Below are 72,089 nucleotides of genomic sequence, written 5' to 3' on the forward strand. Positions count from 1 at the left end.
TCGAGAAGCCTGTAGTGGGGGAACATGGTGAAATTACTCCCTGGTATTTCTTTGGGTCTGTAGAAAGCTCTTACAATTCTCCAGCCATGACTAATTTCAATGCAGAAATCAATGCAACAAAACTATTTACAGGGCATGAAAATAATGCATAATTTCTGTTATTTCTTCACAGAAATATTTACAGCTTGCAAAGTTTATAGGGATCACTTATTCTGATCAGCAGGGACATCAGACACTTTCCACGCTTAATTCTTGTTTGCCCTGGACAGAAAATGGGCAAATGAGAAATACAAACCTGCAGAAAAACCTCTACTCCGGGGCTTTGCAATCTGAAGGAAAACTCAGAAGGTGGAATTCAGCCCAGGTAGGGTTCATCTCACTTAATTTACATGTCTTCAATGTAAATATCTATATGTCAACTGTGTGGCTCTGCTCCCATCACAGTCAACAGAGATCTAGTCCATATATTCAGTGTGAGGGCGATTAATCTCTTTCAACTGTAGGTATCTATGGCTTCACTCGGTTGCTTAAATGCAAGTATCTGGTGTCATTTGAGATGCCTCTGCCCACGGCAGCCTCTCCAGAACTGTGTGGGTGTCCTGTAATCAGGGGACGGGATTTGTTTGCCCCTGTAAGAGTTTCTAGAGCCATTTCTGATACTCTGAGATGTGTATGGTACTGGCAGATATGCAGTTATGGTATAGACCCTATGGGAAACTGAGGCCCTTCTGCAATGGCCATTGACGGCCAGTTGGGATCATCTAGTGCATCTCTCCTGCACCTCCAGGGCAAACAAATCCCACCCTGGGACCAAATGTAGGTTTCTACCTTCAGGAAGCTGAACTGCTCCCCTGGCTGCGCTGATTATAGTGATGAACATGATCATAGATGATCGTTCATCAACATAGATGAATATGCTGATAAGTTGCTGTCAGAAACTTCTTCCTCAGGTGAACATGGAAGCATGTGGATTGGGACTGGTGGGCTCCATCAGAGCAGATCGGTGGCAGTGGTGAACTGAAAAGGGCCAGAGTCTGGTCTGGCCAGAGTGAGCAGACTGATCTCTGCACCACTTCTCATGAAGACACATCCCTTCTCTACTACCAGCTCCATGGAGGGGACCAGAATCGAGTTTCCTGGAAGATGACAGGCAGCAGGGAAAAAATGCAATTCTCTAGGCTGTCCCTGAAACACCAAAACGCCAAAATACCTCACCAGCTTGGTCAGGAGCAGCTCATGGCTCCTGTTGTAGACAAAGTTCCCGAAGTGTCCTCCTTGATTAGTGAGCTTTATTCCCCACTATCCAAAACGCACAAATTGCCATTACTGTGGTAATCACGCTGGTGCAGTAATATATTCATTACTGATACTGTGGCGTTGCCTCAGACCTGGAATCGGACAGCTCTGACTGAGGTCAGATATGGACCTGCATGCTATGGCGCGCAGACACAAAGCTCAGCCCTTCCCCTTTCCCCCTCCAAGCTCTCCAAGGATCCCCAACTGTTTTCGCTTGCTGAAGCCATGGTGGAGACAGCGGCTGAACGGGGGTGGCCAGCTCTCTGCGTAGTATTCGTGTCACACTTCAAAGCTGCTTGTGCACTGCCAGTAATGGATGTGCTGTGATTTGGGAGCAGCTGGGCAGGATAAAACACAAGTGATCTTCCAGCAAAGCAACCCAGGGAACCGAGGAGTGCAGAGAGGCAGGCGCTGGGGGGGTCAGGCTGACAGCGGTGTCAGAAAAGGAGGTCTCAAAGGGGTTTGAGCGGTAGATTATCAGGATGACATAGTAATTAAAACAAAGAGATTTATAAGTCAGCTGATATTTATTTGAAATGACAGCATAGGTCCCCTTTTCAAACACATTGTGTTTTGGTGGGTAGTTGTCTTGTTACAGGGGATGATGTTTTTTTGGAAAAAAAAAGATAATCTAGGCAATGTGGAAGTGATCGTGTCTCAGAGAGTGGCCTCCTGATTTAGAAAAAATGGCATAAGCAAATGCAGACCTGAAAACTGTTAACTCCATTTTGCTTTGAAGGGAGGTTATTTAAATCAAAGTAAGGCAGGGATTAGAAAAGCTTCAAATGGATGCCCTTATCTTAGTTATTTTAATAGGAATTTGGCACTCAAGTCCCTAAAATGGTCTGGAAAATCTCAGCCATGAGGATGTACTTACAGACACCCAGTGCTGTCACAGACCGTGTACGTGTGTGTGTTTTAGATACATTCTGCTAAAAGCAATGCTGGTTCTTTGCACCCTCCCAGGAGAAGACCTGTGTGTGATCTAAGGCATGAATTCTCCCCTGCACCAGCTGACGTGTTGATGGTCAACCTCCCATATAGTCCATCCTCATGTCGAACTATAAATCTGTGCTTGTCTTTTAACGAACTGCAGCAAAACAAAGGCCAGCGGTGCCGTCCAGCCTGAAAGAGAGACACTCTGCAGCAAGTGAGCTGGGAAGGGAAGTATCAGCATGGCTCTGGGCAGGATAAAACCCATCGATGGGACCTGGGTCGTAACCCAACCTCCCCCTTGTACGCGTACACACACGTACACGCACACCAAAAAAATTTGACCCAGTGCCCGCCTCAGCCCTAAAACCCCCAAACTCTCTTTCCATTTAAGTGCTAATTCATAACAATGCCATATCCAATGGCTCTAAAATAGCCGGGTAAATGTCTTGTCCTTTTATAGCAGTGGCCCTATTGTAAGCTCTGGCATGTGACAGGTCTGAGAGTGACACAATGTGTGACTTCAAGAGACTGGACAGGGATAAAGACCTGTGTGTGCTGGTGATTTATCCTGCAGCAGCCACCTCTTTCCTGTCTGTCTGTCTGTCTCCTTTTCTCCCTTTCTAAAGCAGCCCACCAGCAAACCAACATGCCTCCAAAGAAGCCCGAACCTAAGAAGCCCGAACCTAAGAAGGAAGAACCCAAACCAGCGCCTAAACCAGCAGAACCAGAACCTAAAAAAGAAGTTGAATTTAACCCGGCTTCTATCAAAGTACGTATCTTTTAACCCGGCATGGGAGGAAGCAGGCTGGTGGGGCTTGGGTTGGTGGAGGTTCTGGTGGTGGTGTATTCAATGCTGCAAGATGACATTCTTCAAAAGTAGCTCTTCTCTTTGAGCAGAAAGTGAGCAGCAAAGGCAATTGCCACAGGTAGAGGAAGAGTGGGAGCAAAGTCACTGGGGGCTTTGCTACACAGGGAAGCTAAAAGCTGAATCTTATTTTATCTGAGGATGTTCAGACCTGTTTGTCCCACCTTATCCCCAAAGTTTTATTGCATGTAGCCTTCACTGACCTCAGTGGGAAACTTATTGCTCCTGTGCTGGCAATATTGCAGGTAGATGCTAGGAAGGCTTGTCTGTACTCAGGGCTGACCACTGACTAACCAACGGCCAAGGCTAGATTGTAGGCTTGGAGCAGGCTTGGAGCATGGGTTGAATTAATTTCTCTTTGCCTGGAATGCATCACTTGGGTAGACATCACCATCTTGGGATATCCTTAAAGTGAGCCAGTGACACCTCCTGTGGTTTTCCAGAAAAGCCCAGCTGAATGACAAAGGAACTGTGTGTTTATATGTATGTTTTAGAAGGCAGAGAGAAACTTGGGCAAAAATCCAGATTTCCTGAATGACATGCTGCTTTCACGTACTGCCCCAGGGATTCCTCCAAAGGGCATGAGCCTTCCCCTCCTCCTCCTCCTTTAGAGAAGTGTGCTGGAAAGAGTCACTGCTGAACTTAGCAAGGTTTGCTGAAGCCTTGCTCAAATGTGTAAGGCCAAGGTTATGTTTCCAAGGCCATTTCAGAAACAGGTTTTGAGAGAATTTGGGGTCACTACTCTAATCCTGAGCTGCCTAACTGACACCACATTGCCCTTTCAGTGAACGACCCCATTGACAGGGAACTGCCGATGTTTAGGAAACACTCAAGGTTTTAAAGCTGTGAAGTAGGTAATTCCAGTGAAATGATGCTGGAGGTCTGTTTCCCTTTCAAATGCTTTTTTTTTTTTTTCCATGGGAATTGACTCTTCAGCAGACGTCTGAGAGTGATTCTTTTATTTCAAAAGAAATTGCTCTCTGAGAGAGATAAGGAGAAAGAAATTATATAATCCTATGGAAACAACCATGAAATGGACTATCAAAGCGTGATCTCTTGACTTATAAAAATGCAATAACCAAATAAAGATCTAAAAGTGACTGGTTCCCCTTTGCTTCTGCACCACACACATTCACAGGCAATGCCAGAGACCCCTGCATGCATCTTTAGGAACAGCTTTCCCATATTGTTTGCACAGTACAGACCCCGTGGATAGACACTACAAAAGATAGCAGGATTCCTTTGCAAGGCATTGTCTTTTGGGAATTGGCCTTTGGGAAAAGGCATTGCCCTTGGGGAAAAGCAGAGGAGCTTTGCAGCATCTGACAGGTTTCTTTCTCATGGGGATTTGGACCAGACAATGGCTGGGTGTAAATCAGCGTTGTTTTGTTGACTAGCTTAAAGCAGCCAGGTTCTTTCCTGTTTCTTACAAAAAATTGAGCAACCAACAGGGCAGTCCCGGAGATCACCTGTGTTTAAGGCGAGCCATAAGACATGAGACTAGATAATGCCAAAGAGGAAAACCGACAGAGCTCCACTGCCATCCATGGCACCAGCTCCTCACAGCTGATGTGAGGCATGAATGTCTCTGGGACCCTCTCTTGTCAGCTCAAAAACTAGTTTCCCCCTCAGGAAAACACAGAAACTACGTGAGAAAGGGAATAAGTTACTCTGTCTCTTCAATGTGCCCCCTGAGCATACCGCAACAGGTCTCATGGGTGGCTTATACATCACGGGCTGCTGAAACCGTTTGCTTCTTCCACATGGGACTGACTTCTGCAGCTGGGGATTTCTGACAAAGGGAGCTTTGAAAGCGGGTTTGTTCTTCCTTGAATCATAAAGACCTTGAAAATCTTTCAGTTTAAGTACTGGTGAAAAAAAAGCAATCATTTGTAACTATGTCAAGAAGAAGTCAGGTTACAAGGAATTTGGTTTCGGGCTAGTTTTTAGAATAATGACACCAGAGTTAGTGCTGTGCTCTGAGAAGGACGTTGACCGTGACCTTGGGCAAGTGGTACGTGGTGGGATCCAGCTCTCTGCTAACGTCTCTGTATCTAACATTCCTGCGCTGTAAAAGGAGGAGGGGGCAATGACAGTAACTTCTCTTAGAGGGCACAGATACCTTCAGCCAGGATGCCATGACATTGTGGTAATATTCAGCTGGGATACTATGACATTGTGGTATGAAGGGCAGCTAAGTCCAGTAGAGAGATGAGCTGTAATTAAAAAAAAAAAAAACAAACCCCAAACTGGTACCACTCAAAAAATAGTCATGCATCTTTGCAGTCACCACAATTTCAAAATCATCAAATACATTTTCATCCAACTAGGATTTGAAACCAGTTAATTTCTACTTTTTTTTTTTTTTTTTTTTAAACTTACTCACTCTTCACACTTACTCATGCAAATTCTTTTTCCCTCCAGGGCGATTTGCAATTATGGACTCTTATCATATTTTTTAAAGTGCTAAAAAATATGTATTGAGTTCCTAAAAAATAATTAAGTCCAGTAGTCCCGTGACAACATCTCATCTTTGCAGGGACTATTCCATTATCTGCTATATACAAAACTGGACTAGGGAAAGCATTGGTAGATGAATGGTTTGGGTCTGGGGTTTTTTGTTTGGTTGGTTGGTTTGGGTTTTTTTCCCCAAAAAACTCATAGGAAGATGAGATGATATTCCCTAGAGAAGTTTTCCTGGGAATTTTTCAATTAAATGTTTTTCATCAACAATGTTTTTGTCAAAATTGAAGCTATTTGTTCACAAGGGCTGGGTCTGGCAAATATACGGCTTCCTGTTCCATAAACCTAGCTCTGGTGGAGCTCAGGCCATCTGGTGTAGATCAGAATACCTCCCTAGATCATTGTACAGCACTTGAAAAAAATGCTTTAATGAGTTTTGAAATTCTCCAAACATCCCATTTCTGCATTCCAGGGTGAAACTGGTTCTTGTTTTCATGCAGAAGATAATCTATAGTTAAAAAAAGCCTAGGAAAACAAACTTGTGTCAAAACAAAATGTTAAAAATGATCAAAATGCATCTTTTGATGTGAATGTCTCAAATTATCAATATTCATTCTCAGACCTTATTGCGCAATTCTATATTTGGAATTTTTAAACAGTTTTTTTTTCAACACTAAAAAGTCTCAAAACTAAAATATTTCTGTGGAAGAGAAAAGTACTTCTTGTTTCAATTTTCCTGACTGTTATAGTCTGCTGTCATGATAATGGCCTAAGAGCCTTATTTTGTACTCCAGAATCATATTCAATTTTTCCCATCGTCTTTCTCTTGCTGCTTCACAGCCTCAATCTGTACGGGGTCTGTGTTGGGCTATCAGCTACAGTGGCCTAAAAGTGAGGTATGTCTCCTTAGATAAACGCAATTATTCAAAAGTTTTGATGTTACTCACATATACATCCCCATAGAATTTGACCCAATATTTAGAATTTTTCAAAGTAGATGGGATGTAATTGAATGTTGTTTGCATCTCATAGACAAGAGTTTTGGGGGGGGGCTGGTTGTGTATTTGCTTTTCTGTAAGAGTTTGGCTGAGTCCACACTTTTTTAAGAAAGTGTTTCTCTAGAATGGCCCCTGAACCTCTTTACTTTGGGGAACAGATTGTCCTGAAGAGATTTTGTAGCAAGAAGATTGTCTGTTCCATGTATCTAATTCTTTTCCACCTGAACGCTGGCTTTTAGCAGAGGAGCGCATTTTGCCAGAAATATATTCTGCTCTCCTGAAAAATCGTGAGGTTGATGCAAACCAGGATTCATCTTTTACTGTTGTGGACAGAGAAAGTGGGACTGGCTCATCTAGCTTTAACCATTGGAAAGCTGATCATCGATCTGAAACAGATCATCTATGACCAGCAGAGAGAAACTCTCTAGAGGTTTATCCCTTGCAGCAGAGCCAAACCCCTATATCAGGACGGAGTGAATCACCCTTGGGAGGTGCTGATCTGTCGACAAAGGGAGATGAGACAGGTATTTGGGTGCCGACATTTCAGCAGTTAAAGTTAGCTGAGATGACGTTGCTCAAAGTCCAGTGAGCCCTGGGTGCAAAAAGGCCACAGGGAGACAGCTGGTGTATGTGAGGGCCTGGAAGGGACACGGCTTACCATATAGAGTTATCATTAATAACCCCATCTTCCCGTGTCATCACTTGATATGCTTATTGTAGCAGCATGCGGTAATACAGGTGCCTGGGGAAAAAACAGTCATCGTTTATTTTTGTGGAGTGCTGTGATCTTGAAGCCATGCGAAACCTTGTTCTCTCTGAAAAGCCCCGCAGGCTTCTGAACATCTGCAGGGCTACTGAAAAATAAAAGCTTCTTCCTTTTTCCTGCAAGAAAAGATGTAAGAGCAACCAGGATGGGAGCAGCCACGAGGGAAATACGCAGGCATCGTGCAGCACCAGTGCGGATGAGACCCTGCCAGACCTGCCTGTTCAGCTCCAAAGCGCGGCGCGTGCCGCAGCGCGGTGGCAGGGTGGCAGCCAGGCAGACGTGCAGGGGTGCACGTGCGAGCCTGCGCCGCAGCGGGAAGCAGGGCTGAGCCCAGGTCAGGGCGGCTGCAGTCTGGGGGAAGGGAAGCAAAGAGCTCTTGGGGGAGATGGATTGATTTTCAAGGAGAGAAATCCCATTTCAGCAACAAATGTCCTGCTAGGTGAGATTGTCAGAGCAGTTTCGGTGCCTTGCTGAAGAATTTATTCTGGGCTGAAGTGACTGAAATGACTATTTCAGACTGAGCTTCAACATGGGAGAAATGTATATGAGTTAATATACCTGTGAGAAGGGCTTAGCTAGGGGAATGAAAAAGCAGGAGTTACTTTGTGGATAAAAAAGATTTTGTTTGTTATATAATATGGTGCGTAAGCGTGCATGAGAGAAAAAAAATGCTCTATTAAACATGTGGCTGTATTAAAGAAATTCAGTTTATGGGAGAAATGAACATGCGTACAAGAGAGGGTGAAGCAGCATATGACTCCTTTGTGCCTTTGGGTGTGAAGAGGTCAGTGTGAGACAGAGGTTTTCTAGTCACGGTTTGGAGGAGTTTGTGTGTGCGATCAGTGGCCATGGGGGGTGTGCCCTGGTTTCTTGAAGTTCTGTAGCTGCGTGAGAGGTTTTGAATGTAGCTCTTATTCAGAGAGAGGAATTTAGCTACGTCCTTGACTTCTGTAAGAAGAGAGGGGAGTGCGTGTGTGTGTGTATAGGGGTGAAGGGTTTTGTAGGCACAAAAAAGGCTTGTCTGTGAATGAGAAAGCTGATGTGCTGGCCCACTTGAGGGATTTTGAGTGTGCAAAAGAAATATCTTATCTGGATGCATGAGGGACACAGGGTATGAGCTCACAGTGCACGTCTCTTCTGGCATGCAAGCCCCAGCAGCAGATAGGCTTGTAGCTGGCTGGTGGCAGGAGTGTAGGGTCCTTTGCAACATAGCCATTGGGCCAGCAGTGTGCCCAGGTGGCCAAGGTGGCCAACAGCATCCTGGCTTCTATCAGGAATAGTGTGGCCAGCAGGAGCAGGGCAGGGATCGGCCCCCTGTGCTCGGCACTGGGGAGGCCGCACCTGGAATGCTGTGTCCAGTTTTGGGCCCCTCAGCACAAGGAGGACATTGGGGTGCTGGAGCATGTCCAGAGAAGGGCAGCGGAGCTGGGGCAGGGTGTGGAGCACAGGGCTGGTGGGGAGCGGCTGAGGGAGCTGGGGGTGTTCAGCCTGGAGAAGAGGAGGCTGAGGGGAGACCTGATCGCTCTGCAGCTCCTGGCAGGAGGGGGCAGGGAGGGGGGTCAGGCTCTTCTCCCAAGGAACCAGCGATAGGACGAGAGGAGATGGTCTCCAGCTGCACCAGGGGAGGTTTAGATTGGATATTAGGAAAAATTCCTTCATGGAAAGGGTGGCCAAGCATTGGACCAGGCTTCCCAGAGAGGTGGGGGAGTCCCCATCCCTGGAGGGGTTCAAAAAACGGGCAGAGGTGGCACTTTGGGACATGGTTTAGTCTAGTCTACCCTGAATTGGTTTAGTGTGGACTTGGTTATGCCAGGTTAATGGTTGGACTGGATGATCTTAAAGGTCTTTTCCAACCTAAATGATTCTATGATTCTATGATTCTATAGACCCGGGGAAAGCATGACACAACACGGGTTGTGTAGGAAAGAGGGGGGCTTTTCTTGCCAGAAAAAGCCATTTGCCTGACCAAGGTTAGGATCCAGTGTGGGCATGATTTATATCAGGATGTTGAAGAACACTTCCCACTGGTGCAGGCGCAGCAGGAGCAGGTTTCTTCAAAGCCATTCACCAATCCGTTTCACGCCTGCTTTGCACCAGGAAGGCACATCTATGTCAACAGTGCATCAGGTAGAAGGTGGTACAGAGCTGTCCCTGAGCCACCCACACAGAGCAGCACAGTACTCAGTGGGGGGACCATTTCTTTGAGTCTCTGAGCAGATGATGACCTGGGACATACTAAAGGCATCCAAACTTTGGCTTGTCTGATTCAGAAGAAAGCCTGTCTGGATATCCCATTGTTGTGGTTTAACCCCAGCCGGCAACTCAACCCCACACAGCCACTCCTCCCCCCAGTGGGATTGGGGAGAGAATCAGAAGAGTAAAACTGAGAAAGCTCTTGGGTTGAGATAAAGACAATTTAATAGGTAAAGCAAAACCTGGGCACGCAGGCAAAGCCAAACAAGGAATTCATTCCCTACTTCCCATCAGCAGGCGGGTGTTCACCAATCTCCAGGAAAGCAGGGCTCCACTTACTTGGGAAGACAAACACCATCACTCTGAACATCTCTCCTTCTTCTTCCCCCAGATTTATATGCTGAACATGATGTCATATGGGATGGGATATCCCTTGGGTCAGTTGGGGTCAGCTGTCCTGGCTGTGTCCCCTCCCAGCTTCTTGTGCACCCCCAGACTGCTCGCTGGTGGGGTGGGGTGAGAGGCAGAAAAGGCCTTGACTCTGTGCAAGCACTGCTCAGCAGTAGTTGAAACATCTTTGTATTATCAACACTGTTTCCAGCACAAATCCAGAACATAGCCCCAGACTAGCTACTATAAAGAAAATTAACTCTGCGCCAGCCAAAACCAGCACACCCATGCAGTGTACACATATCATATCCAGCTTGGAAGAAGAAATCGTGTTACGTTTTAGTAAGATATGGAGGGATGCAGGTCTTTGCCCACTTTGAAACCTGTCAGGATGTTAAATCTCATTGAGAGTTTGGCCAAGTCTTCCTTGAGAATGATGTGGGAACTCTTTACACGTGTATAATTAAGCCTCCAAGATCAGGCATCAAGACAGCTGAAGGTGGCCACCATACGCGTTCAACCTCCCAACACCCTCTCATCTTTCTCTCCGCAACCTGTTGTTTCCCTTGGTTTCATTCCTTACAGGTGCTGCATATTCCCATTATCATCACCATTATTATTATTGGCCTACAGTGCATCTCAGCAGAAATACTTTTAGAGAGCAATTTCCCTCCTGTGCTCACATATTTGAAGGTTTCTGAAGTGGGCAGACACCTGCCAGGCTAAGCCGAGCCCATGCTGGGCCTCTTTCTCTCAGTGGTTTCTTCCTGAGCCTTTCAAGCACAGAGAAATCTGAGTAGTGAGTCTTGAGGAGGCCCCAGGCAAAACCGACTGAAAGTTTAGCAAAGACAAGAGACCCCATTGCAAGCTCGTGGGAGTCAGTAGGAAATTTTTCCTTTTGCGTTTTAATGGATTTGCCTCTGACTCACCGTTCCCGCTATGGACCGGTGCTCTGGCAAGGTGTGAGAACTTTTGTAAGCTTATTGTGATTTATTTTTAATTTAGCGAGTGACGAATACCTCTTAGTGCTCAAAAATGGCATTGATCTGGCAAAATATCTTCAGATGCATAGAGACAACCCTCTTTTCAGCATAATAATGGTACAAACTGCTATAGCTCCAGAGGAAGATTTCAGATGCCATCTGTTTTAAATACTGGATATCTTTCTTAGGATGGGGTGAATCGTTATTTGAAAGTGGAAAAAGTCCAGCCTGGCTTCTAGGGAGGGAACCTAGACATTTAGCTTAGATGAGATGTCTGTCTCAGCTGGTTATAGTGAAGAAAAAGGAGCTCCACCCTGAAACCTTTGGCTGCACAACTTTGAGTTACTATGTCAAGCACAGGTAAGTGCAGAAAGTCACTGTAGGTTTTGATTGCATCGTTAAAAAGTTTCCACAACTAATTAACATGTGACCCACTGCCCTCTTGCACTAAAGAGCTAATGAGCCAAAGTGCCCTGATACCCTTGGGATGGGCAGAGAAGAACCAGGAAAAAAATAAAATAGGAGAAATACCATTCAGTTGGAATAACCAGGATAACCAGGGTCCTCTGCCCTGCTCAACCTACACCAAATAGAAATATGAGGATGAGTGAAGAAGGCCAAAGGCTCCTGCATGATTTATTAGCATTTCATGCCACTGGGTGAGCTGAGTACTTGTTTTATAGAGCTTAAGGCTGTTTAATCATCTAATCTGATATCGTATATGCAAATTTTGATGCAGATGAGCTCTACCGAGCCCAAAGATTTTGGTTAGGGTAAAGCATTTTGGACCTGATGAGATAGAAAGAAAGGAAGAAAAAAAGTGGGATTCACCTGCTGTATTTTGGGCATCTACAAGTTAGATATTCAAGGCTGAGCTCATCTCTTCAGGCTCCAATTACAGTTCCTAAAGAGAAACAGGCACTTTCAGAGGTTCATTTATTTCACTTGAAGATGAGCATCTAAGGTAGATCATATAAAGCAGTGGCAGAGAAGAGCTTCCCACTGAAGAGTAGGGCCACTCAAGCCACGATCTGGATGCAGTGAGGAGCCCTGGCAGCTCACTTTTGTGCCCCAGCTAAAGAGCAAATACTTGGTGCCCACCAGTGCAGCCCTGCCAGAGCTGGACTGTGCCTGTACGCAGGCCAGTAAAACTGTCCGGTTTGTATGGTGCTCTATAGCTCCACTGGTTTGGATTTCTACCAGTCTGGGGACATTTCCACAGTACAGACATTGGCTGAGTGTTAGCTGTTCTGCCCGAGGCCCTGCTCTAAAAGAAATGATGGACCTACTCCAGAATGCTGGCTCTGGACTGACCATGGAGGAGATCTGCAGGATCCTGAACCTGAGCAATCTCTACCACATCTGAAAGAAAATCCCACATCCTCCCCATCCGTCATCCCCTCCAAGCTGGGGGGAATCCAACCTCAGTAGCCTGTGGTCCTTCCTCGGAAAAAACTGACCTGAGTATTTCAGGTCATAGTGGGCAGCGATTGCACTGGGAGGGAACTGGAAGAAGATCATCCTCCTGGAGAGATCCCCCCTCCCAATTCAGGACAGCTCACATTTGAGGCATGGCACTTTTCCTCCATAAATGGTGCTTTCTCCTACCCTGCCTCATGCCCTCTGCGTAGCAGGGGGTGCAGAGGTCTGACCTCACACACGTTGCACACACACCAGCGTGCGCGGCGAGGGGAAGCTCAGCTGGAGGATGCTGTCAGGGCTGTCAGCACAGTCTCTGTTCCCTCTCCAAAGCCTCCCTGCCTGGGAGAGGTTCCACAGGTATTTCACAGGAGTCGGTGGTGGAGACATAGAATCATAGAATCATAGAATCATTTAGGTTGGAAAAGACCTTTAAGATCATCCAGTCCAACCATTCACCTACACTGCCAAGCCCACCACTAAACCAATTAAGGGGAGAGGAATAATTTCATGTTTCCTGGCTTGGGGGATGGATTAGTTTTTTAATGAAAGTAAAAACTAGGAATCCTTAAGGTTGGAAAGGACCTCTAAGATCATCAGTCCAACCATCAACCCAACACTCCCATGCCCACTAAACGACATCCCCCAAGTGCCACCTCTGCCCGTTTTATGAACCCCTCCAGGGATGGGGACTCCCCCACCTCTCTGGGCAGCCTGTTCCAGGGCTTGGCCACTCCTTCTGTGAAGAAATTTTTCCTAATATCCAACTAAACCTCCCCTGATGCAGCTGGAGCCCATTTCCTCTCGTCCTATCACTAACTACATGGGAGAAGAGACCAACACCCACCTCACTACACCCTCCTGTCAGGTAGTTGTAGAGAGCGATTAGGTCTCCCCTCAGCCTCCTCTTCTCCAGGCTGAACACCCCCAGCTCCCTCAGCCGCTCCCCACCAGCCCTGTGCTCCAGACCCTGCCCCAGCTCCGCTGCCCTTCTCTGGACACGCTCCAGCACCCCAATGTCCTTCTTGTGCTGAGGGGCCCAAAACTGGACACAGTGCTGCCTTGCCCATAAAAATCAGGCGATGGTCGAGCTTGTAATGCTGCATTAGCAATTTTCGTCAGTGCTTCTGGATGGACCCCAGAGATAAGCAGAATTAAAATGCCATGCTGCCATAGCACGCTTCTAAAGGCAGCTCTGCTCTTTTATTGTCTCCTTTATTTATCACGCTCCATGTCACTCTGGAAGCACGGGATGTTCGCAGCCAGGCTGGCCATTATGGGGCAGCTTTTAATAGTGGAGAGAGCACCTTTCTCCCTCCTGTGTCCCTTCCTCCGGAGCAGATGGCCCCAGGCTGACGTGAATTTGGCAGCTTGTTTGACAGAAATGAATCAGTGCCTGAAAGTGCAAAGGGGATTTCAGCATTAGGAGAAAAATCCTGTAGCCTTGACCCAGTGAAATTTTTCATCAGAAGAGGGGATGTGGGATGACTCAAGTCCCTGGGGCTGTAACATCCCCAAAAAAGGTGATCCCCAAGAGATGCTGGCCAGGATGCAGAATGGTGAAGAAATAGTAAGATGTTGAGCAAGCATGCATAAAGCACAGCAAAAGGGTTTCTTTGTGGTATATTCCACTCATTTTTAGGGCCAAACCCGAATAGCACTGGAAATCAAAGGTGCTTTCCAGATGAATTTTCTGGGCCAAGGAAGTCTGGCTATCTTTGTATATCTCTCTTGTTCGCAGAGCTGGGTGACGTTTCTCATAAAAATACTTTTTGGGGAGACTTGAAAAGTGCAGTTTAGTGGTACAAGAATGTTTTGCAAATACACACAGATTTTGCACAGTCTTCAAAAAATCTGAAAAAGATAAAGAAAATTACCACTTTCAGCTTTTTTTTTTAGTTAATTGCCTGTTTAGATTTTTTTATTTTTTTTGATCTGAAGCAGCTATTAATTTTGGAGGGTTCTTTCCTTCTTATATAAAAAAATACCCAGAAATTTTTAATGGTTGAAATTACTTCAATTTGGGCAAAAGAGAACATTTTGACCAATCTGGAACAATTTTTCTCTCTCATTTCCAACTAAAACTGTCATCAAGTAGAACACAAACCCCAAACCTGTTTTCATTCTTAATCAAAAAGACTTTTTCCCCAAAATTTGGAAATTGCTCAATGGCACCCTAAGATGCGTAGTAGTATGATTTTTTTTTCTTTTTTTTAAATCATTTTTATGGGCAGTTTCCCCTTCCAAGTCTTTGTTATGTAGCTGCCAAAAAACCCCCTTTTTTGCAATGTCTGATGTCTGTGGCACAGGGATGGACAAAACCAAACCTGTAAACAGCTCAGCTCAGTCAGAGGGATGTAGAGATGAAAACCTGTCAAGTTTCAGTTGCTCTTTTTTTTATTTGAAATAACTCAGAGTTGCAGCGTTACCGAATCCTCAGGCCCTGGAACATTTAAAGTGAAATGTGCCACTTTCTGCATCTGTATCTGGATTGCTGAGAGGCAGGAGTGCAGCAGGATTTTCTGAACGTGTCTTTCCTTAGTCTCTCATGGAAAGACGATGATTTCTGTAGAGGGTCTTAACCACCATCAGCTTTATTTCCCTAATACAGAAGAAAAGGCTGTGCCACTGGGTAAACCCTGCACAAGGCTAGCCCAGCTTTACCAAGTCATCTGAAATCATCGAAAGTACGGTTTTCTGCAAACGTGGCTAGGGGTTTTTTTTCATCTCCCTCTGCATTTCCCCTTGTATAGCTGCACGTTTCACATCTTTATCTGTCTCCCCTGATATTTATACACCCCTTGTCTCTGCGGTATTTCCCAGCCCGCTTTTCATTTCTGTGTGAAGCACGGAAATTGTGCAAACTGTGCAAAGCAAAGAATGGTGCAAAAGCAACGAGTCGCCTTGAAAGGGTTTGCACCGCTCCCAGCAGGGTGATTTCAATGTGGTTATTATTTTCGCTGTTCGTTTTCTCGTTTCAGTCGTTATCTCAGACAAAATAGGACACAAGGAGTTGTTTATTTCTGCTTTGCCACCGAATGAACTTTGCAGTTTTTCGAACAGGGGGTGATGAGAGAATAACAAGTAAGCCCTGTTTCGGCAGTTTCAGGGGTTTTCAAGTGGCCCCGCAGCAGGTCCTGACCTAGAAAGCCCTCACGGCAACACATCCTGCCATGGAAATTTATATTCTGAGCTCTCGACCAACATGTTTGTCTGCTTCTCCAGCACGTGGTGTGGCTGTGGCTGCTGTAGGCTTGTTTATATGGCTATAGCTGTGCGTAAGGTTGGTTTTCTTTGATTTATAGATGGGGAAGTAAGCCACGTGTTGGTGTGGCGATCTCGTGCTATGGGGGTGTGTGCCCGAGGTGGGAAGCGAGTGAGAGCTGCCCGACCCGCAGCCTTGCCATCGTCCCTCCAGCCGGTGCCTCCCAGCCTTGCCTTTTCCTTTTCCTCTCTCTAATCTACCCCTTGATGAGCAGAGAGTTATTAAAAGCACACTCTGGATACGGAGCAGCTCTGTAATAAGATCTGCATTTCTCACATAGCTGCTAAACCTCAATCAATATGGTTTTAATCGCCATTTTTGTAACGTGCAATAGCTATTAAATTTAAATTAAATGCACAGCTCAGAGCATGCAGAAGGCCCTGGCCAAAGTGCTAACTTTTCCCAAGTTGCTGGAAAGCTGGACTATAGAGACAGAGTATTTATTCCTCTCGTAAACCGGTTAAATCTTAACTTGGAGAAGGGGAAAAAATGTTGAGAGTAGCTATAGGAGGGATGGGGGCGGAGAGGAACGGTGGCTTTTAATAGAAACAGAAACTTTGGGTTTCCCCTAACTTTTGCAAAGACGTTAATGTTCGGGCAGAGGTGCCTGGGTGCACTTTTGCCTGGTGTCTGTGCTGACAGGATGCAAAAAGGTGTTGATGGCTGTTCCCTGCATGGAGCAGAGCCACACGGGTCGTGAGCTGGATGGGGACGGAACTCAGAGCCAGATGGTGATGTGCTGCCTTCCCTCCTGGTCCCGCACCCCACCCCTTCTCAGGGGCGGGCTGGTTGCCCAGCCGTCACCAAGTCCTTGCCATGCTGGCCCAGGGTAATCCATCTCCATATGAAAAAAGTTCCCAAGCGAAAGAGCACTTCAGCTTCGCTGTGCCAGCCCCGGCGGTAACCCTGGGAGCAGTCACCTTGGGTAAAGACCTATCTCTGCACCTACGTGCTCCAGCAGCAAAATGGGGACAGTGATAATTATAGTATAGAATATATAGAATATATAGAATATATATTATATATATATATTATATATATATATAGAATATATATTATAGAATATATATTATATTATATATATATATAATAGAATATATAGAATATATAGAATATATAGAATATAATATATTCCAGGTGCGCTGGTGAGGCCACACCTGGAATACTGTGTCCAGTTTTGGGCCCCTCAATACAAGAAAGACATTGAGGTGCTGGAGCGTGTTCAGAGGCGGGCAACGAAGCTGGTGAAGGGTCTGGAGAACAAGTCTTATGAGGAGCGGCTGAGGGAACTGGGGTTGTTTAGCCTGGAAAAGAGGAGGCTGAGGGGAGACCTTATCGCTCTCTACAACTACCTGAAAGGAGGTTGTAGTGAGGTGGGTGTTGGTCTCTTCTCCCAAGTAGCTAGCGATAGGACAAGAGGAAATGGGCTTAAGCTGTGCCAGGGGAAGTTTAGACTGGAAATTAGGAAAAATTTCTTTACGGAAAGGGTGGTCAGGCATTGGAACAGGCTGCCCAGAGAGGTGGTGGAGTCACCATCCCTGGAGGCGTTTAAAAAACGGGTAGATGTGGCACTTCGGGATATGGTTTAGTCTGGTCTACCCTTGATCAGTCTAGAGTGGGCTTGGTAGTGTAGGTTAATGGTTGGACTGGATGATCTTAAAGGTCTTTTCCAACCTAGATGATTCTATGATTCTATGATTCTATAGCTCTGAGGTGGGCTTTCAGGAAGGGTTTTGACGTGTTAGAAGAGTCGGGCTGATAGAAATACCTTAAAGCTACTACGGAGCAGTTCCCCTTGGTAGCAGAAAAAGGCAGGGTGTACCTACACTGGTTTTCAGGCAGAGGCATGCAGTGGGGACCTGCTCTGGGCTGGCCCAAAGCCGGTTAACCGGTTAACTCTGCGCCAGGAGCAGGAGTGCGGGAAGAGCTCCTGCTGCCTCTCTATGCACGTGGCTCCAGCCAACGAGACCTGCCCACCTTGCTGCACAGGTTCTGGAACTTTGGGTCCTCTCCTAAAGCCGTAGTGGCCCTGAAGGGTCTCAAACTATGGGGCTTTGTGACATGAGACTGATAGTGAGCTCCTCCATTTCTGTCTTCTTTCCTCCCCCAGCCCAAGGACTGATTGCTGGCTTAGACTTTGTTGTAAGGTTTCCAAGTGGCAAAAGGATTGGTAAAAGCCCAGGTATTATTAAAAACAGCAACAACAAAGCAACGTCAAAGCATATTTCCTGACCATTTCATATATATATATATATGTACGTATAAAATTATCATATGCTGGCCAGTGCAAAGCAGTGGAAAGAAATATGGGAAAGGAAATGGATGTAATATTAGTAGAGGGGCAATGCCAATATAATCTCCAAAATGTTTTTTTTTCCCTCCTAAGCAAATTTCCTTCTTGAGTTTAATTTCATGTCTCATTGTACGCGTGTATCTTACATGGCATTGTTCCCTCCCCTGTCCTATCTGCAATCTGAATCCTAAAAAAGCAGACAGGGAGAAGAGGGACTGAAGTAAATTTAAACTGAAATCATGGTGCTATGCTCAGGGTATGTGGGCAGCTCGCAGCCCAGCTCTCTTTGATGAGATAGCTGCTTCCCAGAATCCCAGCCGTAGCCGGGGAACTGGGTGCTGCTGCCACTAGTAACAGGGATCAGGAGAGCTTTGGCGGCTTTTGCTCGTCAGTGCCGTCCACCTCGGGGATTGATTCCCAGCAGGGCTTCAATCAGCATAGACCCCTCCAGTCACGCATGCACCCATGCTGATTTATCCCACCTGAATCCCACTTTTCCAAAGATCTGTGCCTTACATCCAAAGGATCCTAGCCTCTAGATTTAAAAGGATCAGTGGCGATTTATAGCGGTCCTTTACAAACTGTCGCCTCCCACTTCTGGTTTCTCCGGCTGGCTTGGGGGTTGATGTGTGTGGATGGTTGTGAATATGAGTTGTGCATACAATATATATTAGGAAGAAATTCTTTACTGTGAGGGTGGTGAGACACCGGAACAGGTTGCCCAGAGAGGTTGTGGATGCCCCTTCCCTGGAAGGGTTCAGGTTGGATGGGGCTTTGAGCAACCTGGTCTAGTGGAAGGTGTCCCTGCCCATGGTAGGGGGTTAGAGCTGGATGATCTTTAGGGTCCCTTCCAACCCAAACCATTCTATAATTCTAGGATATATATATGTAGTAAGTATATATAGATATAAAAATACATAGTATGTGCATGTGTGCATAGACGTGTGTAGGAAAAAAATGTGAGTGGGCATTTTCGTATATTTATATGTAAATATGAATCAATACACACATATATACAGACATGTAGATGAGCAAACATTTACACCCATGCGTACACCCCTGTGCAGTTGGTTTTCTTTATCCAGCTGCCCGGTGCATGTGTAAGCACACACTGTACCCATGCAAGGTGCCCGGATGGCCAACTCGGGGACCAGTGTCCCCCTCCCAGCCCTCCAACAGGTGCAGGAGAGCCGACCCCCACAGCCCATCCTGCCGGCATCGCTCCGGGAAGGACAGTGGCACTCAGCCTGCGACCCGGCCAGAGCCAACCCAGCCTCCAGCCTGCAAAAACTACTCTGCTCCAGCAAACTTACGCATCCAAAGCCCAGAATAGAAACAGTGACAATCCATCAATTGTGTTTTCTGGGAAGCAGTGGAACATCGCAGCCACCGGGCAGACGCGGCTGAAAAATCTCCTGCGAGAAGTCTGCTCCTGTGAATGATCTTAGAAAAACAAACTGGTTTATAAGCCTTCCAGCCTTAAAAAAACCAGCAACGGGGAGCAAGGAAATAAAAAAAGGCATCATTGAGAACCCAGCTATGGTTAAGAGCAGCCTGACAATAGCTGCTGAGTGCCTGGGGGGAAAAAAAAGGGAAAAAAAAAAAGGAAAAAAAAAAAAGAAGGGAAGAAAAAAAAGATAAAATGTTGGGAAGGAAGATAGCTCAAACTTTTCAGTGTTTGTGGTTAGTGCTGACTAGTAGGTAACAGTCACAGTCTGGCAGGGGGTAAAAATGTTGTTTCTCTTTGATTTAACGGTTGCAAAAAGATTCCTCCCCCGCCCCCCAAAATGCACCCCGCTCTATCCAGAAATGAAATGTCATCGAATGCCATGCTGCTTGGTGACAACGCTTTATACACACAGCGACTGCATCTGCCTCCACCGTCCTTGCCTATGATGGCAGGGGCTGGCTCTAACGAGAGCGAAAGGGCGTTGGGGACGGAGGTTGTGGGACACGCACAGACCTCGTGGGACTTGGGAGAAACTTGTTTTTTAGCGTCACCTTGCAGGCTCCACTCCAAACCCTGGAGAAAACCGTCACGGGTCAGAGCACTTGTTAATATGATCAAGTTTTGGACGTTGACACTGTTGTAAGCGGACTGCGAAAGAAAACCAAAACAAAACTCCGAAATGTCAGCTCCAATTGCAGTTGTAGGAAACTTCAGATTTGGCTTCTTTCTACATAAATAAATAAGCCTCTAAATCAAGCAAAGGACCCCAGCAGGCTGAACTGAAAGGAAAAACTCGTGGCGGTGGCAGGGAGAGGGAAAAGGTTTCTCCTCCTTTCTTTTTTCCATCGGAACTGGAAATTTTGATAAAAGGGCAGGTTTCAAAATTTCTGTTCTCTTGACCAACCTCGCAGCTGGGGCTCAGCTTTTCGGACTTGAGCTTCCTGGTGATGCTGGGGACGGGCAAGAACATCCAGTACGGCTGCGGTTACACAGCGAGATCAGAGCACGCAGTTTTTCAGCTCACAATGAATAATGTCCTGCTTCGGAAAATAATTTTAAAAAAACAACCAAAACCAACCCTCGGAGTATGAAGTATGGCAGATATTAGTTTGTGCTCGTGGATTTTCTACAGGGAAGTTTTGGCCCATTTGAAACTGGGGCTGGGTTACAGTGTGATTATTTTGGGAGCGGCATGTGCGCGACGCCTGCCAGCTTCGTGTAACAAAAGCAGAGCTCTCCGTTGCCAGCACGTTATCGCGGTGACTCTTTGGCAGCTTAATCCTGGTTTGTTTTTTTTTTTTTTTAAGACAGTTGCAGGGCAAGCAGTGTGACATTTTAAAGGGGTCCAGCTACTGTTTGATTTTGCAAGGAGCCACAAGTGCCTGAGGATGGACTGGATTTGCTGGGGGCTGGTGGTTGGCATCATCCCATCCCTGGGAGGGCTTGGGATGGTGATGGCTGCAATGGCGACGGTGGAGAAAAATAAAACCTTTGGGACAGAGCTGGGAGAGACCGATGTCTGCATCACGTTGTACGGTGCAGGGTTGTGTCAGGGTACGTCTGGGAAAACCTTAATATTTGCTACCCAGGACACTGAAGCTGTTTTTTGTGTATCGCTGGGCTGCAAAACACTGTCAGACCAGACCTGGGAGGAAGAAAAGCACGGTAGATGGTTGTGGTGGTTGAATCTGCTGGTGGAGGCACTTTGCCAAGGTGTTTTGCTTCTCGGGGGACCTTGCAGTGTATGAGCAAGAGCTTCACCTTCCACATCCAAACTCAACTCCTTTGCTTCCAGGAGATTTTTGCTTAACAGACGGCTTTCTGCTACGTCTTTCCTGAGACCCATCAAACTCATTTCAGTTAGGCCAACTGGATGCCTCATACAGCCTCATTTGCTACTAGCATGACTGGCACGTCAATCAGCAACAGAGAGGAGTTACACAACTGTGTCATCTGAGAGCAAAATTAGTTCAGCAAAGGGTGGTTGTTTTTAGGCTTGGTGGGGGAATTAAAATATTAGAAGAAACCAGCTTGAATTTTCAGGAGGAGGTTTCAGCAACACACAAAAAAAGCCACAAAAATTCTTTTTTGGCAACTCAAAATGAATTTGTTCAGCCTCAAAAGAATTGTTTTGGTAGGGTTTGGAGTGATCTAATGTGGGGGAGTGGGATTCTTTAGAGTCAATTTTACATGAAATATGGCATTTCAATATAAAAATATTTGAATTTAAAATAAAAAAAAAAAAAAAGAAAAAGAAAGGAAAAAGCTGCCAGTATTTACAAGACAAAATATTTGATTTTGGAAATGAAAGGCAAAGGGAAAGGCTTTTATGTCAAAAAAATAAGTGTGAAGATAATAATAATAATGCTTCATATTTTTTTCTTACTTAAGCTGTTTACTGAATTAAATACAGAAGTGTTTCACTTTTCCTGGACACTCTCTAACATATCAGATCCACCAAATGTATTTTCTGATGACTAATTTCCCTGTCCTGTTTGAGACCTTCCATCTTAAGATGATCGTACTGCAAGGGTGTCAAGTGCAATGCTGTCCCACAGTTATGAGTGGAATGGTGGAACCCACCTGTTCCCATGCATGTGGACTGAGACGTGGGTCTTTTTCCTTCTTAGCACCCACTTACCAGGAGGTTTGAGAACCTGAAGCTCCTAGGAAATGTTGCAATGTGGTTCACAAGCTGTATCCTGGGGCTCTTCTCCATTGAAGACCCAACCCATGAGCTATTGTCTACTTCAAGCAGACAGCACAGGCAACATCTGACCTCTCCTACACCCCAGGCTCCCCTCCGGGATTTAACAGAGGGTATTTTTTAGGTTTTATAATTTCTTCCATGGCTGCGAACATCTGAACAAACATCTGCTGGTGAGGCTGGTGAAGGGGGGAGTTGCAGAGAAGGCGGGAAGCCAGCCGTCAATAAATGGTTGAAGAATCCAAACCCATGTTGCTACAGGGAGAACAGTCAGTCTACAAAGTATTTTATATTTCTGGTGCTGGCCGTTGCCAGAAGCTGTCTCAGTTCTCCAAAGCGGCTGTGTCATTCTCCTGTTGAGGCTCTGGAATTCGCCTTTGCACTCCAGAAAGTTGTGGCAACACATTCCCCATCCAAGAAAGGGAGCTCTCAATTTATGGGCTACTACCAGAGTTGGAAAAGCACAGTGATTGAAAAGCGCACTGCTCCTTCAACCCCAGAAGTTATTTACAAGAAAGCAAGAAGCAAGGGGTTGTGAAACCCTGCCAGGGGACTGCCACCCAGTGTTGTAGCTCAGACTGAGGATGCAGAGCACCAGTGCCAAAGGTGAGGCTGCTTTGAGTCGCCACGTGCTTGGACAAGCTTCCTGCAAAGTGCAAAACTGAATGTGTGCCCTGTACAGATATCAGTCTGCGGTTCCTCACTCAGCAGGGATTCGTAGCACAGTAGTATGGCTGAGCAGATTTAGCCTGAGGTATTGAGGTTCAGGACTCAGTCGTATTTCTTTCCTTGGGGTAAGAACCTCATGGGTTCCCCAAATCTATTTCTCACTCTGGCTGCAGCACTGTTCTCATATCTCTCCGCAGTCCTTTACCACCCCATAACCTGTAGTGCTCTGCACCTACCTCAGCTCTCCCCCTCTCCAGCTCTGTCACTTCCTAACCACAAACCAGACACCGCTCCTTCACACAAGGCTTTTGTATCCCCTTCTTGAGGGACCAGGTGAATCAAAAGAGTTTTATGGCTCGGTTGCTATTCTGCAAAATGTTCATTATATTTTAGCTGTTCCCCATGAAGACCAGGTGGAGCATCTCGTACTGTCATGTGTCACAGCTCATATAGTAGTCAAGTGTCTGTATGTTGTACTGTGCCTTCCCTCCCATCAGACCATGAGCTGAGTAAAAATAATAAGGAGAGTCCTTAGGGCAACCCTGGGAGCTAAATGTAGATGTACCAAAAGAGTTTCAGAAGGCAGAGGAGATGAGATTTGAGGAGTGACTATCAAACAACAGTAAGGGATGGAGCTGTGTGAAACTTGACCTTGTGTCAAGGTTTGCCCATGGGCAGTGGAGGAGTTTGTGTACATCATAATTGCTCTGTGCAGAAAGTGAAGAGGGGATGAGGGGGATGATGTGTATTAATAGATTTAAAAAGGTCTTAGTGGAAAAAAACCACATGCTTGTGAAATACAAATGTAACCTCAACACAAAGATACTGATCTTGATGGCCTGCTGGGCCTCTTTCCATCTGCTGCATTTCTGCCTCCTAAACCAGTCTCTCAAGAGCACAATAAAAAAAACACCCTTCTCCTTCTCCAAAACTAGCCCAGACATGGCTAAGTGAAGACCTTGCTGTTTGTATTAGGATTCCTCAGTGTACTATGAAACAAGAAGAATATTGTTTCTTTTCTGAAGGGGCTCCTTGCTTGCGTTGTCTAAATGCTTCCCCCGGATAACCTCTTGACTGCTGGTTAGCAACCGTTTTATTAATAGGACTGATTTCAGACTCAGTTATGTCTCACTTATCATGCACAGAGTTATGTGCTTGATGGAGATACTATGGGTTTAGAAAAATTCCCTGAGATATGGAGCTGTGAATGACGTTAACAGCGCCAAGGGGTGCGTGCATCCCTCCTGGTGTCTCTGGGACAAAACCAGCTTAATGCCATTCTTTAGGCAAAGAGGACAGTAGCATTAGGGTGACAGTTGATGCCACCAGTGACCAGGTGATGATCCCCTAAAGCCGAGATTGCTAAAACAGCAGGAAAGCTGGCATAACACTTTCCATTTGTTATGGAAAGATTTTAATTCAGACGTCTGGTGTCTTCAAAGAACACGTATCACAGTCCACACATCAGGGCAGGAGACAAGTGGAAAGGGATTAGTAGTCAGCAGCTCTGTCTCTCATACGGATTTGTACCAAATACCACCACTGTGAGCCTTGGTGCTGTGGATGTTTGGCACTCATAAGAATGTCCGTGCTTTAAAACCTCAGTTGCCAACAGAAAAAATGCCAGGGGAAACTCAACTCTTCTGAAGTACCAATATATTTAAAACAAACCAACCAACAAACAAACAAAAAAAAAAAAACCCAGGGAAATCATCCTAGTCCACTTCCAAGGAACCAGAGAATGTAAAGCCGTATCTGGGAAAGCAAATTCCCATTAAGCCTGTGAGTAGGTTTTGCAGCCTCCAGCGTTGCGCGATGAGGGCTGCTCTGTTGACTGAGCTCAGTGAAGTGTGGGGTGATGCTGGTGTGCAGCGGTGTAAACGCCTGGGGACAGGAGTGGGTCTGGGCATCAGAGATACCACTGAGGGCTTTCATTCCTTTGGATGCCCGTTGCATTAGAGCAGCAGATGCAGAGCTGCCTCAGAGCATGGATACGGGTCACTCTTTGTGGCTGAAGTGCTTTGGGACTCATTTTCCCACTGCTTAGCTTAGCCTGACTCCATTTTTACAGCCTGTCCTGTGGATCCCTCCTGCCTGGGGTCTCTGGGGCAGTCCTCATGGACTTGCTCTTGGTACAAGGAGATGGCTTTGGTTTCATGTGCTCCACACCATTCTGAGGGAGAGGGGAGGGAAAACAAAACCCCATCCGTCTTCAGTCTAAACATAGCCCAGAGTTCATTCCATCCATCTGCAATGATACCTTGTGGCCGGGTAAATGATGACTCGCCTTTCCCTGCAACTCCATGGTGGTATGTGCTGAGAGGGGAGAAAATAGCAGCAGCCGCCACCCACACGACTCTGCAGCTTTTCTGAGAGGAAGCCGTGCCTGGGTGGTAGGTCTGGTCAAACTGTCTGCCACCGCCTTGCCAGCTGTCATGCGTGGTCCTCCAGCTCTGGTTGATGTTTTTATAGGGGCCATGATTAGAGGTGAGGCACACTCAGCCCTTCAGCTCAAACCTTCCCTTTGATCCAGCCGTGGGAATTTGCAGTCATCCTTTTTCGCTCTGGCAGTTTCTCCTCATCTGCAGTCTGCCAAAGGGCTAGCTCATGCTTTCTGGGTGGGACTTATCAGATCAGATAAGGACATCTACATCTGTGCTAGTCGCTCACACTCTTTTTATCATCATTGTAGAACTGATTGAGCCATTCAGTGGAAAGGAGAGCATAACTCTTCTACTCCTCCCCAAGTACAGACCTAAAAAAAGTCAAATCACACCCTAGAAGTGCTTGTTCCCTTCTACTGATATTAAGCAAGTGTGGGGTCACTGACACATCTCGATGTCTACATCTAAGTGTAGCTGAGATGAATTCTTCCCCAAGAGCAATCCATCATAGTGATTTAAATATGAGTTGCCAGCAGCTCTGGCCTTATTTCACCTACACTGCCTATTGATGCCTGAATAAACTCAATATGCAATTAGCTTCAGTCAAATTCTCAAATCTTGATATAATTAGACACACTGGGCATAAGGCTGCTGCTGACAGTGCACTGGTACAAATGTGTTCCCCGATAGGCATTTATTTCTAATTAAACTAAGGTATGTGAATTTGGGATAAGGCCCAATCTAGATGATTATAATCTTCATGACAAAGATGTGTTTGGACCCCTCCATGTGTTAGGGAAGGGAAGAGCATTGCTATTCTTCTGGGGGCTCCTTTCTTGCATTCTTTAAAAGCTTCCTTCCAGAGCCTCCTGGCTGCCACTTAGGTAACTATTTTATTAATTGGATTTCATTCAAGGTAAGTCATGACTGAGAATTGCAAACAAAGCGGTAACCCCCTGAATGAGCTAGTTCAGATAAGGGCTGAGCAGGGCAGACACAAAAATACTGGCCTGATTTTCAAAAATTGCAGGATTAGTGTTGCGTCCTGCCTTCCAAGTCTACCAGAGGTTTTCTGGTTCTTCCTTCTCCTAAGCCAGAAGACTCTCAGAAACACTATGGCAGGGAGACATAGGCAGGACACTGGTAGGAAATATGAGTTTTGGGCTGTCTGCATCTGCACTGTAGACCCTCATTGTGTCCTATGAATGCTAGAGCTCCTTGTGCTGCTCAGGGTATCCGGAGGCAGAAAAGCATCTGGGAGCTGTCCACTGTGGTCTGGGTGCAATAAAGAGGTTGGTGTTGTCATGCTCTGCCATGTCCCAGCCATCCTGGCTGGAGAGCTGGGGAGTTACAACAGCTCCACCCTTTAATATTCCAAAAATCCCAAGCAGATGATGAAAGGATGTGCCACGTTGCATTTCACCGTGAAACAAGGAAACAGGGAGTTTGCATTTGAGGTTCTCGCTATGCATTTGTTCCACTTGGCTGCTTTGCTACCAAGGAGCAAAATATGATACTAAACAATGAGAGGTGGTCAGCTTCATAAGGAAAACCTGACCCAAAATCTGTGGGGTTGTATATATGTTGGGGAGGGGGGAAGGGTCATATATGCCCACAGGAGAATGCTTCCAAGGGTGTGTATTCACGTACTTTTAGGTCTGTCCCAAGCGTCTGCTTTGCATGTATGTGTTTGCATGCTTATGCATACCAAAATATGTTTTTTCTTTATTTGTGTACTCACCATAAGGGCAATCTGCCAGTTTTCTTGCACTACAGGAATTTCCCCATCAGCAGAGACACCCACCCTGTTGGTTTTCTGTAAGAGGCAGCTGTAAATTCTGATGTAAATTCTCATTGCTGGCCTGTGCCTATTCATTCAGAAGCTTGGACCTCACATTCTGACATTGTGTTTCCTTCTTTTGCGTTTGAGCTCAGCAGCAGCCTGTTGGCATATTGTAGCATTGTTGGAGTCCTGAGCTGCTAGAGGGCAGTGCCACGTAAAAATAGGGAGCGGGACAACCCTAAAACTTAGGAAACAGGAGGAACTATGAAGTGATGAGAAAACAAGAGACAGATGGCAGAATCAGAGCAAGGTCCAGAGAGTTGTCCAATATAGTACAGCAGTGATTATCAGAGGATGCTTTAGGAAAAGGTGCAAGAACTGGGCAAAACTTCCCTACAACACTCTCCTAAACCTCAAGCAGAGACTTGTTAAGCTAAATATTTCTGTACATTTTGTACTGTACAGAAACAGATTTCTTTTCCAGGAGATGGTCCTGTCACCCTTTACACACGTGTAGACTGTGAACATCCACAGTATCCCATGACCAGCTTTCCACAATTCAACTGTACGAGCAAAGAACTGCTTCCTTCACTTTCCTTTAAACCTGATTCATGCCATCTTCACTTGATACTCCCTAGTTCTTCTGCTGGGGGAGACAATGGCTGGTAGATTCCCATCTGTCTACAGATAAAACCCTTTCAGCGAAGTAGCCTGGGATTTACCATGGTGCTATCGTAATCGTCTCTGGAGAGGGCACCAGTGGTGGGGAGTCACTTGGGATAGGGGAAAGAGACTACAGCAGGAACACAGGAGCAGCAGAAGAATGGACAAAGGGCATCTGCAGCCTTGTGGTGAGGGCAGAGGTCCTACAGGTGGGGCTGGGTGAAGAGGGAGGTGAAGGAGGAATGAACAAGAATCTACAGGCTCTATAAACTTATTTTCTTGGAGTTATGAGTTAGTCTCTTTTATGGACCTCACAAACACCCAGAAACATAAGACAGAGACTAAAACAGTGCTCCTCTTCTTTGTTTCAGTTTTCTGTTTTTTACCTGGCTGTTATTCTTTATCTCTTTCAGGTTGAATTCACCCCTGATCAGATTGAAGGTGAGGAAGATGTGTTTCTTTTCCGTGCACAGTAAATACTGTCACTGGGAGGTGCTGGGAAGTGCTGGGGTGAACATGGGTGTGGTATTGGAGCTACCTTGAGAAGGCCATGCTTTAATTCATGGCTTTGCTCCTGCTCTGTCCCTCCTCCAAATCCTCTGTTGAGTTGGTCAAGAGAAAAAGGGGAAAGTCATGTGCCATAGAAAGTAGGTTTTCATTATTTTATTTATTTCATTAAAGAAAACATCACCTCCACTGCCAACGAGGCAAAATCAAAAAAGAAAAAAAAAAAAAAACTCCACCCCCCCAAAACCTCTGTCCAAATATATCCTCTTTCTTTAAGAAAACCCACGCATAAACTATCAGTCCTTTCAAGAGAAAGTCTCCCAACTCTGTTTTTGAGAACTTTTCCTTGTATTCAATCAGAATTTAATGTGTTACAGTTTTGTGACAGCTCTCCAAAAAACAGCAAATAATTACAACAACAGCATTTTTTTCCTTTCAAAGCAAAATTTCAGCATTAATTTCTGAAACCTTTGTCCCAGCCCAAGAAACTGATACTAAAACCTCATACATGAAGTCCTGGGAACACTACCACTGTTGCTGTCCCTTTCTTCCTCAACTACCAGCCTGCTTTTCACTTAAAGGATAATTGATAGATGGAGTCAAACATCTGGCAAAAATTTGCTTTGGTCTTTAAACACATGGCAGAACTTGGTAGAACCTATGAAAGACGGTAACAGAAAATGGGTTAATTAGAACAGGTGAAAAAAAAATACCCAGAGGAGAGATACAAAAAGAAGGATTTTATGAACTGGAACCAGACGCCATAATATCTTAGTAACTGAGACTTTGCCACAGACTTCCAACACTACCTTGGGATTTTCAAGCCCCCCTTATTGGCTTTAGTTTCTATTTTCTGACAACAGGTCAAAGGTAACTCATGATTGAAAGCAACTTAATTTCTAGAAACCTGCCCCTTTTCTAGTCCCAAAGTCATGGGAGAATGACAGGAGAGGTACAATTCCGAGCCACAAACCTTTGAACTATTCCAGCAGCACACAACAGTTGGATCTCTCGTCAGCTAATATTTTGGGGATTGCATAGGACCCACCTAGTTTCTATGTCTTGTTTTCTCTCTCACTGAGGAGAACTAGCTCTAGAGACTGTATCAGAGAATCGGAAAATAAATTACTTATTCAGAAAAAAACAGCGTGCTTGTCTGGCTATCAGCCCATTGGAATGGCTAGGAAATGACAGATTTGGAGCATCTCCAAGGCTGCCATAAAAGATAGCAGATCTAGGGCAGACGTAGACCATCTCTAGAAACAAAAAGTTGCATCTTTTCTTCTTACAGCTGCCTTCTGGTCTAGCTGTACTCACTGCATACACAGAAAGGAGCTGGGAATTGAGGACTTGTGAAACAAGATGTCCTTGATATATCAAAGGGAAAGCCATGGGGCAGGAAGCAGATAACATCATCTGTGTGAGAAAGGCTACGAGATCTCCATGTCAGCTACAACAGCATAACAGAGTATAACTGTGTGCTAGCACTGGGGAGAAACACTAAACCCACTCGAGGCTGATCCCACAGTTGGTTCATAGGTTCTGCCATGAGTTGCTGGAAGGAGTGCCTAATGGTCTGAACATCACCTGGGGACTGATCACTGCTCATCAGTCAGCTCCTCAATTTCTTTCCTCCTGGATTCTTCTGGTTCTTTTTTCTTTTTTTTTTTTTTCTCTCCTCTCCTTCACCTGACCTTTAGAAGGTTCTCAGGTTCATAGATGAGTAGGCAGAGAGATTGTTAGTTGCTAGATAGATATTTACTTCTAGGTAGAGCTTAAGTGCTTCTGATGTAGAATTATATCTACAGCATGGTCCACATTTGTCCCTGGATTGTCCCTGGCATGCGCTGTCCTCTATACTAGTTTGCACATGTGAAAACTTGCCAAGAAGCGTGCCACCAGTTTAAGAAAGTGGACAATCAGTATTCCAGTGCTTGAGACTGTTTTATTTTGTGTTAAAAGCACAGGTTAGAAAGCAAGCACCACTTGCCATGACTTATAGCTGTTATGCTGGCTGTTGACATGACCTGAGAGTTGGGACTCACAGGAGCTCTAGATTAATATGTCTTCTTGATTTGTTTTCTCCTTCCCATTCTCTCCTCACTTTCTCAAGTTTCCAAGATTGCCAATTCTTCCATTCTTCAGGGTTTCAGTTGCACTTGTTTTGTTCTGGATTCATTTTCAGCTCTGCGCTGCAGTGTTAATTTTGTCAAATTTCCTCTTTCAGGAAGTCACCAGGAGGTCAAGGTCACCTGTCATACATTTATATTTGGTTTTTTTAAAAAATAGACCTCTAATGTATAATAATCACCTCTCTCTGTTTCTCTCTGTTGACCAGATTAGTACCTAGGTGTCTTTGTGAGACTAGATGTTTCCCTGTTTGTCAGCTGAAACTAGATCAACAGGAAGTCCATCCTATGTGTTAGATATCACTGTCCATCAGTCTATCACCATTGACCCAACTGGATTTCTGGCAGCTGATTTTGAATTGCGGTGGTGGAGGAGAAACAGGCAACGCGGCTTCTCAAGGTCTTTTCCAGCCCTATCTTCTAGGATACTCTGAACCTCTTCCTCTTGCTAAGCAAAAGACTTTTTTACACCAGACTTACTTCCCTGCAAGGACTTATTATTATGTTAACCCCCAAAATGTTACTCTAAGAAGTAGAAGAATGGTCTGTGGGTGAAGCCATGTGTAACACACCTCTCTTTACATGTCCTCCTGCCTCAACCGTGAGTGACATTCATTGGTTGTGGCAATGTGTATTTATGAAAGTGGATTTCTGGCCTCTTCAGCCCCTTAAATTGCTGAAAAGAGAAGAATATGAGCTATTCAAGATGAGAAGATAGGTAGCAATTAGGCATATGAAAATATACACTGCTCCTGCCAGTGGTTTAATGGCTAGCAGGAGGACAAAGGAGACCATGGCCATGCTGGTTTCATTGCTTTGATGGAAACTTGTGTTAAGCCAGCAAATGCAAATGCAAAAAAAAAAAAAAAAGAAAAGCTGTTTCTGTATATTGACAAAATAGGCTTTCCAAACCCACAGGCCAATGCTCTGGTGAAAGGCAGTTACATCTGATTTTAAATTAAAAAAAAAAAAAAAAAAGAAGAAAAAAGGGAGAAATGTGAGCTGTCAGTAGCTATGATGAATTGTGAACCTTTAGGAGGTGGTGCGAAGGGTGCTCAGGCAATTGGTCGCAGCGAGTAGGTAAGCGGCAGGCGGACGAGTAGCTCAGGGGGGTAGGTGTATTCCTTATCCACCTCGGCTGCTGAGACCCCCAGGAAAGGACAGAGCTGGGAGTGGGTCTCTGGCCCCCTTCCACTGTCAGCAAAGGAGCCCATGAAAATCCACTATTGCCCTCTGCTGGAGTGAAGGCTGCCAATGGGACCTGGGCTCCGGCTGGTGGCAGAGGAGGCAAAGATCCAGGAGAGAGAGGCAGGGAGGGAAAGAAAGAGAGAGAAAAGAGGAGAATGCAAAGAAGAAAACAAAGCGACCATTAATTAGACCAAAATGAGAAAATCATCCTTGTTTTAAAGTGTTGGATGAAGAAGGAAATGAGTAAGATATGAGTGGAACGATAAAAATGAAAAGGGAGGGAGAAAGGCGGAGAGGCAAACCCAGCAACACTGGAAGAAGGAAGGAGAGAGGCAAGTAAGCAAAGGAGAAAAAAATAAAAAAAGAGGGAGGGGGAATAATTAGGAGGAGAAGGAATTGAGAATGGAAAGATGGAGAAAATCTGGCATGCAGAGTGCGTGGCTGAATGGTTGAATGAGTCAGGATCTAGGGAAAAAAAGATACCCTTAATGTGTTTGGAGAGTAGGAGGGAAACATATACAGAAGAGTAACAACAGGGCAAAGGGCAGATTCAGGGATTCACAGCTTTAAAGCCAAAGGGATATTTGTGATCACTTGTAGACTGTGCGCTATGCAGTGTGTTCATTACAGGCTAACAGCCTTGAGATGCTCCTGTGTCTCTGCAACGTGTCTGCAACTCCAATAGAGAGAGGCAAACCTGAGTAACTAGTGTGTCTGGGGAAGTGTCCCCTGGGATCCGGCACTGACCCATTAATTAATGGTAGAGCAGGGACCCTCTCCCATGGGAATGCTCATGTCAAGGTATTTCTGTTGGAAGGGACTCCGTCTTCGGCCAGAAGTAAAAAGAAGACATGAGGATACGTTCACAAGGATGTAGTGGAGGGGAGCTGGCTGTCTTGCAAGGGGAAGCGCTCTGCACGCACGCACAGGGGAAAGCAGGCAGATGTGAAACCGCTGGAGGGAATGGTTGCATCTCCACACATGAGGTCTGGCCTGGCATCGGTAGCCGATGGCACACCACACCTGACTTCTCCAGATGCAATTGGATTGGGTGCTAGAGAAAAATAAAATCAGAGGATTCTTCTAGCTCGGCTCCATGACACTGTTAAACACAACAATTGATCAATCATAAGGTTTTCCCTATGCCTTCACCCTCCCCCACCAGCAGACGGCTTGTTGTGTGATTATTCCAGTAGGTTATCATGGCACATCTTGCTCCCTGCTAACAGAGGTGCTCCTTTAGCTCAGCGGGCTGTGTCAGTGCTCTCTAAGTATATAATGCTGGATATAATATCCAGTTAGCTAATGAGAACTGCTATGTGTCATCCCCCCGAGTGCTCTTGATGAGCTGGAAAGCTCTCCAAGGCCAACCATTTCTACAAGGTTTTCTGCACTTCCTGATGTTAGCTGAGACGGAAATACCATGAAAAGAGCATTTGACCTCTCCGATTCCACTCCCTGATTGAATTGGAAAATGCAGAGGGGGAGGAACACAAACATTGCAGATAACAGCAACAACAAAGCTCATCAAACTTGTTCCCAAACTGCAAAATAAAAGGGTCAAGAAGAGTTAGTTAGGGCGAAGGTCTAGGTTTGCTTTGACTTTATCTGAGGGAGCATGGCATGCATTTCTTTTTATTTTTTTTGTCTTCCAGAATTTAAGGAAGCGTTCTCGCTCTTTGACCGGACTCCTAAATCTGAGATGAAAATCACATACGCACAATGCGGAGATGTCTTGAGAGCTTTGGGGCAGAATCCAACACAGGCTGAGGTCATGAAAGTGCTTGGCAGACCCAAACCAGAAGGTTGGTGTCCTCCTCTGTGTTTGTTTTGAAAAAGATCACTCCAAGAATTATTCGTGAAACAGATGAGGTCTCCATTTTCTGATGGCAAGATTAATTGTGAAATAACAAAGGATATGGAAGCGCCTCTGCAAACTGCTAGCAGAAGTAAATGAGGAAAAAAAGATGATCTTGCAGTCAATATAACTGTCTCAAATTTAGGAGAGTGAATTAATTTAATGGCCCTGTGCATTGATGTGTTTTACAATGACAAGTTTTTACCTTTTAAAATTGCTTTGATGACAGGCATTCACTTGCGTTTACTAAAAATGCAGATATTTTGAAGACATCCAAAGAAACAAAGGCATAGACTGAATGTGAGGGCATAGCTTGTTCTACAAAAGTATATAGTAGAGGGTCTGTAATGACTGCAGTAATATCTCCCTTCAACATTCACTATACACTGTAGAACTCTTCGGAACAAAGGAAATCTCTCCCAGACCATATCCAAATTCACACATTTTCTAGATTATTTCTCTGTCCTTTCCTTCCACTGAGGTGGAGCTGACAATTAGGCCCTCATTCAACAACTATGATATGTCAGGATACGGCAATGACACAGCGGCAGGTGGGACAGGGAATCATGGGGGGACAAAATGCCCCCTGACGCTCTTGAAAGGTAAAGAATCAGGAAAATGGGCTACACAGCCCTGGTCCTGCCTATTTGCTCTGAGGCTCCTCTCCCAGTATGGTTTTAAATATTTCTGCATTATAGGGCTGCTGCAAAACAAAGCTGATTTCTTATTGGCAATGGGCTTTTACTGTTTCTGCTTAGTTTCATACTTTTATGTTGCATGAAACAGTCTTGGGTGTCTAACAGTATTTTCTTTCCTTGATGTTTGCATATGTCAGATACTAGGATGTGTCTGTCTGTCTGTCTGCCTATCTATCTATCTGTCTGTCTATCTATCTATTAAAAACCTCATATTTCTCTCTTTGCCAGACCTCTTTCCCACTCTGTCCATACTTCCATCTGTACTTACAATATTTCTGTGCTCTTTTCTCCCCTTTAGCTGGCATTTATTGCCACAGTTCTTCTACCCTCACCACCTACCCATGGTGGATGCCCCATGATTAGTCTTCAACTCTGCCAGAATCCACCAAAACTTTCATTTCCACCTGTGTCTTTGTAGACATGAACTCCAAGATGATAGACTTTGAGACCTTCCTGCCCATGCTACAGCATATTGCCAAGACGAAAGACACAGGCACCTACGAGGACTTCGTGGAGGGTCTGCGTGTGTTTGACAAGGAGGGAAATGGAACAGTGATGGGGGCTGAACTCCGCCACGTTTTGGCTACGCTGGGTAAGGTGAACCTTTCCTCATGCAGTTTCATCACTGAGGTCTTTCCCATTGTCGTGGGTTAGCCCCAGCCAGCAGCTCAGCACCACGCAGCTGCTCACTCACTCCCCCTGCCCTGGTGGGATGGGGGAGAGAATCGGAGGAGTAAGAGTGAGAAACACTCCTGGGGTGAGATAGGAACAGTTTAATAGTTGAAATAAAATAAAGTAAAATAGTAGTAGCAACAATAACAATATAACAACAGTAGTATTAATAATCTACGAAGCGAGTGATGCACAGTGCAATTGCTCACCATCTGCCAGCTGATACCCAGCCCGTCCCTGAGCAGCGATCGCTGCTCCCCGGCCAACCCCCCCAGTTTCTATACTGCCCATGACGCCGTATGGTATGGAATAGCCCTTGGGGCAGTTGGGGTCAACTCTTCTGGCTGTGCCCCCTCCCAGCTTCTTGTGCCCCTGGCAGAGCAGGGGAAGCTGGAAAGTCCTTGACTGGCATAAGCAGTACTGAGCAACAACTAAACCATCAGCGTGTTATCAGCATTCTTCTCATCCTAAATCCAGAACACAGCGCTATGCCCGCTACTAGGAAGAAAATTAACTCTATCCCAGCCAAAACCAGGACACCCATACAGCTTGTATCATTCTGGGTAACCTTTATGGAGAAAATGACTGAGCAAGACTTCAGCCATCACATTGTCCTCAGTTATAAAGAACAAAAAAAGTTCTTTAATAATGAAGCTACATTAAGCTGACCTACAGCTTAATATTTGCCTGCCTGCCTTCCTTCCTTCCTTCCTTCCTTCCTTCCTTCCTTCCTTCCTTCCTTCCTTCCTTCCTTCCTTCCTTCCTTCCTTCCTTCCTTCCTTCCTTCCTTCCTTCCTTCCTTCCTTCCTTCTTTGTTCTAGTGTTTTATTTCTCTAATAAATATATTTCTATCACCATAAATTTATCCAAACTTTGGAAACCGCATCTATTCCTCCAGTATTTGTCTCAATTTTCCTGCACCTTCAAGAAAAGTTTTAAGATGAAGCACTTTTTTATCAGTCATCTGTTTAACAGAAGTGCCTCTGAAATGGAAAGCTCCTCTTTCTAAAGTAAGGATCAATATTTCTCCATCCTCCTCAATTCTGACTTCAGAAGCCCAGCTTTTAACGGAGAGTGATGACAACAGAATGAGTGCAGGACAGAAAATTTGGCTGTAAATTAATGACAGGTTTCCAATTTGGATTAGAAGGCACTGACATGTTGTCATCTGAATCCGGTAAGCAGCATTTGTCAAGATCAGCCTTTTCTACTAGTGTTTGTCCACTATTTTATAAAAAGGATGAGCCTTTACAAAAGAGATTTGATTTAGACCAAAGGATTCCAATGATGGGTTTTGACCAGGGATATCAATTCAAAAAGCCAAACATTTTATGCCCAGGGGTTTTCATTCAATGACACATCCGTGCCTATAAATGACACAGGGAATAAAAAAAAAAAAAAAAACAACAACCCAATGCTGTTTTCCTTTTTATCACTGATGCTATTGCATCGGTTTGGGGACCGAATTCAGTGATGACAAAAGAACCCCCCCAGGGTCAGGTTTGCTGTCCTATCTAACCTTACCTGGGACAAAGACCCTGTTCTGTGCAGTTTCGGGAGTTTCACAGTCCTACAAGAAATACTTTTATACTTACCCTTCTCTTTCTGGTAACCCAGAACAATGCAGCAATGTCTGATTTTCAAATACTGATAGAAAATATTTCAATCTTAAGAATTAACAGTTCTGTTTGGAGTGGCATCTTTAAATACTGTTAAAATCCTAGGCACAGCCAAATATTCTGTAAATTAGTATACTTTTCTGTTCAATTCTCAAAACCACAGCTGAATTTTCACAGATTCACATCAGCTGAGGACTTGTTCCTGTGTGCCAGAACTCATTGATGGGAAAGCAGAGCAACATAAGTAGTAGTAGGGCACACCCAATGCATTTTATTTTATTCTTATTTCTGTGATTTCAGGTGGCCAAGAAGGCCAACAGCACTCTGGCTTTTGTCAAGAATAGTGTGGCCAGCAGGAGCAGGGCAGGGATCATCCCCCTGTGCTCGGCGCTGGTGGGGCTGCACCTGGAATGCTGTGTCCAGTTTTGGGCCCCTCAGCACAAGAAGGACATTGGGGTGCTGGAGCGTGTCCAGAGAAGGGCAGCGGAGCTGGGGCAGGGTCTGGAGCAGAGGGCTGGTGGGGAGCGGCTGAGGGAGCTGGGGGTGTTCAGCCTGGAGAAGAGGAGGCTGAGGGGAGACCTGATCGCTCTGCAGCTCCTGGCAGGAGGGGGCAGGGAGGGGGGTCGGCCTCTTCTCCCATGTAGTTAACGATAGGAAGAGAGGAAATGGGCTCAAGTTGTGTCAGGGGAGGTTTAGATTGGATATTAGGAAAAATTTCTTCATGGAAAGGGTTGTGAAGCACTGGAACAGGCTGCTCAGGGAAGGGGTTGAGTCCCCATCCCTGGAGGTATTTAAAAGACGTCTAGATGTGGTGCCTGGGGACATGGTTTAATGGTGGACTTGGCAGTGCGAGGTTAACGATTGGACTGGATGATCTTAAAGGTCTTTTCCAACTTAAACAATTCTATAATTCTGTGAAATCCCCCTCAAATTTCTCCCTTACATTTCTGGAACTCTTTGATCGCATCCTAAAATCAGTGCCTAATATCAGAATAAGGAGATGGATTGGGTTGATCTCTGCTTAACCAGAATGAAGCCTTACAGGCCAATAGGCACCTAATATTTAGATAATTAAATTAATTGGAATGGATCACTGATCCAAATCAGAGATCCTAAGTTTGATCTTGGACTCTTCCTGAACCTCAAACTCAGAGGGAAACTAGATGGTGACTCTACTAAGAGTTTATTTAGCGAGGACTTGGTTAAAAAGTGACTAAAGCCTTGAAGATTTGGCACTTAGAGAAAGCTTATTCTTAGGAGAATGAATATGTGAACATAATATCATGTGGGTTTCCATATTTATTCTGTCTTTCTGGTTTTCAGATCAGATTTTCTTAGTTTGCAAGTTCAAACGTAGCTTTCCTAGCAGTCAGGACCACAAATTAAACTGAAGAGAAAATCTCCTCCTCTTCTCTCTCAGTGTCTTTTTTATTCTTGTATTCTTTGAACTGTGCTTTCTAAATTCTTAAAAAAGGTTTCGGGTACTAAACAGGCATTTTGCTTTCCACCCAGGTGAAAGGTTGACTGAAGAGGAAGTTGATAAGCTAATGGCTGGTCAGGAAGATGCCAATGGCTGTATCAACTATGAAGGTAGGTATGACTACTCTGGTCTGAGCAGTGGCTGTGTGCTTGAAGGCTTTGCTGCAATTATCCTGAGAAAGTTCAAACCTCTGGACGATCTGACTCCCAAAGATCAGGATGTGGGCTTTTCCAAATTTTAGACCAATTCAAATTCTATAATTCATCTGATATACTTATCTGTTGAAGATTACTTGTATTTTCCATAGCTGAATGGCCGTGGCCCTTTTAGGAGGTTGGGCTCTATATTCTTATTTTGTTTGCCTTTTCAAAAAAAAAAATTCACATTATTTTTTTCTATGTGCTCCCGCAGTTCCTTGTCCAAAAGGAGATACACTTCCCTTTTGAGAGTTTTTTTACACAAAACCACTAAGTTTTCCTTCCACACCTCAGCAAAAGGTGTCATCTTTAGCATCCTCTTTGGTATCCTAAGAATCCTACAAGTCCTTCCAAAGACTTTCCATTTTATTTCACGGCTCTTTTAGAAAGCCAGAATAAAAGGATTTGGTTGTGAGCAAGTGGACCATGGTTCTCTCCTGCATCTTGCAAGCTTACATGCTTCAGGCTGTTCAATAAAACCATGGTATTCCAATATGGATCATGAACACATGTTATCGTACACAGCCAGGAGCTTAAGGTTAACTGGTGACTGATGATTGTATCATCTTGGGGATTTAGATGGTCTGTCATATTCACTGAGCCTTTTATGAATATTTGGGTTGGTGATCTCCTTCTATTACAAATGCTATACCAGTGATTTGAGCCCAGGGAAACATTTCTTATGAGTATTTTATCGGTAGAAATCTGTAGACTTAGCCTGCCCAAATAACTCATGAACTTACGCTGAATTCAGGGTAATTCACAGCATGGGAGGATTATGGGGAAAGAAAAAATATTTCATTACTGCAAAATGTATTTTTCCTTTTCCTTTTGAATTTCAAAATTATACATAATGAATGTTTTTTTAAATGGAGAAAAATGGAACCCAAAACTTTTTGAAAGAAAAGCTTAATTTGACTTTGAAATACCTTGTTTGTTTGTAAACCTGAGTTCACTGGAGAGATATAGTCGTGATACCTGACTTGGGGACCTGCTGTAAGTTCTGGAGGTTCACTCCAGAGGCACCTTCGTGCCCTCTGACTTAGTACAAATGTGCTGAAGTCTTGAAAGCCTTGCAAGATGAAGACCCAGTCTCTCATGAGTTTCTCATGGCTGTATACTTTGGAAAGCCCGTTCCATATGGCAGCCAGGGACAAGGGATTAAGCAAGCGATGGATTGACTGATGTGTGTGTTCATTTCCACCAGCTACCTAGACTGCTGACTACACTGCACTGTGTATATATTATCTTAAAGACTTACAAAGCATTTAGCACCTGCTGTCTGGAATCTTATTTACAAAGTGGTGTGGTCTTCATTGCATCAGAGGAAGCAAAAAGAGTGATTTTAAATAACAACCAAACTAAGATACCCAGGACTTTACTGAGTTCATTGAAAGGGAATTGATAAAATGACCCTTCTCTTTCTCTGGTTTCCAGCTTTTGTGAAACACATCATGGCTAACTGAACGCCAGGTGAGTCTCTTCTGTCCTCCTTGCATGCCCAATTATTTTGGTTTTGGCATCCGAGATAGGCTTGAAGAATGTGTAAGTGACTAATCAAAGAGGGTGAATATTTTCAGCATGCTGTACAAGGAAGTAGGACAAGAATGAATAAAACGTTATCTTCATCCTGTTAAGTGCACACAAATTCAGTGACCTTTCTGCAATTGTCTGGCAAATCTGGATGCCTTTATTTTAGAAGTCCAACATAATATATCCTAAAAGGATTTGATTTCCAAAGAGCAAGTGTTCATTCCTTTATGATTGACTAGAAACTTCAAAGGATGCACATTTTTCATGTCCACTTACAAGCCTCTGCTCCTAGACTTCTAAAAAGGCAAGGAGATAGAACTGATATGACTAGAGAAAGAGTGGGCAAAAAATACAAGGAAAAGTAGATAAGAAGGAGTAATGCATGGCTATGTTGCTGAACGTACACTTGGACAATAATTATTGGCCTTCCATAAATCTGGCTCCCAATATCTCCTGGCAAATGGGTTGGTTTTCCAGGAAAAGACATGAGCTTTGTCCAGCACATCTTCTGGCTTTATTCAGTAGTTTTCTCCAAACCACAGTACCATTAAGGGTATCTCTGTCTCACCATTGCAAATGAGCTGAACTTTATTTCCAGTATTTCCTGGTCATCCTTTATTTTTGTATTCCTGGAAAAGGTGCCCACTGTTTTCAACTGGCATTCACCATTATTTATGATTCAGCCTTTGGGGAAGGTCTGACCTGAGAGTTAAGCAACTCCATCTATTTTGCAAATAATCTGATAAACTGGGAAAAGCAGTGGCTTTCAGATTTGTTCTGGTTGATTTGTGTTTTGGTTGGTTGGTATTTTTTTTTCTTCTGCTTTGGTTTATTTTTCTACTCCGTCCTGACCGGGCCTGGCTTTGTTTTGCTTTTGGAGCTGACACAATCCCAGCCCACCAAGACCTGTCTGCTGTGCGGTGACTTTTCATTATGTTCACTGGCACTCCAGGGAGGGAATTAAGTAGGAGTTACATCCAGGTTTTTGGGACTTTTGTTCCAAGACATAATTGAACAATATGTAAACTGGCTAAAAAAGATGACTGGGTTTATTTTCTTATTATGGTCCAGTTTTCTTTCTTAAATGCATTGATGTTGTCTGAACATACGCTCAGTTTTCCAACACTGGCTCCCAGTTTTCAGTTCCAAAGATCTGGACTGGCCCATAGCCATAGTGGGTAATCCCACAGCTAGCGTGATCCTTACTTGTTGTTTAGAGATGTTTTCAATCCTTAATCCTATCCTAAACCCATTGCCATGGGAAATTCCCATTCCAATGCCAAAAGTCTTTCTAGTTACCTAAAGCAACGTCAACCACCGAAGCAGACACGCGAGCAGTGGTAAGCTGTAAAGCTGGCACAGGGCAGGGAGCTGCAGCATAGGGGCTAGCAAGAGCTTCTGATTATGATGGGTTTGGAAAGGGAGCTGAGAGCTCCTGACTCACAGAGAACCAATGTGCCACTGATTTGCCACTGAGCCATGATGGGCGTCATTCAGGGGTGGCATCTTCCACTCCCTGCTGTGTTGCTGTTGGCATGTTTAGGGAAAGACAAATGCAGTCTTTACCCTTGAAAGGGTGATGGCCCTTTGCCATAGCATATAGCAAACAAATCCGAAAACACTGGATTTGAACTCAGTGGGAATCTGGATCCGAGTCCAAAAATAAAGTAGTGGCTCGTGTTTCTTGGCCATTCCCATATGCTGGAGGAAAGCTAGAGCTGTATCCCAATATGAGAACTGAACTGTGTCTTTGCTTTTCTCTTTCTTTATTTTCTGAGCATAGTTGTGACTACTCTGTATTGACTTTTCTTACATACAGCCTGTCCACTGGCTTGTCCCCAGGTGCTACATCCTATTTACAACACAGAGTAATCAGTTACCTTTTCAGTTAGTGACTCTTCTACTGTTTTTTTCAGACCCCACCAGGTCAAGTGCTCTGCAGGATTATAACCAACTGGTCTTCCTTCACATTAGACATTGCTGTAGAAAACACTCCCAAATTGGCTGCACACCTATTCCTTACACTATTCAGTAGGAAAGACATGGGCAGTAGGAGACATTAAGCTTTCTCACATAGCTAGAAAGCACTGTACCCTGTATATTATTGCTCTCTACAACTACCTGAAAGGAGGTTGTAGAGAATTGGGTGTTGGGCTCTTCTCCCAAGTAACAAGTGATAGGATGAGAGGAAATGGCCTCAAGTTGTGCCAGGGGAGGTTTAGATTGGATATTAGGAAAAATTTCTTCATGGAAAGGGTAGTCAAGCATTGGAACAGGCTGCCCAGAGAGGTGGGGGAGTCACCATCCTTGGAAGTGTTCAAAAAACGGGCAGAGGTGGCACTTTGTGACATGGTTTAGTGCACATGGGGGTGTTGGGTTGATGATTGGAATGATGATCTTAGAGATCCTTTCCAACCTTAGTGGTTCCTAGTTTTTACTTTCATTATAAATGATCCAGCCACCAAACCAGGAGGCGTGGGGTTGCCACTCTCTCCTTAATTGGTTTAGTGTGGACTTGGCAGTGTTAGGTTAATGGTTGGACTGGATGATCTTAAAGGTCTTTTCCAACCTAAACGATTCTATGATTTGTATGATTTCTATGATTTCTATGATTTCTATGATTTGTGGTCCAATGACCACTGTAGTGTGGAGCAGGGCTGTGGGATAGGTGCAGTGGACTACATGGACCCCCTGTGAAGGCAATGCACACAACTACCCCCCTGCCATGTGACTGAATGCGTGATGAGCAGAGCAAACCTTATCTCATGACCTATCTCTTGGGTGCAAATCCATTCATGGGCGCTGATCAAACAGCCCAAAATGCTGGGAAAGAACATCTTTGGGAGCAAATTGGATGTTGTCAGAGTTGTTCAGATACCTACTTCTCTAACAGAAACCTTGTGTTACAAACCCACCCTATTTAACTTTAAACTTGAGTTTAACGATAAGCTCGAGTAGTAGAGCAGGACAGCTGGAGGGACAGTCCATAGTGTGTACACAGAGGCTCAATTCAGTGTCCCGCATGTAGATACATGGTGGTGTTTGAGAGGCTCCAGGTGTTTCATATATCCATGGCCTCACAGACAGCATGCAGAGCCTATGGTGGACTAGTGCTTTCTGGGAGCTGGCAGCCAGGCAAGGATAGGACATCTCAAGTGCTGAGGTGTGGGGAAGCGAATTGAGCCCCGTGGCTTGGACTCATGTGACTATAGGTGAAATCCTAGAATATGTCATCAGTATTTGACCAGCTGACATAGTCTTCCTCGGCTCCCATCAGATTAAGATGCCTACAAGTAGGTGTCTACATGAAAGCAAGGTATTTCTGTTTCCAGACCTAAAGGAGGTCCAGTTAGATGGAGCATTCAGAGTGGTTCACCTCATCCAAAGAAGGGACATAGATGCAGTGAGTCCAGCTGTCAATGTTGAGAAGGACAAATCTCCCACGAATGTCATTTTTGCCACCTGTGTGGGAATGTTCTGAATCATAGAATCATAGAATCATTTAGGTTGGAAAAGACCCTTAAGACCATGCAGTCCAACCATAATGCCTTGAGTCTCTCAGATTGTATCAGATGCTTATGGTTCAGGAACTGAATCCTGCCTGAAATCTGGACGTTAGCTAAGAGAAATCCCTGTGCTCACATGTTGCTGCTGGGAGACTGACTACAGATAATAGAGGGATAACAAAAGTAGGAGAAACTGTCTAGTGGTTCAGGAACTAGGCTGTTTTTCTGGAAACCTGAGTCTTTACCCTAGCTTCGCGTCTGACATAGCTATATTGCCTCTCTACATTACTCCTTCCCATGTTTTGTCTATCATTTACACGGTGAGTGTAAGATTGTGGGGACGGGACTTACTAAGGATGTTTTGTCATGTTGTGCGATTGCTCTCTGATGTCAGTTGGCATCTTCATAGTGCAGAGACACTCAGCTGCAGACCTTGCTGCCAATAAGCTGAGTACAGATGCATGAGGATGACTGAGGCTGATTCCTGGTGGCGTTGTTTGTTTCTTTTTTCTTCCTCTAATGCTAAAAAATAACTTTATTTTTAGGACAAGATAGGCGCCGAGAACCCCAGATGCTGGCCTTGGATTTCGATGTAACGGAATGTCTTCTCATTTCTCAGCCCAGATTCCCATTACAGAGCTACAAAATGCGCTGTCCCTAAAGTTATTTGGATAAATGTTTTTGTTTGTTTGTTTTGTCTTGTTTCTTCATGGGAAAAGGGTGGCCTCTGTGGAGATTCAATACACTCAGGAAACTGAAGAAACTGGAATTTGAACTATGAATACCTGGGCATTGCCATTTCTTTCTGATACAGAATATAAACAGCAATACAAAATTGTTAGGGGAGAGGGGAGAAAAGGGGAGTAAGTTTTTTCATGACTAAATCAATCAAAAATGTATTTGTCATTTAGTCATATCCTTCCCTCTCCTCCCTCTTCCTTCCAAAACAACTGGACCTTTCTCTTTGTGTTTGTCACATTTGTGAAAAATTAGCTGTAAGAGAGTAAGGGAGAAAAGAAACTAAACTAGTTGTATAAATCTCATGTATGCAAGGAGTACTCTTAATCTTTAGAGAAAAATAGCAAAAGTAGAATGCCCAGTAGTCAGCATGGCTTTTGTTGAACATTGTTCACGTGTTTCTCAGCTTTGGAAGATGCCACCGTTAACATATAAGACGTAAAGGAAAAAACCAAAGCAAACCAGAAGTGTATACAATGTTTGCTAAAATGCATGCCTTCTCCACAAGGATTACTTCCCATTCCAACAGTCTGATCTATGAAACAAGTAAAATGTCTTTCCCAGTGCAAACTGGAGATTGTTCTCATATATCTTGGTCTCATATCTTGGTCCTGTAGCTTTTTGCAGTAAAACTTGGGATTCTTTGTCACCTGGTTTCATCATTGTTTCTGTGTCTGTGTGAGGGAAGGGGAAATGGGAAATAAATGCTGTTGGGAAAAACCTCAGTAGAGGCAAAGGAAAGCTGGGAAGTGTGAAAAAGCACATGGATTAAGTTGGTTCATTTTCTGGGGAATAATAATTTAAAAAGTAAAAAAAAAAAAAAAAAAAGCTATATACTTTGGGGGCAGAAAAAGGAGAAGCTATAGGATGGTACAGTTTATTAAGAAATACCAGAAAAATCTAAATATGTGACACTCAATTTAAGCAAGAGGTATTGTTAAAACAGACAACTTGGAAACTTAGTGGAGGGAAGATAATCAGTGAAACATTGCAATACCAGGACACGAACTGCATAGCAAAGACTGAATAGATCATCCCGCAGAGAAGAATTGCTACAATCGAGAGAACACAAACAATCAAATTACATGGGTATATGAGCTGTAACAAAATGTACCGTTGCATAGCCATAATAGAAAATCAGCAGATAGAGAGCTAAATGTAGTATCGAGCTGATGGCAAGAACAATAAAATGCTAAAGGAAATTCAAAAAGCTGGTGCAGGGGGAGGAGTAGAAAAGATGTTGATAATGACAGGAATGTCTTATATCCAGCCTGGGTTAACTGTACACAGAAGTGCAAGTAAGAGACAAAAAAATAAAATCAGCATAAATCACTGGTTTTGAAGAAACTACTTCTGAAGCACCAGTCCTGAGTACAAGCATGCGTTGAACAGGCCATCGATAAGGCCATGGGGTTAACCACTAAGGCCTGCTCTAGTGTGCCAGAGGTGGACGCCAGAGATGGTCACCACCAGTGGTCCATCTCCTCCTCAGGGCTCCCTTTGTGGGCATCTGCTTTCATTCTCAGCGTTAGCTCCTGTGATGTCTTAGGGCCTGCTTTGTCTTGGGGCAAACACCATTTCATAGGCATCTTGCCTTCACTGGCTTGTAAATCCATATTTGGACCCTAATGATAGCTTAATATCGTTTTGAATCAAAGGCGTACAGTAGCTGGAAAATGCAGTTCTTTCTCCCTTTCCTGCTGGTGCAATGAATCACTTGGGAATGTCTCCTGTCTTCTGCGATATTCTGGCATGGGCATCTCTAGTTTAAAGACCCCTTGAGCTCCAGGACTCATACAGCTGAGGAGCACTGTGAGGGCTCAGTGCAGAAACACTCTGCTAGCAGGTACCATCTGACTACCTCCTTTGTCCTCCACCCCCTGTTGTTCTGTCACCAAAACTCTTCTCGAAATTGGGCTATTGCCATCACACAATGAGTCCTATATGGCCTAATCTAAGGCCAAACCTGTCAAAATTTCCATCAAAATCAAAGCGTGGTTGGTGGTTCTCACTTCTTTTCAGAGAAAATTCGTTACCACATAGGTGCAGCTTAGGTGGAGGAGAAATCCTAATTTCTCCAGTGGGCCTTCAGCTGCTTTCTTCCTCAACTGCTAAAACCAAAGCCACCACCCTGCCCCTACTCAGACCTCCAGTAAGGGGTCACCCGGAGGTATTATATCTAAATCTTGCAGAATATTTCATCATAAATTCCCCAAACAACCTCTGTCCACAGAAGGTGAGCCTTTCGTCTGGTCATATGGGTGGTGTTCACCCATCTAAGTGCACGTGTCTGTAGAGTTGGTGTCTCCACCTGTCTTAGGCTTCAATGCTTATCTTATTGGCACAGATGGTATCTGTACCATGGGGATTACACTTTATTACTGGTTTTGTTACTGGTTTTGTTGTTGCTGTTACTAAAATCACAGCTGAAACACCCTCATCACATGAATCCAGCAGCTGGGACTCACATGAGGCTCACAGCTATTTCAGGAAAACTTGAAGGGCTGGTAGCCCTGCAAGTGAGCAAGCAAGTCATGGAGCAACATGAGCGGCAAAGACCAACAGGCCAAGCGCAACCACCTGAGTTGATGTGCACCAGCCAAGAGTGCAAGGCGAGAGGAATGGCAAAGTGCTGCACAGGGGGAAGCTGGGCTCACCGGTGGCCCCGCGAAGCAGAACAGAATAAAACAGCCGGTGTTTCACCCAAGTGCATTGGTAGGGCTCTTTGGGGAAGAATCCGCAGGTCATTCCAGGGTGCATAAGCAAAGCTGTGTGTGGGAGAAGGCTGGACTTGTGCCTATTGCCTTCTGTGTCTCAGGACTGAACTATCACGGAATTTTGTTTTCGTGAGCACAAGATTCACTCACAAGCAAACAGGAATAAATAAGCAATATCTCCCCCTTCTTCTCCCCTCCTCCTCTCCCTTACCCCTAACCCCAAATTAAAACAAAATCACCTCCTATCTAGCGAATGTTTCTTTAAAAAAAAAAATGTGGGCAGGAGACATGCCAAGTTTCTAGAAGATCTTTTTATAGCAGTAGCATCTGGCTCTTTGGGAGACTCCGTAGGGAGTTTTGTTGGTGACTTTACATCTGCTGTGGTTAAGCTGCTAATGGACCGGCTGTCTGGGCTGCTGCCTGCTCCACTGATTTCTTAGTACCATGCTTCGGTTATTTGAGGAGTTTGAGCCTATTGACTTCTTGCCAGAATTACATAGTACATTCCAGCAGTAACTTGCATTGCGACACCCAGTCGTGCAGAAGGGGTTTCAGATGGAGCAAGAATATTGGCCAGCATTTCATTACCCTCTCCTTAAACCCACCCAAGCCTGGATTAGAGCAGGGGGCGAAGCGTGGATTTTTTTGATCCAGAAGCCAAGAGGAAAGTGAATACTCTAGTATTTTTCCAGTGATGTCCACAAGCAAACAAACAAGTAAGTACATCAATAGTTTAATCTGGAGGTGAACTAAAAATACTTTGCCCCCTAGTGATATGTTCCAGCCCATTTTTTTACTTATTCATCACTAAAAACTATTTTTTAACCTCAACTAATTAATTACTGCTTTGGAGTGAAAAACCAAAATGCATCCATCTGCATCACTTTGAAATAAAACATTTTTTACATTTTCAACTTTTTCCTCTATGACCAGAACTATTTATTCCAGCCAAACCTGCTGTCAAAATTACACCTGATTTTAAGCATGAATTTCCTCTATAATGCCATTCCCTAGAGAATCTGCAGTTTTTTCCCAGAACTGGTTTCAGGATTAATTTTTCTCAACTGCCACATTTGTTTTTTTCATAGCTTTTGCTCCTATGATGAGATTAATTGGCCCTTAGAAACACCGTTTTTTCCCTCCACTGAGAATAAAATTACCCTAAACAACTGCTTCAGGAATAAGCTTTTTGAACTCAGTTCAGTGGCCTAAAAAGTGACACGTCTTGTCTTCCGCAATGCTCTACGCTAGTGCCCCATTTTGCTCAGAAATCTGCATAACTTCTGCACGTCCTGTTTTGAGTTTTTATGGATGAGATTCATCCTGTTCTACTCATTTTGGGACGAATTTGCTCACAGACAGAGAGCAAGTTCTGTCACTTCACAGAACTTGCCTGCATACTACTTCACCCCCTCCTTGCCCCACCAAGATAAAGGCCCCCAAGGTAAAATAGGTTTCTTTATCTGATTGTAGCAGCAGTGGTTTTGGAGGAGTAATGATGTGAAAATATCTGAATTCATGTTTGCTGGTAGAATTAATATCTGATTATATGATACCGATCGTAAATACATGTATGAGTGTTTACGCAGAGACATAACCACACTGCACAATGTAGACAATGTGAGCTATGAATTCACCAAATGTCTGGTGATACAGTGCAGTTATTTTTTGCTAGTTTTATTTAACATAGAAAATTCTTTGGATTCCCTAATATTTCTTATGTAGCCTGTGTCCATCTATCCTTCTTCTCCCATTTATCTGGTGAAGTTGTTGAAATATGTCAAAAGCTCAGCAGAACAGCAAAATGAATGTTTTCATTTATAAATCCAAAAGTGCCCGTGTTTCTGAACTAGCTGTTCTGTGAATTCCTTCACTTTCCTGTAATAAAAGTGCCACAGGAGAGTTATGATGCATGCCAAAGATAAAAGACAGGAGAAATGAAGAAAGAAAAGTATATATGTGTGTAGGTAGACCTATACTGAAGCGACTGTGTGTCATTTGGGCCAGCACTAGCATTTGAAACTGTGCTTCTGTTCCCACCAGGAATAATCAATGGGTGCATACGAATAAGCACACAAGCACATAGATAACACAGACTCACACAGAATCTCTCAAGATGTGGTTTGACACTTCTGGAATGAAGTTTCTAGTTTGATGATACTAGGCTTTTGGGAGCCTAGTAATAGATTTAAAAAAAAAAAAAAACAAACCCAAAAAACAAACCAAAACAACCCCAAAACCCATGGTCGTGGAACACAAAGTGCTTCCCCAGTGTAAACTCACTGTGCGTCCTCAAACCATCTCAAAACTTCTCAAGAGCTTCACTTGGTTTAAGTAGACCTACGGGGCAACACCTTTGTCTACAACTGTAACTTCATGGTGGCTTGCCAGAAATAAAACATCAGTATTATCTTTCTGTGCCTTCGGGAAAGCAGGAATAAGAGCAGAAACTCAGCACGCACTCTGTATCATGCACACCAGGCAGAGGGACAGTACCACGGTTGCACACTCAGGGTTGGTCTGGATGAAAATCTGTGCATGTAAGTTTATCTGTGAGCCCCTTCCAGACTTATATATACAAATATATACAAACATATAAAAATGGAGACGCTACTTGAAAATCCTTTGGCAACTGCCATTCCAGAAGGCACCTTTTGCGTACGTGACATACCTCTTCACGTTTATCCTGCGTTTCAAACCTTCCAGCTGCATGAGGATGCACTTGTCCGGACCAAACTGTGTCTTAGGTGGCAGATCAGACATCGCTGGAGCACCAGGCAGGAGCAAAAAAAAGATTCCCATTGAAGAAAAAGTGAAAAGGATGTGCTTTAGGGCCAGAAGAAGAGGGCCTAAGTTTGTCATGCAGTGCTTTTCTGAGTGAAGGAAACAAAACAGCCTTGGGGATTCCTGTCCTGATCTAGGCAGACTTATCCTCAATCCATCCCCGCTCCCACCAGTGTGAAAAATCACAGCTGTGGTACACAAGAGATTTCACCTCATCTGAGCTGAGCAACCCAAAAAGTTAGGGAGTGATGCTTCTCTTGATCATTTTAGTTTTGAGGAGCATACTCTCTGGTGATGCTTAGTCATGTCTGCCTCCTGCCAGACTGCCTGTATTTTAGAATATCACCCACCAAAGAGACCTTTAAAAAAAGAAGACACACACACACACACACACACCCTTTATCCCAGTCAGTGCGAATGCAGAAAAAAATCCTTCCAGCAGGTGCTGAACCCATGACTAATTCCTCCCCACTGCCATTTGTAAATGCTGAGAGTCGGTAAATAATGGGAACAGAACTGTTTGGAACATGCCAGGATGTTTCAAGAAATCATAACCAGTCACAGAGTAAGTCCGTGCAAAGCCTGTCTTTGAGAATCAAGTATTTCTTGAAGGAAAATATTTTTGAAGTGCTTCTGGTGTGCAGAAAACAATATTGTTATCTTTTCGATTGCCTCAGTCCATCTCATGTCTCTGTGCTGTTAGGTAGTGGGATTTGTTTATTCTCACAGCGTACCCAAGCCTGAAATGTCACTGCTAATTTTAATAGTAGTGGGGTCAGCTCACTCTCTTCTCCCAAGGAAGTACGTATGGGTATGTTTCTAAAGCACAAAAATAGCTTTGGGTTCTAAATCCCCATAAAGACAGTTACAGCACCAGTGTGTAAATGAGACAGAAACGATCCCACGTAACTCAGACACCTGCAGTATAGAGATGTAGATCGGAGCACCCACCATAGTCAGCAAGGAAACATATTTAGTCCTGTGTCATGATTCAGGTCTTCTATTTTAGATATCAGCAGTAGAATAAAATACCTCACGCTCAGAACTCCACTGAATTTATTATTCGTATCTCAGCTACCAATGAGGAAAGCTTGGGTGGATGACTCTTCTCTAGATGCCCACGTTTGATCAGGTTTTCACTCTGGCTACCTCAGTCTGAAAGGACAGGTCCTTGAAAACACAGTATGTGTTCACCACATTTTATTTTTCATAGAATCATAGAATCATAGAATCGTTTAGGTTGGAAAAGACCTTTAAGATCATCCAGTCCAACCATTAACCTACACTACCAAGTCTACTCTAAGCCAATCAAGGGTAGGCTAGACTAAACCATGGCCCACAGTGCCACATCTGCCCGTTTCTTGAACACTTCCAGGGATGGGGACTCCCCCACCTCTCTGGGCAGCCTGGTCCAATTCTTGACTACCCTTTCTGTAAAGAAATTTTTCCTAATTTCCAACCTCAACCTCCCCTGGCGCAGCTTGAGCCCATTTCCTCTCGTCCTATCGCTAACTACTTGGGAGAAGAGACCAACACCCACCTCACTACACCCTCCTTTCAGGTAGTTGTAGAGAGCGATGAGGTCTCCCCTCAGCCTCCTCTTCTCCAGGCTGAACACCCCCAGCTCCCTCAGCCGCTCCCCACCAGCCCTGTGCTCCAGACCCTTCCCCAGCTCCGCTGCCCTTCTCTGGACATGCTCCAGCACCTCATAGTCCTTCGACATGTCTGCATGTCTGTGTTATACTGAAACAACCATAGTGCTGGATCCAAAAAGGTCCCAAAAACTTCCTTCAGGTTGTGTCGTTTGGGACGCACACACTGACACAGACACCAAAGGCAACAGATTGGAGCAGAAGGACATGAGGCAGCAGAAACACTGTGGCAGTGGACTGCAGAGATCTCTGCCTCTGTCAAGTCCTCTTAGAAGAGTAATTTCTTTTCTCTGGTTCAGCAATGCACAATTCCCCCAGGAGCTCTCAGGAGGGACCCTCTTTTACTGTCCAAAAAATGGAGTCCCGTACATTTTGAAAAAAAGAAAGTGCAGAGAGAAGGCTCATGCATGCATGTGGGAGACAGCTAGCAAAGGCAAAATATTTCATTAATATATTCCGGTATCACAAGCACGATGAGCAAAGCCCAGAATGAACAGAGACACCATTAGTAACCGCTACTCATCATTAATTGCTATTAATTTATAAATGCCTAATAATCGTTGTTCTTGCAAAGGATTACAGGCATTGACTGGGATCATGCTGTGCTTGATGCTAGACCAAAACAGAAGAAAAAGGCAGTTGCTTCACTGTGCCATTTACAGTCTAGTTTCTTTCAAAACCATTGTTTTCATCAAATGCGTATTTACAATGTTTACTCAGTGATTCATGATACCATCAAACAGAAAAGTGAGCAACTGCAGAAAAATACCATTTTAAGCAACATTGAAGTGTGCAGGAACTGGCTGAAAAATGGCAGAGGAAAATTCTTCGAAGTAAAACCCAAATTTCCATGACTTTCTGGGGCTAAACTGTAAATGAAAAGTGTCAGAGTAAATTCACATTTCTGTTTTGGAGAATGGGGATGAATGCTAATCTGGGAGAAGTGATCAACACCCCCATAAGCTGGAGTTTTGCTTTCTGGCACTTTTCTTTGCACCTCTCCTGCATTCACATTACAGCTGACTCACATTTTCACGTCCTGCTCAGCAGCGAACAGTGGGCTCGTCAGCTGTGCGAACATTTCATCACCCAAAGAAATGTTGCCACAAAAGGCTGGAAACTGCATTGTCTCCAGCTACATGCTCAAAGTCCCTGTTTAGAGGTATTCCCAGGGGACAACTGCCTTGCTGCAAAGCTCTCTGATGCCATCCCTTAGGGGATGCTGTCCCTTAGGGACCAGAGCCTGCTGTTTCCGAGTACCCTGCAGACAGCGGTGGGATCGGTTTCCACGCTTGCTGCAGGTGATGTAATGGAGAATTTTACCCTCCAGAATGAGCACGACCACTGGGCTAAAGGCAACAGATTCAAACCATGAGTCGCTGCAGTGAACTGTGTTTATGCTTCATGTTTCACCCTTTATATAGGCTGTTCGGTAGCATGAAAAGGTGTGAGCGTTGTCTGGTGCAGCTCTGCCAGCAGAAGCTGTGAGGGCACAGGCCTTACGAGGAGCGGCTGAGGGATCTGGGGGTGTTCAGCCTGGAGAAGAGGAGGCTGAGGGGAGACCTGATTGCTCTCTACAACTCCCTGAAAGGAGGTTGTAGTGAGGGGGGTGTTGGTCGCTTCTCCCAAGGAACCAGCGATAGGACGAGAGGATATGGGCTCAAGCTGCGCCAGGGGAGGTTTAGGTTGGAAATTAGGAAAAATTTCTTCACAGAAAGGGTGGTCAAGCATTGGACCAGGCTGCCCAGAGAGGTGGTGGAGTCCCCATCCCTGGAAGCGTTCAAAAAATGGGCAGAGGTGGCACTTTGGGACATGGTTTAGTCTAGTCTACCCTTGATTGGTTTAGTGTGGACTTGGTTATGCCAGGTTAATGGTTGGACTGGATGATCTTAAAGGTCTTTTCCTACCTAAACAATTCTATGATTCTATGATAATTACACAGACAAGACTGGTTTTTTTTTATTGGTGTAGTCTGTGCTCAGTGGTGAAGCTGCCTGATCAAAGCTCCCCTACTATAACCTTGCTTTAACAGAGAGACGTTTCAGACACGAATGAAATCTAGATTAAGTATCAAGCTAGTGAATTTAGGAAACAGCAAGGTCTGTGGCCATGTGCACAGAGGGGATGATGCATCTGGCATCGTGTCTCGATGCTTTAGCTCCCTTTACAAATGCAAATAACAGGACCTTATTCACAGCAGTGTCAATGAAAACGGCAGCGAGTGCACGGGTAGGGCACTGACGTGTGTGTAATGATACCTCTGCAGCACTGCAGTCTTAAGTGCCTGTGATATCAGGCAGGACCAGTACTAACAAATGCCGAGACTAGTGTGATGCCCATGTTATGAACTCATAGCCAGGCCCTGTTTCATCAGCTGAAGAGGCTGTTTCTGGGAGGAGAATAATTAGTCTTGCAGCTGCAATGTTTAGAAGGGTGCTGTGGCTGCTCAGGAAGTCACAGGACACCTGAGACCTCATGGAAGTTCTCCTCATCCTAAAGAAACCAACTGTTTCTGTTAAAGGAGGCTCTTCGTCCTTAGCTAACGATATAGTGCGAATGATAAATGGGTTTGGGAGCCTCGGAGCACCTGCTATAGAGCACTGACACGTACATATAGGAGCCAACTTCCCACTGCTGCTCTTTAGAACAGTGGTGATGGATTAAAGCGATTCTTTCCCAGGTCAAAGCTGGAGTCTGTTTCAGAGCCAGGCCAAACACTTCAGAAATATTGACTGCTGTCCAGACCCTGCTTTTATGTACACTGCTGTCAGGGACTGGAAGCGTTAATGCCTCAAATGTTGTGGTGAGGCAAGGTAAGGTCTGCAAAGAGACAAGTTAAGGTCTCTACAGTAAATAAACTGGGGTCTGCACAGCACCACAGGTGAGAAGCTGAGGAGCTGGGGGGCTGTTGGAGGACTCGCAGTGCCGCCTCCGATGGTGGAAGGTTATGCAGAGGCCATGTGAGGAAGGGGCTCCACCACCCGAAAGGCCTCTCGCGACCACCCCCTAAGAGTGGCGCCTGTGCAGAAGATGGAGAACATTCTGGAGCAAGCCTCAAGGGGGGTGAGATGAGAGGTGGAGCCTGGCCTATAAAAGACACAATTTCAAGGATCCACGGGCACACCTCCACCATCTGAGGACCCCAAGCTGCTGCTGCCCCTGCTCCGGGAGCAGTGCGCCTGCTGCCGGAGGGCTGCCACGTTTGTCATCGACATGGTGGGATCTAAGGGTGGTGAGATCTCTCTCTCTCCTCCTTCTTCCTTTTCCTTCCCTTTTATAAGTATTTGGATTAGAACCCACGTTGCTTATCATGGTGCTTTCCTGGTTTGGGTTGCCTCCTTATTCACATCAACCACTGACCAAGTCTGAGACTAAGATTAGAATCATAGAATCATTGAATCGTTTAGGTTGGAAAAGACCTTTAAGATCATCCAGTCTAACCATTAACCTACACTACCAAGTCCACACTAAACCAATCAAGGGTAGACTAGACTAAACCATGTCCCGAAGTGCCACCTCTGCCCATTTTTTGAACCCCTCCAGGGATGGGGACTCCACCACCTCTCTGGGCAGCCTGTTCCAATGCTTGACTACCCTTTCCGTAAAGAAATTTTTCCTAATTTCCAACCTAAACCTCCCCTGGCGCAGCTTGAGCCCATTTCCTCTCGTCCTATCGCTAACTACTTGGGAGGAGAGCCCAACACCCACCTCACTACAACCTCCTTTCTGGTAGTAGACCCAGCCGCACCCAGACTCCCCTCTGGAAAGGAGTTTAGAAAGCAAGGGGGTCTGTTCTGAACCTTGTGACTCCCCCTTTTCCCCTGCACATCGCGAAGCTTTCCAAGTTCAGGTTGGCGTTTACTGTCAATACAGTGTTTCATTGATCATTTGGTGTCGTTTCACCTTAATTTAGCCCAAGGGAATCACAGAACCTCCACGATCCTCTCTGGACAGTCCAGTTCGGGTCGTGACAACTGCAAAAAATGCAATCAGATAAACATTAATAAATGTTATAGAAATAACGGAGAGATGCCAAATCCTGCTCCAATGCCCAGTTTGCCATAAAAACAAAGATTTTAAATGTAAAACCCCAGAAGATGACTGAAAATATGTGTCACAGGGGACTGGTTTATATTTCTAGCAGAAGTCAAAAATACTGTCTTAAGTTTCAAGGTGTGACTTGGTTTGTAGCATACCGATTTGTGGGTGGAAAAGCGTGTGCCCTAGGCTGTGTTGGCAATTCCATGCTGCTCCTGGACAGAGCCTAAAATACAGCAACCATCTAGAAAACTAAATTAAGTTCTCTCAGGATGAAAATACAGCCACAGTTTATGGGAACACATGAGAATAATTTGAGCCACGTGGTTTTGTATAGAGCAACTTTGACTAAGATCACCTCAGAGATTTAATGAGCTGCTCCTGCTCACGAGACCTGCAGGGAGAGGGTGCAGGATAAAGAGGAGAATTAAAATCAGAGGATGCTTTCCTCCCAGGAATAATGTCACAAGGAAAGGGAGATGGCATTGCTGCCATCCCCCTGTGGGGAGGGAGGGATTGTATCGGGTACCTTGTCACCCCATGGCAGACCTTTCCCACATTAATTTATTGAGGACTTTGCTAGCTGTCTGTACTTAACTGCCAGCCATCCTGTGATGGCTGAAAAGGAAATGGGATTCCTTGATGGGCAGTTTTGGGGGATCAGTTTGTAATCACAGCTCAGACACTAGCATCAAACATTTCTCTTCAATGAACATATCCTTCTCCTTTCTAGAAACCCCCTTTTTAGTCATTATCAATAAGATGAGATGTAGAAACATCTATTATGGATACCAGAACCCACACAGCTTGTGTTTATCTGAGTTAGATGCTCACATGTGTATGACTACATATGGTTTTGCAACCAATTTTGCATGTGCCTGTGTCTGGTTCTCATCCATGGGTGAAAATGTATTTGGGAGGGGATATGACAGGTATCTCTGTCTTTGTACTTGGAAGTAGGTACCTGAGTCTGGATAGTCATAGCGTAGTGTTCTGTGTCTCCCTTTGTGTTTATGCAGGCAGGAGTGACAGCCTGTTAATGTGTGTCATAATCATGCTTACAGGGTATGGTTGGTGAGAGATGGTAGAGCTAGTGCAGGTGCATGATGCTTGAGATACACCCTGAGCAAGACGAGATGTCTGAAACACAGCATGGCAGATCAGGTCATAGGAAGCATTCGGCCCAGCCATGGTGTTTAGCAAAGCGTGACCCCCATCTCAGGTCACCTTTCCCATTTCACAGACAGTTTGGTCTGGTCCTGCCCTGGCTGAGCTATAATGAAGGATGAAATGTAAAAAGGAAATTTCAGGCTTGCCTCTTGCCAAAGAGGAGGTGTGCAGTGGAAAGAGGGGAGCTGGGTCTCTGGCATGTCTGCATGTTTAGCGTTGGAAAATTCTTTAAAACAAAGTTGTAGAAATAACTTGCCTGTAATCTGTAAGGGCACATCTGTTCCAGAAACTGCTCTGGGGAAACAGTGCTCTGGAGCCTTCATGGGGCAGTGGGTTGCTGGGCAGGGAACCTGAGACTCTCTTCTCCTCCATTTTCTTCACTTTTGCTGACTACAGCAAGAACCAATTTTGACTACAGCAAGAACCAATTTCCCGGGTGAACCTCAAGTCCGACATAGATACTCTATAAACTAACAAAACCTCAGAAAGACAGGAAACATCCAGAGACGGGGCAGCATAGCCAAAGACAACAGCTCCTGAAGACACCCACAAATGCTCCACCACCCTCTCCCCAGTGCCACCATTAAAGATATGTTAGCTCCATTTTGGCTGGGTTTTTCTGCAAGAGGGCAAGATGCTCAGCCTGTCCCCAGCCTCCCTGGATGTTGCATAAACAAAAGACAGACCCTTCTTCTCCCTCCCTCCCTGCTTCCCTCCCCACGGGGTGACCTCTCTCACAAACCCCTTGAGGAGAAAAAGAAAGAAACAAACAAAAAAGATGAAAATAAAAACAGAAAATAAAAGGATGTGGGGATATGACCTGCCAGACAAGCACAAAGTTTCCCCAAGGATGGGCAAACGCTTCAGACTTGGAGGAACTTCTTGCAATCTCAGTCTTACCTCTGGCCTTCTTTTTACCCAGGAAATATTCTCCAGCCACAAAAACCTCTGAAAGCCACCACTGTGCAGGGCTCCAGTGGCATAAACACACACACACAAATTTCTTTTTTAGCTCCTACAGACAAGACTTTACCCCCGGCTTGCCAAATGCTTGTACAGGCTTGCCAGTCACGTCCACAGCACCCAAAACACACACGGCAGGCTCATCTCTCACCTTTCGCACAGCCAGACTTTTATACCCACTGTGACCCTCTCTCCGTCTCCATCATTTCCAAGCAGTAGGGGCAGCTGGCTGGGCTGGTGGAGATCAAGGGCTCCAAAGAAGCCCCTTACGCACTGGTGGGCACCATCTCCCCAGAGACCTTCATGAAGGTTGAGCTCCAGTATGGGACTTGACGCTGGGGCACCCTTTCCTCCAGGCAGTCTCATGCATCAAGGGGGAATACGTGAGGGGTCTGTGGAGCACGGACAGTGTCTTGCCTTGGGCGTGACAGGGAGTCTGCCTGTGCCGTAGTTTGCCACTGAAGGATGGAAAATAGGAGGTTTTACCTCATTTAAATGAAAGGCAGTCTGAGGCAAGGCTATTTCTTGTGCTTAAGTCTGATCCAAATACAGGGAGAAAAGTGGAAATTCCTGCTATTGAACTGACAGTGATTCAGCTCAAGAGACAATTTCCCACTGTTTTCTTTTCTTTCTTTTATTTTTCCCCCCTACAGGGACTTCTGACATTGCCAATATCCAGACTTCTTATTTCCTTCTCATGGTACATTTTCTTTTTAAGGCTCTTGATTTGAGTTTGTAGGGATCCTGAATATGACACAGGAATTTGGTCCAGAGGGATATTTTTTGACTTCTGCATGTGGACAGAGGGAGTATTTGTATTACAGACCCATTTGAATTAAACATGAATTGAGTAGTTATCTGGAGTGAGGTCAGGAATCAGTTGCCATAAGAGTCCTCTCCTACCTGTGAAGCCTTCTGAAGGTTTCATCTCACTGATATAAATAAAAATCCAAATATATGCAATTATTGACTTAGCTGCGAGTATAACTTGGTATTATTGAAACTGGTGATTTCTTACTGGCTTTCTTGAAGGGCGTATATTGACAAAAGTCTGAGGGAGACTGGCACAACTGTGTTGCTGAAAGCCAGTTTGTATTCCTGTCCTCCCTTGCCGTGTTCTTTTCTAGTGCACTCATCTCTGAGTTTCTGTAGGATGGGGGTTGATTCAGGGGGCTTGATAATTTTTCTATGATTCCTGATTATCTTCCTCTATACAATGAAAGAAGTGGACAGTGATTGTAATCAGCACCTTGCAAACACTTGGCTGAACCACAGGGACGTAATGAGGACTCGCTGAGGTACTGCTCTGCTTGCCACATGCACGGGAATGAATCTCCCCTCACACAAAGGTGGCAATTTCTGAGAATAATATCCTCTAATGCTCCGCAGATTTCATTTCTCACATCTGCTACAGGATGGTAAAGCACAGAATAAATGTCCTTGGGCAGACTCCTGTAGGACAGCAGTATATAATAGCTGCCATGAAGTGTTTGCTGTGGGATTTATGTGACTAAGAGTCAACATTTCCACCTGAGCTAGATACCCTGAATTCTTTTTATTGTCATCAGAGATGTGTTCGATACGTTTAATAAACTGGAGTGTGGTTCTTCTCATCCTAAAGTTTGTGCTGAAGGTAACTCAGATGAATTATTCCCTAGGATCCCCTTTCCCCTCTGCTGACTGTAAGGAGGGAGAAGGGAGACGAACCCAGCTGTACGTGTTGACACCGCAGACACTAGGGCTCCATTCGCCATCTGCAGCTATTTAAGAGCTTAATGTGGACATATTTTTCCCCAAAAAAGCCAGGTGGGTTTGGCAGCTGGTGTAGGTCTCCGCTGCAGAAAGCCACAGGTAGCAGCCAGAAGTAGTCATTTACAGCTAGCTCATGCTGACCTCTTAGATTGTTTTCCCTGATTTTTGGTGGTGCTGCCCACGTCCCTGGTGTGACTTGAGATGATGGGGGCAGCAGGGGTAATGGGGCTCTGTCCTGCCCCCACTGCACCACACTGTCACTGCTTCTCTCGGCTCTGTGAGCCCACGAGCTAGGCAGAGCGATGCGGCTGTGTGTAAGCCACCAAAGTGGTCTGGTGAACCTCTCCTACCTGCTCAGACCTTTCCACAGCCCTTGGCCACCCAGTGCTCACCTCCTTGACCTTCGAGAAACCTCTGCAGCTGAGCATGCCGGTACTTTCTCAGTCTCTTTTGGCTTCTCTCCAGAAATAACTCTCCTATTTTACTCTGCTTTTTTTAAACACTAACCGTAGCCTAAAATTATTTTACGTGCACGCACATATACGTCACATACATATTATCAGTACGATCTGCAAAAAGGCAAATTTGTCAATAGGAAGGAAGCCATTCAGGGATGTGAGAGACTGGGAGATGTACAAATCCTCTTTATTTAGCTGCAAATTAAATAACCAGCTGTTTCATAAAGGAGAATTCAAATGTACTTTGTGTTGCTTTGGTGGAGTTCACCTCCTTTCTTCACTGAGCTGTTCTGCTTTTGACAGAAGGTGCTGGGTGGGAAAGCGTGTAAGGGAAAGAGGTTGGCAGGCATGGATTTGTGTGCTTATTTGAGAGTCCATGTAGAGTTGGCATGTAATTGGCTTATGAGTGCATTTATGTGCAAGTTTCCAGACTTTTCAGTTTGCCATGGCATTGCAGGATGGCAGTCTGTAGAATTTTTCATAACTTCTAAAGGAGGCTAGAACATTCGTTGCAGCAATGCACTGAAATACTTGTTCTCAAGTACTTGTAGATGGTTGGGATACTATGAGTGAGGTTGGTAACTGGTAGCTTCAGACAGCTAAACATGATCTGCCTAAACCTGATTCATCTTATCCTAAGAGATATCCAGATACTGTTCAGGAGGCTGGAGGGTAGGGACCTGTAGCAAAGAAAGGCAAATGAAGGAAAGCTTTTTAACTAGACATCTATATCTCAGGCATCTAAAGCCAGGTCAAATAAAATTCAGGCCTAGGTTTTCTTGTATTTTCTGGAAAAAAATGTGTGGGACGTATCTATCAAGTGAAAGAAGGAGTGATGATTGGCTGTTGCTTTGGATCAAAATTTAGACCGTGTCTAGAATACTGCACCCAGTTTTGGGCCCCAGTTACAGCAAAAACATTGACAAACTGGAGCAAGTTCAGCGGAGGGCCACCAAGATGGTTGGGAGCTGGAGCACTTGTCCTGTGAGGAGAGGCTGAGGGAACTGGTTTGTGGAGCCTGGAGAAGACAGGGCTTTGTGGGGACCGAGTAGCAGCCTGCTGGTACCTGAGTAGCCTGTCAAGAAGACTGAGACAGGCTTTGCACAGTTGTGATGGATTGAGCATGGCTGGCCACCACATGCCCGCCAGTCTGCTCTATCACTCCGCCTTCTCAACAGGACAGGGGGAGAAAATACGATGGAAAACTCATGGGTGAAGATAAAGGCAATTTAACAAAGAAAAGCAAAGGCCATGCACAGAAGCAGAAGACAACAATATTTATTCTTTACTTCCCATCAGCAGGCAATGTCCAGCTAATTTCTAGAAGGAGGGCCTCACTTCAGAAGGCTTGAATGATATCTTCTTGGTTATGCTGAACCCTTTCCCTTGGCCTTCCCTTACTTGGTCTCCCCTTTGAATGGATGGGACACTCAAGCCTCTTTATAGGTAGCTCCTTCTAAAAGAGGTCTTTGCTGCCTTCTCCGCCTCTGCCATCAGCTTTGGTTTAAGGTCTGTGGTACGGACGTCCGCAGAGCGGTGTATTTGTGGAGAAAAGGTATACTTTGGATTTCACAGCTGCAGGAGGTAGACAGTGGGGAGGATGAGGGGAAATGCCATATGGATTTCTTGTGGTTTGTTAATTTGGTTTTTTACAAAATATTTTCCCTTACTTTGACATCATGGTTGGAGGACCAGGGGAAAAAAAAAAAAAGAAAACCTCAGTTATATATTTACCCTCAAACCACTAAATTCAGGCATGAAAGTATATTAGGCCATTTCAATGCACACAGGAAAGCTATTGTCGAGCAAAATTATTCCTTGGTTTTACTACTGTAATATAAGGGCATGTGTTAGAGTTTAGAGACTCCCTAAAGAGCAGCTGTTGGCCTGTAGCAATTTAATTAAGAATGTAGCTATGGCTAGCTGATTATATTTCTAAATCTGTCTTTGGCTCTCTTCCCTTTTATCTTTGATCTTGTAGGCCTGATTCAAGGGCCACCCCAGTCAGGGCAAATCTGTCTTAGAGATTGATGAGGTTTGGATCAGTCTTGGACAGCACAAAGGTTACAGCCAAACATGTACTTAGTTTTATACCCCATCCTTGCAGTGGGTGGGAATGAAACTAAAATAACAATAGAACTTTCCATTCCCCGGGGAAAGAAGCTTGCAGAGATTTTCCTAGGCACGTGTGCATCACTTGGGATATATACTGCTGTAGCAGTGATCCCAAAAAATTCAGACATCTAAATTAGGGCCAGCACTAAGAGTCTAGATACCCCAATGTCACCCTGTGGTCAACGGAGCACCATATCTCCTTGGCTTTCACATCTATTGGAACCACAGATGCTAAATAGGAAATAAGTCACAACAGCATCTAATTGTTTGTAGGTAATGTTTGGTTGGGTTAACCATCTTAACTAATCCTTAATGCAAGCACCTTACTAAACGTGTGCAAGCCCTGAGTCTCATCAAGGAAGACAAATTAATTCAGCATTTAATAGCTGGCCCCTTGCTATGCTTTTTAATGAGAAAGAGGTTAGGAAATGGAGACAAGGCAGCAAATAAACCATTTAGAACACCTTTCTTTATGAAGGACTTGAGAAAATATAGGTCAGCATGCCAAAATCAGCAACAGAGAAAAATTTTATATAGTGGTCCCTATTAAAACCTCTACAAATGCCTTTGCAATTACCCTGGCCACACTGTTTCCCAGATATTCCTGAGGCTAAACCTGTATTTGATACTAATTACAGGGAAAATCATGAGGCAGGTTAATTGCTAACCCCCAAAATATAGAGAACCACATGAACTTGTCCATAAAGGAGATAATCAACATTTATGTGGGACATATTAGCCAAGCTGTGAACGATAATCCCTATTCAGACCACTCACCACCATACTCAAGGTAAAATTAGGCACCTGTCACAATATCTTAGGTTTTGGATAGAGATTCATGGTTCTATCTCAAGATGCCTTTCCCTGACTCTGATCACTGCATAACCAACAGAGAAAAACCATGGATCTTAAAGGTCTTTTCCAACCTAAACGATTCTATGACTCTATGGTGAGACATAAGACACTTATAAAACTGGATTGAATACGACCCTTTTTCTGACTAAGAGTGAGACTCTATTGCCAATGACCTGAGTACAACTTTTTGTGCTTGGGGTGTGCAATTCAGCTTCAAAACCTTGGCCAAACCACAAATGGGAGACTCCTGTGCTCTACATTTGACACCTGACTTTACCAGAAAATTAATTTTTGATGCTGGATATGGCATTTCCCTTGGCCTTTCCTTTCCATCTGCAAAACACAGGCTACAAAAATTGCTTCATCTACTCAGGAATGACTCATCTATCTAGTCTCAGAAATCTCATTATATTTTAGATTACTAAAGTTATTCCACTAGGTCTCCAGTTTCAAAGTCAGATGATCATGGGTTCCCCACAGGTCTTCTGTCACATTTACCAGCCCTGTGCAGATGTCTCGGGTATCTAAAAGTACCTCAGATGGCACTAGACACTGCTTTTTAGATACCCAAATGGTTTCACTGGTGTCTGTTATTAAATAAACGTGTACAACACACAATGGGTCTTGAACTTAGGGTGTCTCGAGAAAGTCATCACAAAGAAGCATATCTGCTGCTACCTCAGGGGGAAAAAAAAAAGTTCAAATCATAAATAAGGACAGGAATATACCAATTTTCTGACATATAGCAAAGAGGTTGCTACAAAAAGTTTCAGGATTCTACTGTTCTCTGAGCCTACTGGGTAGGAAAAAAAAGATACTGGTTTTCTTCAGTAAAGGAAAGCTTTGGTATTGAATACTGAGATTTAGGTAAGCAGTGGTGCAAAATCTGGCGAAATTACTAGAATCTTTTTAGGGAGATAGCAGGGAAAGTATGAATATCCAGAGTCAATGCAGTGCAGTGAATTAGATGAGGTTCTTTCTACTCATGCACTGCTGGAACCTCTTTGGTTGTTTACACTTCGAATACCCTAGGAATGCTCAAATGACATTTTCGTACAAAAGCCCAGCTTATTTTATTGCTGTTCCATCAAGACTCCAGCTCTCTATTTTTCTGTTGTCACAGATGCTGATCTGTGCAAGTCCTTTTGGTTAATGGCCTGTATTTGAATAACTGGCTATGAAGGTTTTTAACTGCAGCTCAAAAAGCTCTCGTAAGTGACATTGGGCAACAATCTTGGAAAGGGAGATAAATCTTACAGAATTTGGAAGGTGGCAAATTTAATGGATATTGCAGATTTAACTCAATGCTTAAGCATTAGTTTTTATTTAATTTCAAATGTGGTTTCTCAGACATCCAAGCTGGACTGGCAGAGATGACACAGGATCTACAGGAGATCTTTCTCGAACTGCAGCTGGAGGTCAAGCAAGACAACCTAAGGCATTTGCAGTTGAAATAAATGCCTTAACGCTTAGGGAATTGAATTACTCCTTCAGGCAGGAGTTCAACTTAAAAATTTAGACGTATAAGTCTAGGTGCCCACATATAGGGAGCAACCAGTGGGATAGGTGTGGAAACTCCCATCGTAGTCTACAGAAATTTTGAGCTCAGTTCAGTCATCAGTACGCAGAAGCCTCATTTGAGATGCTCAACAGGACCCCACCTGGTGTCTCTCTGCTGGATGGATGTCTACCAGCCCCTGTGCTTTGTCCACCACCGCTGTGTGGATGTCTTGGGTACCAAAAGGCATCTCAGATGGCAAGAATTGCTTACATTTAAGCAACTAAACAGCATCCCTACTAGCTGCTTAGATGAACTGTGCTCTAAATTTCACTGAGTGCGTTGACTGTTTTTCCACTAATTGAAATGAGATCTTATACAACCATTTCGCATACAGACACTTGCGTATTTTCATGTAAAACTTGAATTTGAATCTGCAAGCTGAAACTACCCCCGAATTCTGCATAACTCAGCCAATCATTTGGCGTATGTGGTTAACATTTCTCAGAAGTTCTGCAGTATCCCACAAGAGACATACTTTTACACTGTACCTCCCTGAATTTGGGTAAATTGCCTTCACTTAAGCAATTTCATGGCACTAATATAGACACTAGTGTAGTGTCTCAGGTGACATTTTGTTCTGGAGCTGGGACAAGTTAAGAGCATACATGCCTTTTACCATGGATCAGTGACAAAGGATATGTTGCTAAAGTGTAACTTGATTAAAAACGTGAGCGCTTGCAGTCATATGGATGTGCTCAGGAATCTTTCTCGGTGCACCGCTTGGTTCCCCCTGCTGCAAACTTAAAGCCTGAGCTACCACATCACCCAAATTCAGCACAGTGCTTCGGCACTTGTTTTTAAGCATCTGATGAAGCAAAACCCTATGCCCCTATTCACGGCTGAGTGAGTTTTATGTTCTCTACCAGCATTTTTTTTCCACATTTTGCTTCTTCATTTTTTCTAGTGGAAAGAAACTCTAAAAGTGCCTTTAGAGCAAGCAAAATCAATTAAAACCCCCCTTGTTGCCAAGGGTGTAACTTGACAGCCTTGAGTTTGCAGCTAGAGCGCAGAAAAAAGGCATGGCTTTTTATTTCTTTTTTAATCGATGCAAATTACAGGGTGATCCAGTAACAGCGAAACTCCAAGTTGTTTCATCTTTAACAGGGGCTATTAAAAACAGTGTTCAAAAACAAAGGACATCATCCAGTTATGAAAGTTAATGGAGCAGAACGTTCATTTCAGTTCCGAGTTTTCCTCATGTCTGGTCCGGGAATGCTTGTTTGTAGAGTCTCGTGTTTTAATGCAGAACAGGTGCTGGATGGAGAAATTCAAGAGCAAATTGACTAGACAGGCAGCTTGTCAAGATCCAAAATAGACCATCAAAGCAGGAGGTAGAAGAGAGCAGGTTGCAAACTGCATATCGTCCCAGGGAAGATTAATGTTATTATTCATGTATAATTGAGAGACTGTGTATTTATGATTTTCTGAGGAGAGTATGAGGTTTTTTAACCTACTGGTTTTAGACTGGTTTTGGACATGCCTATCACTCACCAGAATTAATGTGTTTCTTCTTACAAACAATTTCAGAAAGGAAAATGCTCTTCTTTCAAAAGGGAGTATTTCAGCATTTTTGTATTCAGATCCTTCTGTATTTCTTCTTTTGATGTAATTTTTCTTCCCCATTTGTTTTTCCTTTCTCATTTCTTTATCCTCTGAATTATACCAGTGGCAGAAAAAGAAACAAGTGGCAGCAAAAGCTGGGAAAAGACAAACAGAAATTTACAGACATTAAAAAAATATATATTTTCAGAGTATTAAGAAGCTTCAGCACTTTCAATAAAAAGTTTGGTAAGTTCCTTTAACAAGCAGAAGATGAACTGTGGTGCTAGGAAAATCATTACATTAAAAAAAAAAAAAATCCAACCAATAAAAGAAAAAGAACAGTCCTGGAAGATTATCTGTAGCTTTCCACTGCCCTTGTCAGTGCTTCACTGGGAGTCAATGCTACTGGTGCAACGTCAAAGTAGCATTGGATATTTTGTCACCGTTTGCAATGTAGTTGCACGCAATTTGGAAAAGGTCAAGGCTGAGATGCAGATGTTTCCAAATCTAAGTACCGCACGCCAATTCATAATTTGACAGAAGCACTGTAGAAGTTTGAGCACATGCATTTCACATAACAAACCCATGGATAACCCATGTTGAGTATATTGTACAGGTCCTGATGCGCTGCTTTTATCTGATTTGATTATCATAGAATCACAGAATCATAGAATCATTTAGGTTGGAAAAGCCCTTTAAGATCATCCAGTCTAACCATTAACCTACACTACCAAGTCTACTCTAAGCCAATCAAGGGTAGACTAGACTAAACCATGTCCCAAAGTGCCACCTCTGCCCATTTTTTGAACACTTCCAGGGATGGGGACTCCACCACCTCTCTGGCCAGCCTGGTCCAATTCTTGACCACCCTTTCCGTAAAGAAATTTTTCCTAATTTCCAATCTAAACCTCCCCTGGCGCAGATTATAATCTTAAGGAAGAAGCCGTAGCTTCAGCTGTAACTGAAATCTGAAATTTATTTATGCTCTGAAATCTGGCTTTCCCCAGTTCAGTCTTTCTTGTGCCAGCCACCGTGATGACTGTCCTAAAAGCACAAAGAAAGAGTTTACAGCAGTGTTTACTGGAAACCCGGGGACTTTCTTGTTTTAGCTCAGAAAATCCTCTCCCTCTCCTGCTCTGCCTCTGCTCAGGCATTTCTTTCCCCATCTGGCACACTGTCCTTCCACCTTTCTGCACCGTTTCTGGTGATTTCCACCTCCCAGATGCCAAAAGTCACATTTCTGTGCCAATTTGCAGCAGTCTCCTATTCCGTTCTGTTCTCAACCACCCAAATCACCAAGCTCTTTGATATGATGAGCCTAGATATTTTACAGTTATCTTGCCCTCTTTAAAACCCATGGGAAATAGAAGGGTAGGATGTTACTGTACTGTGAGTTTGGGTTATTCTGTGAGATAAATGACTAATATGACACCATATATCTTCTCAGGAGACACAACCTATTAGCTGAAAAGCCTTGACCTGTTTGGTACTGAACATTTCCCATATTTGTCAGGGATCTGGGCACTACGACCCACCGTGCTCCTCACTGTCCCACGTTACTGTCAGCATCTCTACTGATTTTGGTTGACAACGGCAATGAGGATTTTGCTTCTCACAACAGGCTGGGACTGGATGTAAGTCACTGCAGTTCTACTGAGGACAAAAAGGCTTTTGCTGCTTTCCACACTAGCAGACAATTTTTCCTTACAGCAGAACCAAACAGCATGCATTGCTTGGGATGTGTGCCTTCGCCCTCCCCTTCTCCCCCTGCTTCTGATTTAATTGTTTGTTTTACAGCTTTCACCAGATAGAGACAATCTGACTTCATTAACCTGTGCTTTTTTTTTTTTACCCCTCTTAACCTTTTTTACCCCACGGTCATAGCTCTCTGTCTCACCACTTCTACTTCATGACACTAATATGGTAAACCAATTTCAGTGTTTCACTTCAGAGCTTTTGCCAACGGGTTGAACTGATTCTATTTTACGCTGTGCTCAGTTCATTTTGCCAGGGATTAAGCTATTTTCTGTGTCCACCAGGGACAGAACAAAAGGTCCTGGACTGAAACTGCAGCCAGGGAGATTTAGGTTGGCTATTATGATAAACTTCCTAATAGGAAGGATAATGAAGTACTAAAAGTGATTGCTTGGGGATGAAATGGAGCCTCCAGCTTTGGAGGTGTTTAAGAAAAAGCTAGGTACATCCTTTATGCACATCCAGATAGCCCACTTCTCCAGGAGAAAGAAACACAGAGCCATTCTACTTTTTAAAGCCTTAGATAAAGAATACTGAAGTTTGATTTTAAAAAAAAAACAACCCAACAAACCACAAACTAAAACCAAACAAAAATCCCCTCCAAAGCAAAACACACCCCCCCCACACACCTTAGAGATCATGATCCAGCAATTCTTATACCAAACTTTAGGTTTCTTTTAAGCTGAGAATGACTTCTAGAAAGACATACAATTAATCTGAATATGCTGCCAATAGGCACTTGGTCGTGAATTTATTGGGTTAAAACTGACCATTTCTTCTAAGACGCTCTTCATAGTGTAGATGTAGCCTAAGAGTGAGACATTTAAGCCCAGGCTCATCTTCTAGAGACCCCTCGCAGCTCGTGGAGAAAAGCAGCCCTCTCCAGAGCGTGGCTTATCTTACTCAGCTGCCTCTCTCAAACGAGATGGCTTACTCCCTGAATTTCCAATTTCTCTCTCTATACCACGAAAAGAAACTTGGGAGAGCAGCTGAAAGTTTTCAGTGTTAATAGTTGAATATTGATGATTATCCCTGCCTCTCCCTTGGTTTTTGAAATAGATTTAGCAGCAAATGCAAGTTACTGAAAATTATTTTCTTCAAACTGAGGGCAACCCATACCTTTTTTTTTCATTGGTCTCAGAAAAAAGTCTAGGTGAGGGACAAATGGAGCATGTCCCAGGACCCAGTCTGTTTTTTATCTGAATGCGGCTGGATTGGATTAGGTACCTAAAGACAGTTTCTAGGTATAAATCTGATACAGGAGGATGCTTTTTCCACCAGTCTAAAATGTGTTTTTTTCAGACCTTTTGAGGATTCATATCACCACTGGCCCTCAGTCTTTCTGATGACCTACTTTAGCTAGATCTACTCAGCAAGCCAGCTCCACTCATCCTCTTTTGGAGCACTTTACTCTCCCTGTAAGAGAAACCCGATGTTCAGACTGAACGACATACGCAGGCTCAGTAAACTTCAGAGGTTTTTCATCATTAGGACCAAGAGGGAATTCAGTACGTTCTTGCTCTGTGAGATTTGGGCTCTTGTGCCGTCTTTGTAGATCTTCCTGTATAAAAGTCATAGGGTGGCTATGCCCCAGATTCAGCCAAAACTCATCCAAACCAACAAGATAATCTCTGCTTAAACCCGAGCAAGTGCTCAAGTGTTCTGTGGGTTGGGAACTTGCACTACACAGTGCGGTGCTGGGAGCTAAACTAGCAGTTACGTAATGGCAACAAATCACTGTTTTATACCAACTATAATAGAAATCACAGCTTACCATACCAAAGCTTTTCAAACATTTTCAGACCTACCAGAAACTCCTGAAGGAATAAATCATTTAAATACATCAGTAGTGTGGCTGAAGATTTAATAGTGTTACTGATCAGACAGGACAAAAGACATGCAGAAAACCTGGATTCTACAAGCTGTTTTTCACTCAAGTCCTTTACAAAAGATGTGTAAATATTTATATCTATGAAAAATACCCTGATGGAATTGGGAAAAAGGAAATATTCTCCAGGACTCCTGCTTGGCTGATAGTTGTACTGTAGCTGGTTAGCTAACCTAGATTGTTCTTGTGGAGCTAGATTTTATTTTTGCTGAAGTCAGTATGTCTATACCGGTAAATTAAACAGAGCCAAGTCATAGATCTGGGCAGTGTCCCACAGCTGCCCACACCATTACATTGTTAGCATAGCCCCTGGCATAGCTTTGACCTGTGTCCAAAAGCAAATGTTCAGACAATGCGAGCACAGCTGGGGGATAGCACAAATGAGCTCATTCCCAATGGGAAGATTGCCTGTAGCTGCTTATTTTAGGGTGTGTGGGAGGGTGTGTGTCAGTCGGGGTCCAAGAACAGGCTCTGACTGATATTATTTACTAGCATAGCCACAAAGTCTTATGAGTTGGCCCAAATGGGGTTAAGATCAAAACCTTTAACCTTTGTCAGAGCAGAATTCGACAACTTGGTGTCACCATGGAGAATGCCAGAAGAGCTAAGCACACATACATATGTACGTGCACGTGCACACACCCCCCTGCCAAATCCAGAAACCTAAAAAGCCAGTGACAGGGCAAGGACACCACCGAGATGGGTCCAGTAGAGCCCCTCGCATGGTGTGTACTAACATCTAAAGGTGCACAATGAAAATGGATGGGGCAGGCTGGTGGGAATAAACACAGGGTCTTGTAAAGGGCAAAGCGATGGGGAAATGGGAGAAGGAACAAAGCATGCTAAATTTTCTCTCTGCTGCTTATGCAATCTGCGTGTCTGCTCACCTTGCCTTCAGCGTGCTGACACTTAGAGCTAGATAGTTACATTAGTAAGAAAGAGAATAAAAGGAAAAGCAGTGTGGGTAAGGAACGTCAGGTGTGAAAAAGGAGTAAGATACTTTCTATCTGCTAGCAAGGATAGCTGTGACTGAAAGAAGTAACATCTCTGCAAGCCTTTTGGAGACTAACATAATTATATTTTATGATAAGATAATGAAGGATAATGTCTAGTAAAATAGATTTTTTCTTAGACTGAGTTCCTGTCAAAAAGGAGATTCCCACAGGTAATGCAGAGACCATTTCTGGAATGCAGACTCCAAAACGTAGACAAATTCCTTCCACAAGCGATCTTTAAATTCAGGATTTAGATCTTTCACTTTCTTCAGTCTTCAATCTCCAGTTTGTCAGGTGTAAATTAGTATGTGCTGAACAGCAGTTTTAAGATTTAAAAAAAACATTTTAAAGAAAGATCTTTTAAACTACTCACCTGGTGTACATGAACCTATTTCCCCACCCAAGGGCGGCCCTCCTGAACTGTTTTGGTATCCTGGCAGTGTTCTGCAGACTTGTTTGGGAGCATGCTGGATGTCATGTTTTAATACTTTGCCCTAAATAATGGCAAGAGAGATGCTGGAGAGATCCTTTTCATATAAGACTCTCTACATAGTCATTTGTGTACTAGAGCTAGGGTGTTTTTCAGTCAGTGCAAATCAGCATTGCACCAGTGATGTTAGCAGAGCAGCACGGGGTTATATCAGGTAAGTATTTAACAACTCACAATTTATTCTCAGCTTCAAAGGCAGAGCGTCTTAAAGAGGAGGCCCTGTACCTCTGCAGCTGTCAGGGTTTAGCTACTCAGCTCCAAAGAAAATAATGCTGTGCGAGTCTCCAGGATATCTGTACATGATGCATAAGCAGACAATTCAGAGCATGTGCAGAGGAAACGTGGTTCTACCTGCACGCACTTGTGCGCACCAGTCTGAAAGATTGCTTTTGGTCCTTTCAGTATAGGGATGAAGAAGAGATTTCCTTTGCAAGGAAATGAAACGGGTGCAGAGGAAAAGAAATGTGATTTTTCAACTTACCCAACATTTCCGATGAGTTCCAAGGTCGTTCTCCAAAGGAAGACCTCCAAAGAATGACCTTTCTCTTGCAAGGAAAACTGATTTGGTTATGGGGGGACATAAAGCTGACAAACTCATAAAAAGTGAACTGTGTAAAACCAGGATCAATCCACCTGCATAGTGAACTCACTGGCTACAGGACAGAAAGTTAAAAACAATTTGGAAGATATTTTCAGTGGGTGTTACAGATGCCTCAGCTGCACTAGGGCATCTCAGATATCTCTAGATGCCTTTTCTGGCACTTTACTGGCAGGAAGCAAGAGTCCTAGCTTTTCAACAGTGTGGACTGATCTTTTGAAATAGCTTTCTGATTCCTTCGGTTTCATCAAAGCAAAACAACATCACTCCTCACCTTATTAGATCATTGGAAACAAGTGGAACCCAATATAGAATATTTAATTCTGCAGTAAACTACGTTCTTCATGTTTTTGGTGTTCTCAATGTGGACAGGGTAATCCAGGTCAGCCAAGCATCTGACATCTGGATTTCTAGGCCTTCATTCACTTAAGGAATAATCCAAGAAATAGGACTGATATGGAAACATCAAGGGCTCTTAAGGAACTGTGTAAAATCTGCTACATGCTATATGTATGAAATTCTGGATAGAACTAGAGAAAGATCAAACATAGCAATCCGTCAAAAAGAACGAGATTTAACGGAACTGAATTATTTATTTTGATTTAAGGTTAGCTATCCAAGATGGAAACGTGAGAGTCCTCTGCAGAAGCAGGTTTCAGCACAGAGTGTGCTGAGCTAAGCCACAACCGACTCCAAAAGAGCTTTTTCAATTAAGCCCGTGTTACCCACCTAGGTGCAAGCCAAATCAGAATTCGTGATGACTTCCCAGGGGTTACTGCTGATGTACAGCCAGGTAAATATGATCTGCGCATGTGGATAGACCATCTGCTTACCCTTGGACATTCCAGCCTACACAACCCACTTACCAGCAGGCCAGTTGGGAGGAGTTAGGCTGGCCTTCAGCATGCATCCAGGACGTGAAGTGAATTGATTTCCCTGGGGCTATAGCAAAATAGCTGAAGATTTTGGCCAGATCTCCACCCCATGTTACATAAGCATCACCAGGGGATGGACCCTGCGTTGGTCTGGAGGATTCAGACAGGTTTATACCAGGAATCTGGAGAACAAAGATCAGAGCAGTTCTTGGAAATATTTTTTTTTCTACTCA

At 44.2% G+C, this 72,089-nt stretch overlaps 1 protein-coding gene across 1 annotated transcript; it reads left to right on the plus strand.

The window, feature by feature from the left end:
* The first annotated feature begins 2,878 nt into the window (after positions 1-2,878).
* Positions 2,879-39,337, plus strand: MYL3 (myosin light chain 3). The gene is made up of 6 exons (XM_075704919.1): positions 2,879-3,001; positions 27,937-27,964; positions 33,003-33,152; positions 34,322-34,495; positions 37,707-37,784; positions 39,309-39,337. Exons 1-6 carry the CDS (start codon positions 2,879-2,881, stop codon positions 39,335-39,337), a joined length of 582 nt encoding a protein of 193 aa, XP_075561034.1.
* The last annotated feature ends 32,752 nt before the right edge of the window (positions 39,338-72,089 follow it).

This window comes from Pelecanus crispus, chromosome 2 (assembly GCF_030463565.1).
Source record: "Pelecanus crispus isolate bPelCri1 chromosome 2, bPelCri1.pri, whole genome shotgun sequence".
In the NCBI taxonomy this organism is placed as follows: domain Eukaryota; kingdom Metazoa; phylum Chordata; class Aves; order Pelecaniformes; family Pelecanidae; genus Pelecanus; species Pelecanus crispus.

Bases quoted from the DNA above. Each gene is read 5' to 3' on its own strand.
- MYL3 (XM_075704919.1), top strand. From the start codon at position 2,879: ATGCCTCCAAAGAAGCCCGAACCTAAGAAGCCCGAACCTAAGAAGGAA. The intron at 33,153-34,321 runs GTTGGTGTCCTC...GTGTCTTTGTAG, and splicing joins TGGCAGACCCAAACCAGAAG to ACATGAACTCCAAGATGATA. The intron at 34,496-37,706 runs GTAAGGTGAACC...CTTTCCACCCAG, and splicing joins CCACGTTTTGGCTACGCTGG to GTGAAAGGTTGACTGAAGAG.